Source organism: Canis lupus, chromosome 27, assembly GCF_011100685.1.
Source record: "Canis lupus familiaris isolate Mischka breed German Shepherd chromosome 27, alternate assembly UU_Cfam_GSD_1.0, whole genome shotgun sequence".
In the NCBI taxonomy this organism is placed as follows: domain Eukaryota; kingdom Metazoa; phylum Chordata; class Mammalia; order Carnivora; family Canidae; genus Canis; species Canis lupus.
The window spans coordinates 12,708,279-12,779,320 of NC_049248.1; the positions used below are offsets into that span (position 1 = coordinate 12,708,279).

Sequence of the window (71,042 nt, forward strand, 5' to 3'; positions counted from 1 at the left end):
CATATTTCTTTACAATGGGAAAATAAACTTTCCCTCGGCCTCACCTCAGAAGTTCTTTCTCAGAGGATCCAGTCTTGCTTTGGGGAAACTGAGAAGGCTTACCCAGAAATAGCTAGAGCCTTCATCTTGAGCCAGATGAAAGTGGCTAAATCTTTTCCCGCTTTCCCTTAAAATCATCTTCTTTTCTCAATACTCGCCATTGTCAGGTGCCTGTTTACACTGTTCCTTCCCAAGGTCACACCCATCAGTTTCTTGAAAAGGTGTTTCAAGCAGTTGTGGTTTGGGGTAGTACAAGAGAAATAAGGAAATGGCTGGCAGGCAAGCGGCAAGCCCAATGGTACCCTTGTTCTGGCTCTCCACCTGCCACAGCCGAGGTGGTTTGGGAGCTGCTGTGGCAGTCTGTCCCTGCTGGTGGGCCCCAGGGTGTTCCCTGAGTGCTACCCCATAATCTTTCTACAAGAGTCTCGCTTTGGTTTGGGTCTGTGTTGTCCTTGGAATTAGTCGGTTAAGTAGTCTTCTGTGTCCACTGGAACCATTGGCCCATCTCTGGGATAAGACCAGAATCAGATCAAGATGGTCTGGGGTTGGAAAGCAGCCTGGGGATGCCTCTCATGCCACCCCCAGGAGACACTAGCCCTTTTGGCCATGTTCCTTGGCCCCCCCCCCCCCCCTCCGCCAAACAACTATTGAATGAACTTAGCAAAGAAAGAATAAGCAACACAAAGTAACGATCTTCCAACCCAAGAGGAGATACTAAGGACATTTTTTTTTTTAATTTTTTTTTTTTTATTTACTTATGATAGTCAGAGAGAGAGAGAGAGGCAGAGACACAGGCAGAGGGAGAAGCAGGCTCCATGCACCGGGAGCCCGACGTGGGATTCGATCCCGGGTCTTCAGGATCACGCCCTGGGCCAAAGGCAGGCGCCAAACCGCTGCGCCACCCAGGGATCCCGATACTAAGGACATTTTGATGCAAAGGTGGTTTACTGATTTGGAGAAAGCCCTTTTGATTCAGTTTCAGTTCAGTTGATTGATTGATTCATTGATTCAGTTTCATCTGAAACACTATACACACCTGACACAGAATAGGTGTCTTGTACAAGTTTATTGAGAGAATGCATGGATGGTTTTCCTTAGTGCTTTTGTGCTAAAAAGGGAGCTGATGCAAAGTAGGTCTTCCATCAGTATGTGGTTCTTACCTGTTTCTTCCCTCAGGTGTTTCATTCTTACTTCCGATTCTCAGGAAATCATGATTGGGGCTGTATTAAGGAATATATATATATATATTTCAAAACCTCAGACCAGTCTGTATTGGAAAGCCAAATAGTTCCCCTAAATTCAGAGGAGAATGGACTTTATTTACTGACCTTCTTATTTTGGTAGGGATATTTTTCTCGGTTCCATTGTCTCGTCAAATAAATTTCGAGCAAGTCCTTTTTCTTCTGTGGGTCTTAGCCAAGCCTACCAGATGAGGGACCTGGGGAGAAAGTTTGGTAGAAAACAGTTTTAGAAATAAAAGTCTTCTGTGTCTTCCGAAGTTGAAACTCTGGAGTACTCCAACCCAGGTGAGTAGAAATGTTTTCTTCCCTTTCATCTTATTTGCCAGGAGATTAATGTTGTGGATTGAAGGCAGAGGAAAGAATTTCTGGTTTTATGCTGGGACTCTAAATGAATCATTGCTGGCAAGCCCTTGTGAAGAAAATCCTATGACTTTAAACTCATGGAAGATGGCACCCGGGAATAAAAGCAATATAGAAAAAGTTACCATTCTTCCAGCGTAGCCATGGTGGCTAACGCTACCGCTAACTCATGGTAGCTACTGCCTCTAGAGCTTGTGGACAAATGTATAGGATCAAGAATTCACATTGTGTTGAAGAGTGATAAGGAAATTGTTGGCACACTTTTGCGATTTGATGACTTTGTCAACATGGTACTGGAGAATGTCACTGAGTTTGAAATCACACCAGAAGGAAGAAGGATCACTAAATTAGATCAAATTTTGCTAAATGGAAATAATATAACAATGCTGGTTCTTGGAGGAGAAGATCCTGAAGTATGAATGGATTAACTTACTCTCTTTTGTCCTATAATGACAACAAAAGTGATTTTTGTTACCCTTTTTATGTTTGGATTCTGTAAAGCTAAGTTTCCCATTAAAGGCAAATGTTTTGAAGATGCATTGTAAATGCCCAGTTTTGTAAGTTAATCATTATTATTTTGGAAAAAGAAGAACAGTTTGTCCTCTGAAGACTAAAATAAAAATGCTTTCGGTTAAAAAAAAAAAGTGATCATTTATGCTCCTGTCATATTTCCCCCCTTTGGCTAAATGATGACTGACTTATTCTAATCTATTCCAAGACTGACAAATTTCATGTGAGTTTCTAAATCTTAATATCTGATTGTGTCACCAAACTCCTTCACTGAGAAGGTATTCCAATTCACCCAGCATGATGGTGCAAGTGGGTTGACCAAGAAATAATCTATGATTTCATGATTCTTTTGAGAATCCATGAAAAAATTAGTTCTATAATTCTGCTGGGAAAAGTTGGTGGTTATAACATTTTATGGGATCCTCCCAGTTTCAAATGTTCATCCCACAACTAGCCCCATAGCCTTTATTTATTTTTTTAATAAATTAATTTTTTTATTGGTGTTCAATTTACCAACATACAGAATAACACCCAGTGCTCATCCCGTCAAGTGCCCCCCTCAGTGCCCGTCACCCATTCACCCCCACCCCCTGCCCACCTCCCAATTCCACCACCCCTAGTTCGTTTCCCAGAGTTAGGAGTGTTTATGTTCTGTCTCCCTTTTTTTTTTTTTTTTAATTTATTTTTTATTGGTGTTCAATTTACTAACATACAGAATAACACCCAGTGCCCGTCACCCATTCACTCCCACCCCCCGCCCTCCTCCCCTTCTACCACCCCTAGTTCGTTTCCCAGAGTTAGCAGTCTTTACGTTCTGTCTCCCTTTCTGATATTTCCCACACATTTCTTCTCCCTTGCCTTATATTCCCTTTCACTATTATTTATATTCCCCAAATGAATGAGAACATAAAATGTCTCAGAAGTTTCAATATTTGGGGATCCCTGGGTGGCAAGTGGTTTCGCGCCTGCCTTCAGCCCAGGGCATGGTCCTGGAGTCCTGAGATCAAATCTCACATCGGGCTCCCTGCATGGAGCCTGCTTTTCTCTCTCAGTCTCTCTCTCTCTCTCTCTCTCTCTCTCTGTCTCATGAATAAATAAACAAAATCTTTAAAAAAAATTAAGAAATTTCAACATTTAAATCTTTATATTTTTGAAACTGCCCCTTGTGCTTGTGTGTGGCACAAAGCTGTTTGGTAGTTCACATTGTTTCATTTTTTATTTTGAAAATACAGTCATTTAGTTTAGAGAATAAGGTAGTAATAAGGGCCCTTGTTGTTTCTTAATAACACAGATAACAAAAGGATTATCTTCTCAATTGAGGTTGACCCATGTACGACACTGGTTTAACTGTGCAATTCCACTTACACATGCAGCTTTTTCAATAACTCCAGTTCAGTACTGCAAATGGATTTTCTCTTCTTTTTGATGGTCTCAATAACACTTTTTTTCTCTAGTTTTATTATAATAATACAGTACATGATACACATAACGCACAAAATATGTGTTAATCAACTACTTATGTTATTAGTAAGGCTTCTGGTCAACAGGAGGCTATTAGCAGTTAAGTTTTGGAGGAGCCAAAAGTTATACTTGGGTTTTCGACTGTGCAGGGAGTAGGCGCCCCAACCCCTGCGTTGTTCAAGGGTCAACTGTATATCCAAAGCCTCAAACCTTAGAAACCTCCTTGACTTGTTTATTCCTTTTCTAGCCCACATTCAATTCATTAAGGCCTGTTGGCTTTATCATCAGAATGTATTAGAATCTGGTCACTTTTTACTGTCCCCACTGTTCCAGCTGTTCCAAGTGGACTTCTTCTCTAGCAATAGGCTCCTACTGGCATCCTGCTGCCAGGCTTCACCAGCCCTGTCCCTAGCACCCCCTACCGCCCCCCCACCCATGTGCACTCTCAACACAGGGAATGTGACCCTTGTAAATGTCACCCCTCGCCGCCAGGCTTCCTGTCTCAGTGAAAGCCAAAGAAGCCTTGAGGATTTACAAGGGCCTAGGTGATCTGCACCTTCTTCCCTCCCCTCCTCCTTTCTGACTTAAGTTCCTTCTCTCTGCTTTGCACCTTCCTCCCCGGTTCCTGGGGCTTCCTTGCTGTTCTGTGAAGGCACCCAGCTGAGGGTGTGCACTGCTCTTCCCTCTGCCAGGAATGCTTTCCGTAGATATCCACCAGGCACCTCCTCTTTCTGTGTTCATGTCTTTGCCCAAAGGCAGCCTCTCCTCCAGGGCTTCCCTGGACCCTAGAAAATGTAGCATCTGTTCCTCCAATCCTTCCTCCCCGCTCTGCTGAACATAATCTATTTATCTTGTTATTGTTTTCTTCCCTCCACAAAAAAGGAAGCTTCCATGAGGACAGATTTTGTCTGGTTCTCACCGTGGAATCCCTCCCTTCTGGAAGAGTGCTGGGAATGTAGAGATATTCAGTACATATTTCTTGCATGATGAAATATCCTCAGCTCAAATCCTTAAATCAGGGAGTGCGGAACAAATAGGTGGGAGTGTGGGTCACCACAGAGCCCTAAATGTTTAGGGGTCTGAGGCACACTTCCAAAATAGTTTCTTATGTCTGGAAAGATTTTTTGCCAGGCCAGGATGTTCTCCTGAAATGTCCTCTGTGGCCTGGCTCTGTTTAACTCAGTTTCCCTAGAATTCTACTCTCAGTGATGAATTTTTTAGTGTTAAGCATCACCCTATTTAATAGGCCTTTTTTTTTTTTAATTTTCTCCTTATTCGCATGGATGGAGCATTTACATAAAATCAAATGCAACCATTTTTAAGGGCTCAGTTTTTTTTTGTTTCGATAAATGCATACAGCTCTGTAACCACTACCCCAATGAAGAAAATAGAACACATCCATTACCCCAAAAACATTCCCTTGTGTCCCTTGGCAGGAAATCCTCAGCCCCCACCTTCAATCCTGAACAAGCACCTATCTGTTTTCTGACATCATAGATAAATTCTGCTTGTTGTAGAATTTTATAGAACTGGAAGTGTACAGTAGGCACTCTTCATTCTCTTGCTCAATATAATGTTTTTGAGATTCATCCATGGTGGTGTGTGTATCAGTGGTTCATTCCTTTTTACTGCTGAGTGAAATCAGTAGGCCATTCTATTAAATAGAAAATACTCCGAAGATGGGCAATTGGCAATCTTGGCAGTTCTTTAACACTTAAGTCTAAATGAAATTTTTTTTGGTTGAGCAACATATGGAAAGTATAAGAACATTTGGGTAACTGGAAATGAGGGGGAGGCCTGACAAAGACAATGCTGAAAGGCGATTTTGCCAGCATCACCATTTTGCTTGTCTTTCACATACAGACTCAAGAAGTTGCCTCACTGCCTTCAGTGCCCGAAATCCAAGAGTGAGTAAATGAGTATTACTGAATACCTGCTAGGTGCTGGATGTAGTTCTATTTGATGTGCATGGCAATCCTGTGAATTAAATGTTACGGGCTCCCTTCTTTCAGATGAGGAAACAGACCAGGAGCTGTTAGTGGGATTCAGGCCAGGTCTTCCTAACAACAAAGTTCAATCATTCAAGTTCATTTTAAGTTCTTGGGCTGAGCACAGCCTGAGAGAGAGGGGAGAGGAGGAGAGAGAAGAGAGGGAGAGATAGGGAAGGAGGGAGGGAGAGAAAGAGAGAGAGAAAGAAAGAGAGAGAGAGGGAGAATGGAATGGGAGAGGAGAGAGAGAGGTCAGAACAGATCCACGGGGCGAGATCTCATGGGAGGAGGAGACTCCCTGAAGCTGCATTGGGTTTCTCAGAACTGAACCAGTCTGGGCACTTCATGGGATGAGATTCTCTAAGGTAGCCTTGGGGTTACTGGCAGTGCCTCTCTGGTTTCAGCATGGCAGCTTCAGCTCATAGCTCTCCTCGTGAATTAAGACCCCGGGGTATGAGCCCAGTCTTAAAAGTCAATTCCAGAAACAGTGGGGGAAGCCTTGGTTGTAACCAGGGCCTTGTCCACTGTCTGATAACTAGAGCCTAGAGCCGTGAGACAGGCAGAGCTGGTGCTTGGCCAGCAGACTGACCTTAAGCCCTGCTTCCCCGCAGACTGCATTCCAGGGCTTCAAGTATCATCTCTCCCAAGCCACATGTGTTTACCCTTTGCACACTCCACTCCTCTCCCTTCCACCTGGCGGAGGTGGGAAGGCGAAACCAAGGCCACTTCAACATTCGGCCCTTGAGACTCCCGGGCTGGGCCGGGCTGTGCTGGGTAGGCTCATAATTTTAGCAGGTCACACAACCAGCCAGCAGATACAAAAGTGCTCACATTTCTGCAGTGTATTAGTTTCCTAGGGCTGCTGTCACAACGTATCACCGACCGGGTGCCTTAAAACAACAGAAGTTTATTCTTTCATGTTCTGGAGGCTCAAAGTCTGCAATCCAGGGGTTGGTAGGGGTGGTTCCTTCCGGAGGTCCAGGGGAGAAACCCTCCCAGCTCTCTCCCCCGGCTGCTGCTGGCACCTGTCAATCCTGGCGTTCCTTGGCTTGTGGCAGTGTAACTCCTCCACTCTGCCTGGAAAGTTCTCCCCATTCCTCACCCCTCTTCCCTCCCCATGTGAAAAGCATCCACTCACCATTGAAGCCTCTCCCCTGGGTGAGGGCTAACCCGAATGCAGTGGGGAGTGTTCACACCTGGTGCCCAGCGGTGGTCCCTGTGTGTTTCTCCCAAGCAACACCTACCGCAATGTGTTGCTTTTGCTTCATTACTGCCCACCCGGCCACCAAACCAAACCAAACCAAGTGTCGTAAAGGCAGTTATCTTTGGAGTCCCCCACAGTGATGCAGAAGATCATCCACAGCTGTTAAATGGCTGAACAAGCATAGAAGTTGCCTTCAGGGGATAGAGACCGTATTTGTATTATATGCCTTACAATGCTTGGTGCGTAGTTGGCTCTCAAATGCTTCCTGTGTGGTTTAGCGAATGAATGAAAAAGCCTCTATTTGCGAGCACGCAGGGGTAGTGGGAGCTGTGAGTCATGGACACTTGCATTTCCATTAATGTAATGCCCTGAGGAAATAAAATTCTCTCATCCTTTTCTTCTACTGACTCAGGTGCTTCTGAAATGAAATTTAATTGAGGTCAGGGAAGGGGACAGGTGCCACCTTCCATCTCACTAATGAAGAAGTGAAAGGAAAGAAAGGGGAAGTCCTGGGCCTGAGGTTCCTGAATTCTGAGGTAGTGTTGGTTAAGTGGCCAGGACCAGGACTTCTGTTCCTGGTTTATTCCTACAATCAGGAGTGGGGATCATGGGGTACCAGGGTGGTTCAGTCCGTTAACCGTCCAGCTCCTGATGTCAGCTCAGGTCTTGACCTCAGGGTCATGACTTCAAGCCTTCCGCTGGGTTCCACACTGGGCACGGACTCTACCTAAAAAAAGGGGAAAAAGAGTAGGGATCCTGGCAGTGTTGGGCCGTGGCATGGGTAAGGGAGGTGTCAGCTAGGATGGGGTTCTGGGACTCCCACACTGAAGCTGCTCCAGGCCCATCCTCATGGAAAATGATCCCTCGGGCAGCCCGGGTGACTCAGTGGTTTAATGCTGCCTTTGGCTCAGGGTGTGATCCTGGAGACCTGGGATGGAGTCCCACGTCAGGCTATCTGTGTGGAGCCTGCTTCTCCCTCTGCCTGTGTCTCTGCCTCTCTATCTCTCCGTTTCTCATGAATAAATAAATAAAATCTTAAAAAAAAAAAAGACCCCTTGCTGGCCTTGCAGCTGAATGAAGGTCCTCTCCAGTATCAGACCAACCTCTCTTTTGTGGGGAACAAGGCACCCTTATTGTAAGGCTCTCTCTTCTCATCTCATTTCCAGTCATGTGAGCTTCCCTTCTGTGTCCCTTAACAGTGCTACCTGTCACTTGAAGCCAGGTAACACTCAAAGCCAGATTTGGAGTCATACCTGTGTCTCCAGACACCCTTTATACCATTTCTTCCATTGATTCTGTGGGCCTTCAACCTTGTTCTCCAGACCATTTTAGTCTAGGACAAGAGACCTAGCAAATGAATGATTTTACCTCCTGACCACCGCCCCCTGTCTCCATGAGGGGCATCTCAAAATTATTCAGCTATCCATCTCATCCTCCCAGTTTCCACTCCTGTTCCCTCTTGGCTCCCCCACAACCAGATCCCACAGGGCATTCTGGGGCAGGGCTGAGACTAGGAGAGGCAAACAAGGTGCCCAGGACTCACAATTTAAGGAGATACTAATTCTCAGGGTTGTGTAGGTATCTCCTTAAATTTTGTATTTGGGGACCCCTGGCTTGGTGCTGGGCTAGTGTATTAATAAAGGGAATGGAGGAGGAAAAGAAGTTAAAAGGAGGGTAGAAGAGTGCTGAGAGAACAAGGCAGGAAATCTGAAGTCAGTGGCAAAGTGGAGAATAATGGGTGTATCCTTTGGGTAAATACCGAGTAGTGCAATTGCTGGATCATAGGGTAGTTCTATTTTTAACTTTTTGAGGAACCTCCATACTGTGGAATTTAATAAACAAAACAAATGATCATGGGGGGGGGGGGAAGAAGAGAGAAGAAAGCCAAGAAACAGACTCTTAACTATAGAGAACAGACTGGTGGTCCCACGCAGGGTCGGTAGGTGGGGGGATGGGTTGAATGGGTGATGGGGATGAGGGAGGGCACTTGTCTGATGTTGTTGTTTGTAGTTGTTGAATCACTAAATGGTACACTTGAAACTAGTATTGTACTGTATGCTAACAAACTGGAAATTTTTTTTTTAGATTTCTTTCAAAGTTTATTTAAGCAATCTCTACACCCAACATGGGCCTCGAACTCACTCCCAACTAACTGGAATTTAAATAAAAACAAAAAAAAAGAGAAAGAAAGAAAGAAAGAAAGAAAGAAAGAAAGAAAGAAAGAAAGAAAGAAAGAAAGAAGAGAGAGAGAGAGAAAGAAAGAAAGAAAGAAAGAAAGAAAGAAAGAAAAGAAAGAATCATGGGTTCATGTAGTCACTGGTAGCTTTCCCTGCAGAAATCTCACACACACAGCCTCAGACCTGCTCCATGTCACCCAGAGAATAAGAAACAAGAGGAAAACCAAAACACAGGTCACCCCTTTCTCAGGAGGTTTTCCTGAGTTTCTTGTCCCAGGGAAGACAAGAAAAGGGAAGAAATCCCTAAAGTTGTGTCCTCTCTGCTTTCACTCCCTCCTCAGACTCTATTTTCTTTTGGATATCTAGAACCTCGCCAGAGGCATGGTGATTAAGTCTTAAGATGCCTGAGGAGGAGCCCTTAGAGGCTGCAAGTCCTGGGAGCACTAGCCACGCAGGGCTTTTGAGCACTTGCAGTGTGACTACTCCAGACCCATGAGTGCTGAGTATAAAATACACAGTTTTTGAAGACTGAGTTTGAAACAAAAGAATGTAAAATAGCTCACTAATATTATTTAAGAGCTTGATTATACTGAAATGATAATGTTTGGGACCTACTGGGTTAAATAAACTACATTAAAATTAATCCACCCCTTTTACTTATTTTAACGTGGGTGCTAGAAAAAAAATTGTAAATGTTTAATTTTTTAAAATAGATTTTTAATTAATGATTTTTTTTTTTTCAAACTCTTGGTGGAGGGCTGACTTTCAGTAGATCAAGGGGAGGGAGCCACTCTGCTACCTAGGAAACCCACCCAGAAGCAGGCCCTCTAGGAATGGTTTAGCATCCAGGCCCCCACCGAAGGGCTTCTGGCCATGTCCTGTTTCCCTGGAAGAGGGGCTCTCTGCTCAGTGGCTGCTAGAAAATGTAACATCACAAATGTTGCTCGCATTTGTGGCTGGAATTTGTGGCTGGAACAGTAGATCTATTGGACAAGGGTGGTCTCATCCCACTTCCTCCTTGAATACAAGAAAACTGAGGGCCAGAGAGAAGAACTCGCTTAGCAGATGGCACACGCTAAAAAGCACTGCTATTTCCAGCAACGTCTCAGTTGCTGGTACAGACACACACACACACACACACACACACACACCCCTAGGAGCCTGGGGAGAGGAGTGGACAGACTACAGAACCCTGGGCTGCAGGCCTCGAGCGAAATATTCCAAGACTCACAACACTGGCTGTGGTTTCTTGGAAGTGAAATGAAAACCGAATAAAATCACATTTTAAAAGCCCATTAGTCTCTGGAAACTTGGGGTGTGGGGACAAAGCTGGGGAGGCTGAGGCCTTCCCCTGTTCATTCACATGCATAACACCGGTTCGTTTGCCGGGTAGGCCAGTTGGCACCCTAAAAGCACAGAACCCCTCCTCTCCCAGGCAGCTGGGGTGGAGCCTCACCCTGAGCCTGACACCGAGGGGCAGCCACTCCAGGATTGTCTGACAAGTAAACAAAGACGAGTTTCAGGAGGACTGGCTTGATAAAGGGGAGAGGAGTGGGCAGCGCGGGAGGGGGAGCCAGACACCACAGGCAAATGCCCTTATTTCATAATTTTTATCTGGCGCCCCGATCTCATCACCCTGCATCGTCAAGGCTTTCGGAGAGGCAGTTTGGGGACGCGGAGAGACCACGAGGCCTCCGCCCGGGGCAGCTCTGCGGGCGCTCGTCCGGGGGGGGGGGGGGGGTGGACAGTCCCGACGAGACGAGGGGGGTGCGGAGCCCCCTGCACCCGAGGAATCTTCTTTGGTTCCCGCCTGGCTTCGGCGCCTCCTCGCCCGCACCTGGCGTCGCCTCGTGCCCCGGCGGGTGGGAGTGACGGCGAGGCCAAGGCCAGGGGCCAGGGGCCAGGGGCCAGCGTCGGGGTCCCCCGCAGCGGGGGCGCCTGGGGCTCAGCTCTGCTTCCCGCGCGCACGCACGCTCGGGCGCACGGGTCGCGGGGGGAAACCGAGGCGCGGCCGAGGGGCGGGCCCGGGGGGAAGGGGGGCGCGGGTGTGGCCGCGGGTGTGGCCCGGGGCGGGCGGGGCCCCTGGAGCGCGTCTCCCGGGGCCTCGGGACGGTGCGCGCGCCCCGTGCGGTCGGACGTTCCAGATGGGCCGGGGAGGTGCCCCGCGTCTGCCCCCGGTGGAGGGGTGACTGTGCCGCTGACGTCAGGAGGCTTTGGTTCATTCCCTGGCACCGGGACCTTCTCTTCCTGAGAGCGCTCGGCGCGCGGGCCTGGAATCGGCGCGTCCCGCTCCCGCCGCGCGCCCCCCCCCCGCCCCCGGCTCCCCGCGCCCGGCCCCGCCCCGCGACAGCTGAGGGTGTAGCCGCTGGGCGCCCCCGGGCTTCCCGGCACCCGAGACCCCGGGCCGCCCCCGACGTGCGCGGACGGAGCCCCAGGGTGAGTGCGGCGCAGCCCGGGGCCAACCCGCCTCCGGATTCAAATCCTGCGGGGAGGGCGGCGCTGGGTGGGGTGGGAGGCGGGAGGAGAGGACTCCTCGGCGGGGGACTGGCTGGCTAGGAGCGGGGTTCTCCGGCTTAACGCAGGTTCCTCCCCACGCCCCCCCCCCCAGCTTCCCCCGCTAAGATAAGAGGCAGGCAGACGGCTCAAAGGCCAGAGCAGTCGTCTGTGCTCGGACACGTCGTACCGACGCTTAGCAGGTGGAACCCTGGCTGGCAGGTGAGCAGTTTGGGGATCACCCTAGGGGAAGGGAAAAGACGGAGGAAGATTTTCGAGGAAGGGCTTGGGGGTGGAGAGGTTTGGGAATCGGTGTGTGTGGGGGGGAGGTAGGAGGAGGGAGATGGTGCTAATTGCTACTTCACCCAGGTGCAGAGAAGTTTTGATCTATTTTGTCCTTCCACAACAAGCACAGGCTTCTGCCTTTCGGAAAGTCGATTGTAGAAGCCACCCCTCTCTCTCCATGGGAGGGTCAGGCTGTCGGCTCCACAGCATTCCCTCCCTGGCTGTCCGTGGAGTTGCTCAGGAACCTTGGCGGGGGGGATGGAAGTTGAATATCCAAGAACAGCCCACCTTCTGGGCAGCAACTAGATGGGACCCAGGTGTGGCCTCAAGGCTGTTGGAGAAGCTCCTTCAACATCCACTGGGAAGGAAGGGTTAGTGATAGGGGAAGCCTGCTGGGGATCAGGGAATTTTGAAGGACTTTCTGTTCCTGACCTCTTTCTAGGTTGATTTTCTGTTCTTTTCTTTTCTTTTTTAGATTTTATTTATTTATTCATTCATGGGAGTCAGAGAGAGAGAGAGAGAGAGAGAGGGAGAGGCAGAGGGAGAAGCAGGCTCCCAGCAGGGACCCGGATGCAGGACTCAGTCCCAGGACCCTGGGATCACCACCTGAGCCAAAGGCAGATTTTCAACCCCTGAGCCACCCAGGTGCCCCTCCAGGCAGGTTTTCTCCTCAGAGGCCACATCTGTTTGAAGGGTTCAGTTGAATCAGCCACCACTTTGGGCTTGTTTCTTTCCTTTTTTAATTTAAATTTTATTTAAAATTCAATTTGCCAACATAAAGTATAACCCCCAGTGCTCATCTCATGAGTTTGGGCTCATTCCTGAAAGAGAATACTTGAACCACTTCAGATACCATGGGCTGGGATCCATGGGAGGGGTGAGAATGGGGGTCTGAATTCCACCCTCCAGGTCTGTGTGCTGGCTATTTCTAGGAGAGGGAAGGAATGAAAGGAAAGGAATGAGAGGAAGCCTCAGCAGAGGCGTTTACTTGGGAAGAAACAGAAAGGCTCCTCTGAGGGTATGGTGAGAGGTGTGTTCAGAGGGCAGATCGAAAGCAGCAGAACATTACTGGGAAGTGCTCTCAGTTTTGAGTCAGAAGACTGACTCCTCATCCAGGCTCTGCCAGACCTGACCTGTAGCTCTGAGGCAGCCAGGGTTTGGGCCTTGAGTTTCTCCTGAGGGGTCTTTTTTTTCCTTTTAAAGATTCTATTTATTTATTCATGAGAGACACACACACACAGAGGCAGAGACACAGGCAGAGGGAGAAGCAGGCTCCATGCAGGGAGCCCTACGTGGGACTCGATCCTGGGTCTCCAGGATCACACCCTGAGCTGAAGGCAGACACTCAGCTGCTGAGCTGCCCAGGTGTCCCCCTTCAGCAAGCTATTTAATTTTGTACTTGATACATAATACCTGCTAAGTAAACACTATCTGTGATTACTTATTTTTGCATTTATTTAAATTTTTTCATTTGCTTTCAACGTTTTGTTTTTATTTTTAGAGAGTGGGGAGAGGAAGAGAGAATCTTTTTTTTTTTTTTTTTTAAGATTTTATGTATTGATTCATGAGAGACCCACACACAGAGGCAGAGACACAGGAAGAGGGAGAAGCAGGCTCCCCATGAAGAGCCTGATGCTGGACTCAATCCCAGGACCCTGGGATCATGATCTGAGCCAGAAGCTCAACCACCAAGCCACCCAGGCATCCCTAGAGAGAGAGAGAATCTTAAGCAGACTCCACACCCTTGGCAGAGCCTGACAGGGGGCTGATCTCACAACTCTGAGATCTTGACCTGAACCAAAATCAAGAGTCAGAGGCTTAAGAGACGGAGCCACCCAGGCACCCCAACTTTCAATGTTTCTGTATCTTGTTCTTATAGGTATATAGAGTTTAATCTTTTTTAAAAATGAAAAATTTACCATTTATATTTATTGTAATAACTGTTGCCTGCTATTGCCAAATAGATTTTAGCCACATGATCTGCCCTCTCCATCTTTTCCCACATTAGTAGTCTATATTTTATCTTTAGATATGCTAGGGTGCTAAGTGGTTGGTTGTGCTATTCTCAGGGCTTAGAAACACAAGCTTATGAAGAAAGATGATAAATTTAGCTTCGGACGTGTTGGACTGAGCATGAATATGTTCCCTTTATATATTAAAATATTAAAAAAATAAAATATTTAAAAGAAGGTTCTTTTGAGAGTTGGGAGCTGGTATACCAGTAAAGGACTTTATCCACCTATTTTCTGGACATTTTCTTTCTTAAAACCCTAGGCCTAAAAGATTTGGAAGTTTCACTCAAAATCTTATTTTCTTTTGTTTTTTATAAAAGATTTCCAGTATTTTATTTTATATTCCAGCAATCTATTTTACAATAATCTGAAGTTCATATGCTTTGTTTAGAATGGAGGAAGATGGTTTGTAATGCCCCCAGGGGTACCTGAAAGTGAAAAATCAGGGATAAATTCTATAGTTATATTTGTTTAGATCTCCCTAAAGCGGTTCAATGATTCATTTTCTCTCAGTTGCTACAAAGAAACTCAATTCAGTGATGTTATTCATAAGCTGTTGCCATAATCACTTTTATGTCATCAGAATTAGGATGACTCCTCAGAACAGGGGATCCTGGAGATTTCCCTATAGACACTTTCCATTTGTAACTAATCCTTCATCAAGGCCAGAGAAATTCCTGTGGGACTCCACCCTTGTCTTAGAATTCAGCCTAGATAAAAAAAAAAAAAAATGAGGATAAGCATTAGTGCATATTCATCTTCAAAAATTCTTCCTCCCCATTACTCACACTTACTAATAAATAACTTGCTTTGAGTGAATATTCAGTGGTCACCCTGAGTCCAAAACATTTACTTGGCAACCACTGTGCGGAACACCTAGTGAGGAGGATACCAACAAATAGAAAATTTGCTGTTTCTTTAAGGAGCTTCTTATCTTTTTCTTTTTAAAAAGATTTTATTTATTTGTTCATGAGAGACACAGAGAGAGAGAGGCAGAGACATAAGCAGAGGGAGAAGCAGGCTCCATGCAGGGAGCCTGATGTGGAACTTGATCCTGAGACTCCAGGATCATACCCTGAGCTGAAGGGAGGCGTTCAACCACTGAGCGACTCAGGAGTCCTAGAAGCTTGTTATCTGATGGTTGAGTCAGCATTGATATTAATGTATAATATAAAACCTATAGATGGAAAAACTTGAGTGCTAAGAAATAATGAAGAGACCCACAAATTTAGAATGAGACAGGACTAATGATTTTTCAAAACCTTAAGATACAGGTAAGTTTTGGGCTCAGTTTCGAAGTGATGAGGTAAATGGATTGTGTCTAGGAGGGGAAGGGTCTTTCTGGCTGGAAGGACAGTAAACTTGCTAAGGCAGAGAGCATGACTATCACAAAGCCTTAGATGAATCCCAATTCCCTCCTGGATAGAAATACTCTTGGGAGATTGGCTTGCCTTGCATGGAGTGAGAAAGAGTGAGGAAGAAAGAGAGGAGTGAGGAAGGCAGGAGGGGATGGGTGGGAGGACCAGTTGGAGAAAAGCCATGAAGCTCAAATGGGGACTGAATCTGTTATAACAAATAAAAAGGAGCTAACATGTTAATCCAAAGATCTCTTCCCTTCCTTGTTTCCCTTCTTCATACCATTTGACTCTATTGACTGCTTCTTCTTCTTCTTCTTCTTTTTTTTTTTTTTTTTTTGAAATTGCTCCTTGGTTTCTGGGAAACCACTTGGACTTATTATTACTATTACTATTATTCATTCATTCCCAACCCCTGATCATTTTTCTTTATTTTTTATTTTTAAAGATTGTATGTATTTACCCACGAGAGACGCAGAGAGAGAGGCAGAGACGTAGGCAGAGGGAGAAGCAGGCTCCCCGTAGGGAGCCTGATGCGACCGGATCCCAGGACCCCGGGATCACTCCGTGAGCCAAAGGCAGATGCTCAACCACTGAGCCACTGGGGTATCCCTGGAGCCTGGGTTCTAAGCACCATGAGATCTTGGGCAAGTTATTTAGTTTCTCTGTGCTTCAACTGCAAGAAAAGGGGCATAATAATTGGGGTTGTTGTGGGAATTAAGTGAAACAGCGTGTAGCCCAGAGTAAACTCTCTGGAGGACCTCATGCTTGTCCTTTCTGGATGCTGCCAGTTGCAGGTCCCATATTCATCTCAGATTCAGCACGGCTACGTTTGGCATCGGTCCTCGCCAGCCTGTTTTTCTAAGTTCCATTCTGTTGCCTAAGCCAGAAATCTGAGAATTTACCTGGACCCCTTTTTTCCCCAAGCCCTGTCTCTTCTGCCTTCCTAAAAATCTCTCCGTGTTCATTGCACATCTTTCATGCTTCACCTCCTTGGTCTTTATAGCATTTTTTTTTTTTTTAAAGACCCATTAGGTAGAATGACTCGCTGTTTCCCATGTGCCCTTGGCAATCCCTGCAGACCCCATAACCCCTTATTTGTATGTCAGTGTGACCCTATTGGTCCTGGCAGGGACAGAAGCCATACTTTGGATCTATGTGACTCATACACTTAACACAGTACCTGACACAAAGTAGGTACTTAAATGTTTGTTGATTGAGTGTAGGATCACTCACTAGAGAACTTCTCAGAGTTGGTTTAAGTAGAGAGAGGCTGGAATCAGGGAGAAAAGCTTCAGAGTTCATAAATGAGCAGACTCAGAGCTTGATGTGGGGCTAGGGCTCCATCCCACCACCCTGAGATCATAACTGGAACTAAAACCAAGAGTCCCACGCTTAACCCATTGGGCTGCTCAGGCACCACTGGACATGTAACTGCTAAGAGTCAGTCTTCTCACCTGTAAAATGGGTTGTAGGAATAGTAAATGAGATGGATAACAGATGTAAAAATGTGTAAATGAGAGAAAAGCTATAAACACGTGAACACTCAGCATTGTGCCTGGCTCCAGGGAACTCAGGATGTGGCACTAGTCCTCACTATTTTTCTTCATAATTTATATTGTGACTATTATAATATATTGAAGGGGGCAGTTTAAGAGGAGAGAGAAGACTAAAATGTTAGAAAATCACACATTTGCCCAGCTGGGGTACGTGAAGACTCAGCGTCAACAGTCACAAGTTATTCGGTATTATCCCTCAGGCAGTGCTAACAGGTAAGTATTGTCCTCTTCATTTTCAGATGACAGAATGAGATATGTCTCATAGGAGGAAGATAAGATTGGCTTTGGCAAGGCTCCAGGCCCCAGGTTATTCGTGCTCAGATACTCTTGGGCAGGGCAGGGCAGGGTGGAATGGGGCAGGAAGGCGGCACAGCACGTCCAGTGGAGCTTGGGCAACTTTCCAGGTCTGGGCTTCAGCCTCCCCACCACTCCCAACCCCTCCACCCCCAGGGAAAAGAGAGGAGTCTCGGGGATGCTGGAGGACTCATCAGTTTTGGCATTTGTGCTTGTATTGGTCAGTGTCCCAGGTCGTCAAGAGCAAGTCTAGGTCTAGAGTCAGTGTTACTCCACTACCTGGTGGCCTGGTCTCGCAGGTGTGTGTTTGCTTGCTGGCCCTCTCCTTGGCCTGCACTCAGACCCTTAGTCACCTCCAGCCCTGTTTTGGGGTTTGGTTGGGAGTTGGCAGGACATGTTCTTTTAATGATGGGAGGTGGGGCAGGAAGAAGAATGAAGGGGGGGAGAGAGAAAGATTTGGCAACTGCCTTTAAAAAAAAAAAAAAAAGATTTTATTTATCTGAGAGAGAGCGCGGGCACACAAGCCAGGGGAGCGGCAGAGGGCGAGGGAGAAGTAGGCTCCCCGCAGAGCAGGGAGCCCATGGAAGCTCGATCCCAGGACCCCAGGATCATGACCTGAGCCCAAGGCAGATGCTTAACTGACTGAGCCCCAGGCGCCCCGGGCAGTTGTCTAATGGGAGCTTCCCAGAGGGATGAAAGTGGGCTCCCACCATCTAGTTTAGCACCCCACCCTCATCTTACAGAGGAGAGGAGGGAGGTTCCAGGAGAGTGTCCACACCTGACGCAGCGGAAACCGCTTCTTTCCGAAGGGGTGGGGTAAAGACAAGGCTTGGACTTGAGCCCAGACAGCGACTCCTGCCTCCCCCCCCTTCCTCTCCCTACCTTTCCTCTTCCCTGTCACCTCCTCCTCTTGTTCTCTTACCTTTCTGCCTTTCACTTCGCCGTTTTCTTTTTCTTTTTCAAAATTTTATTTAAATTCAATTTACCAACAATGCGTCCTTTTCCTTTGTAACTTTTCTTTTTCATGCCTTGACTCATTTCAGAAGGGTTTAGGACGGTGCCAGGTGACTTCAAGGTCTTGGTTGTCGCTGTTGTTGGGTGCCTGGACAGTGGGGTGGTTAGCAGTTGTGGTAAGTGAAGGAGGGGGGTGTCTCACCCTTATGACTAATGAAAAGTTCTGTCCTTATATCTCAGGTCAGAGGCTACACATGCGAAAACTGTACCGTGTTCCTCCAAAGTGCAGGGTTTAGTCATCAAGGAATTGGCTAGCAACAGAGGACAGATTCTAGTAAATCTCTCTGCTTCCTGGGAAATCTCAGGATTCATGCTCTCCTGGGAGACCCCTGGAGTCATTTAGTTAGGACCATGGTTCCAGACATGGCCCAAACCCCCTAGCATTGGCCCTAAAGTATGTTTTAGTCAGCCCACAGGAGGTGGAGGATGGGGAGAAAGGGAGGTTATTATTATTATCACTTTTTAAGATTTTATTTATTTATTCATGAGAGACACACACACAAGGAGAGGCAGAGACACAGGCAGAGGGAGATGCAGGCTCCCTGCAGGGAGCCTGATGTGGAACTTGATCCCAGGACCCGGAGATCAAGCCCTGAGCCGAAGGCAGATGCTCAACCACTGAACTACCCAGGTGCCCCAGAAAGGGAAGTTAGAACTCAGGACAGCAAACAGGAAGCTAGTGAGGAAGCCAGGGACACCCCACTCCACCCCCCCCCCCCCCAACTCATGAGTGGCCCCTCCTCTCCCACCAGATTCTGCTTCTATCCCTGTGCACACTCAACCATCCTGGTTAGGCTTTTACCACGTGTCAGGTGCTAGTGTAGAGAGCGGCGAGAAACATTCAGCGACTCAGTCCCTGCCTTCAGACCCAGAGGAAGACACAGACTCACCAGTAGGCACTGCAGGGCTGTGTGAAGAGTGCTGGGTGGGAAGCGCCAGAGGAGGGCAGGGGCCGGGCATGGAGAGCCTTACACCTTTGGGCAGGATTACGGCTCTTCCCCGATCGTAAATGGAGGGTCTCAGGGAGGACAAGCCTGGAGAGCGAGGAGGGTCATCTGAAGTGGTCTGAGTGGGGTGGCTGGCCTTAGGGCTGGGAGAAGTAGAATGTTCGAGACCCTGAAGAGATGGAATCCCCAGGACGTGAACTTTGGGGCCAGAAATGTGGGGTAGGGATTTCTCAGACCATTTCCCAACTCAGAGGTTGATCTGAAGTTGGCTTTTTGAGCCTCTGCCTCAGGCTCACAAGTGGGGAGACCCCTGTGATGCCCCCTGCCCCGTTCTCATCTGCTTTCAAGACCTCCTTTCCTGGCCTGCCTCCTGCAGTGGAGGGCTTCTTCCAGCAGCCAGGCTGGGGGGCAGTCCTTTTGTTCCCGGGGAGGAATCTGAGGCTACACACAGTTCCAACAGCTGGAGCAACTCACAAGGGCAGGCTTTGTGCCTCAGTGAATTTTGTTCATGCTCAGAGCCTGAGTGCTGATGCAGTCACGTCCCCACCCCTCTGGCTCCGTGATGGCAGGTCCCTCCTGGCTTATTTATTTATTTAAAGATTTTACTTATTTATTCATGAGAGACACACAGAGAAGGGGCAGAGACATAGGCAGAGGGAGAAGCAGGCTCCCCATGGGGAACCCGATGCAGGACTCGATCCCAGCACCCCGGGATTACACCCTGAGCCATAGGCAGATGCTCAACCACTGAACCACCAGGTGCTCCACTCCCAGCTTTAAAGTTTTTTACCAGACAGAGGGCTCCGCAGTGTAACTTTGGAGTTGGAATTCTGATTTGGATCCTGGCCCTGTCATCTCCTAGTGGTGGGACTTTGGTGAGGGGGCTGACTTGTGCCTCCATCGCTGCAGTTGGAGGCAAGATAGTGATGATAGGAGCTATAGTATAAGGAGGTGGTGAGGGTTCAGAGGGCAGAGCCCATTAAAGCACACCTGGTGCATGTTGAGGATGAGTTAGTGGGGAGACTCTCGCCATCAGAGCAGTCCAACAGTAAATTGCTTCTTTCAGCTCCCACTTGGTCTTTGAGGAAGCTAGTCCTCTCTTGGCAGGACCCTAAATCTCTGTGTCCTTGACTTTGGTTACAAATGATGGCCAAATAATCCCTGGTCGCATTCAATTTTTTCTTTCTAGCTCCAGCCCTTACATTCTTCTCCAAAGGCTGTTTCTGTAACTCCTGGCAGTTTATATTAGCCCTTTTTTGCTTCCCAGAACCCTGCCTTTTTCCCGAGCCAGTTTCCCTCTCTTTTCCTCATCTGGGTGACACAGGGCCTTCTCTGTACAGAGCTGCTTGTTAATGAGTCCGATGAGTCTTATTTTCCTCTGACCAAATTCAAAGTAGTTAGAGGACATTTGGACCTGTTACACAATGGGTGTCATGCTGGGGGAAGAGGTTGGAGGAAGGCTAGCAGAGATGAAGTAAGGAGGATTCCAGAAAAATTAGTCACTTAGATAAAAGTGTATTTACTAAGAAACATGTTAAAAAAGACATTTGTGAGAGAATTGGGAAATATGAACCCCAGGTGGGTATTTGATATGACAGGGTTATTCTTAACTTTTGAAATGTAGTTAGGTTAAAAGGGAGTTTTATCTTTTCGAGATACACACTGAAGTATTTGTGCATAAAATGATAGGATGCCTGGTGTTTGTTTAAAAACAGTCTAGTGAGTGGGGTGGGGATGGAGAGGAAGCAAAATTGGCCATAGATTGGTAAATTCCGAACCAAATGATGAGCCCTTGGGCTTTGTATGCTTGAAAATGTCAACATTTCTTTAAAAACAGTGTTGTTGTTGTTGTTGTTTTAAGATTTTTTAATTTATTTATTAGAGAGAGAGAGAGACAGAGATTGAGAGAGAGAGACAGGCAGAGGGAGAAGCAGGCCCCCGGTCTCCAGGATCAGGCCCCCGGCTGAAGGTGGCGCTAAACCGCTAAGCCACCGGGGCTGCCCTAAAAACAGTGTTTTTTAAAAAATGTATTTTATGTATTAATTTGAGAGAGAGAGAGAGAGCAAGCAAGCAGGAGCAGAGGGAGAGGGGCAGAGGAAGAAGCAGGCTGCTCGCTGAGCAGGGAACCCCACTTGGAGCTTGATATCAGGACCCTGAGATCAGCTGAAGGCAGATGTCCAACTGACTGAACCACCCAGGCCCCCCCAAAATAATGTTTTAAAGGGACTTCAGAGTCTGCTTCTCCATCTCCTGTGCGTGATTGGGGTGGGAGGTGGAATTGAAATGGAGGGAAATTGGTTTCCCCCACCTCTGTACACCTGTGGCCTGGTTTGCAGATGCCAGGAGGTCTCGAGACACACCCGCCTCCTGCACACCTGCCACCAGAACAGATGGGCCTGGAGGTCCAGGTTGGGGGATGGGAGGTTTCTGCCTCACTCTTCCTCTGACCAGCACCCCGACTCTCCTATAGGCAAACACCTCATCAGTCTCCGTCAAGATAGAGTCATCAGGCCCAAAGTTCATATAATTCCCCGTGATGCTCATGACCAGTTGGCAAGGGACAGCACTACCTAGAGGGTGGGGAAGGAGCGGCAGGCGGGCGGCCGGGAGGGAGAAATACCTTTCCAGCTAGACACCGCCCTTATGACTGATGGGAGGGGGTGAGGGGGAGAGGCGAAGGTGAGCAGGGAGATGTGCCCAGCCTGGGTCCCTCCCTTCCCACTGTGCTTGCATTCAAGGGAGGGGGCCCTTCTTCCTCTCCCAACCTCCCAGCACCCGCACTGACAAGGTCTGCACCTCCCTTCCCCTCACCACCGCAGAGCGGGCGTTCAGAGGCGAGGCAAACCAGACTTTGGGCACGTGTGTTGTCTCAGGCCTTGCCCGCCCTCTTCCTCCCATATTTCACTCTTTGCTGCCCTGAAGAGGTATTTCCATCTTTGCTCTGTGAATGTGGTAGGGGTGACTGTGGTGTGATTTCCATGCAGTAGAGACCCCCGTGACAGACCCCTGCTGACGAAAGGACTTGGGAAGGCCGTGGAAGTAGTGGCAGATTATGTCTGTCTGTCTGTCCCGTCTATGCTAGGGCATTTGCCGGTTTTCCCCTTTACCACTGGCTATTTAGTGATGGGCACATAGTGGTGCTCGGGAAATATTGGTTGAATGAATGACTATACAATAAAAAGTTAAGCTTGGGGAGCCAAATTTCATTAAAAAATTAGGAAGAGGGGCACTTGGTGGCTCAGTGCTTGAGAATCTGCCTTTGGCTCAGGTCACAATCCCGGGATCCTGGGATCGAGCCCTGCATTGGGTTCCCTGCAGGGAGCCTGCTTCTCCCTCTGCCTGTGTCTCTGCCTCTCTCTGTGTGTCTCTCATGAATGAATAAATAAAATCTTAAAAAAACAAAGTTAGGAAGATAGATTGAAGCTATCAATTATTTGTTATTTATATTACTTAAGTTATTGTATTCTAACATACCTATAATATTCCAACATATACATAATATTCATTTATGTAATTATGTGTTTTATATTGCATATATATACACATATATATAATTTTTCCCCTACTTACCATGAAAATTAAACAATGCTAGGGCGATAACTACCTCATTTAACTGAAATGGAGATTCTGTATCTTTTTTTTTTAAAGGTTTGTTTATTTATTTATTTATTTATTTATTTATTTATTTATTTATTTATTTATTTGAGAGGGAGGTGGGATGAGGGGCAGAGGGAGAGAATCTTTCAAGCTGAGTCTTGGCTGAGCATGGAGCCCAGTGGGTCTGGGCTGGATCCCACAACCCTGAGATTGTGACCTGAGCCGAAATCAAGAATCAGATGCTTAACTGACTGTGCCACCCAGGTGCCCTCAGATTTTGTATCTTTAAGGGAAGCAGATGTTTGAATTCTGTGTGCATTGAGGAAGGTGCTCCTTTGCCCTGGACAGTTAGTGAGCAATGGCTGGTTCCATATCCCATTGTGTTGTTCTCTGACTTGTAGTTGGATCTTGAAGATATCAAATGGAAAAAAGAGAAAAAGGTGTTCTTTTTCCCTAGGGTTGATCACAGCATCTCATAGAGCTGTGAAGGGCCAGAGAAATCTTGTCTATGAGCATTTATGGGCATGTGGTGAAGACATTCTGAGCTGTTTTCTCTGCTAATAAAGAAAGAGGCAGGATGCAATGAATATTTTGTATCTTTTCCTGCTTCCCAGTCCTAGCGACTCTACTTCTTTCCAGTTCCTTTCTGCAGGATCTCTCCCTACTTGGCCTTGGGGGTGCCGAGCTCTTTCACTGGTGATTTTCTGTGGAAGGGTACTCAGTGAGCCTTTCCTTCCTCCAACACTGTCCTCTATTCCTTGTCCTGACAGCATTTCTCTTCTAGTCAGTTCAGAACTTTTCACTGTTGAGTGAGCAATCCTATCAGGAAAAGAAAATCTAAAGTCTAAAGCACTGTGCCCCCCAAACCCATTCATGCACAAATAGCATTTAACAAAACCAAAATAATGGTGTCATAGAAACTGATAAACCAGATAAACTGATAAACTGGCCAGGTAATCCAGGAAAAAATTATAGTTTGTTGACAAACTGTTAAAACCTTAGCACTTTTGAATTTCAATGTCTTACCTGACGTTGACTTTGGACTTTGAGACCCACATATTTTAAGATGTATAAACTCCTTCTCTCTTCCAATTTCCCAATTTATCTTCCCACCATGCCCTGAATTCTTAGGAATTAGATTTCATGAGGTTTGAACATCAGCTAGGTTTAAAATTGACATGAAGTTAGTGGGAGTGGAGAAGGAAGCAGATCTGGGAAATCAATGAGAGATATATAGGGGGTATAGACAGTCAATTCTTTTTTAAAAAATATTTTATTTACTTAATTATTTGAGAGAGAGAGAAGGTGCGTGTACACCTGCCAGCTGCAACGGTGGGGGTGGGGGTGGGGGAGTGCAGAGCAGGAGGGAGAAGAACAAGCAGATTCCCAGTTGAGGGTGAAGCCCAACATGGGGCTGTATCTCACGACCCCCGAGATCACCAGCTGAGCAGAAATCAAGAGTCACACTTATTCAACTGAGCCACCCAGGCTGCTCCCAGCCAGTTAATCCTTTATTTTTATATTCTTATATATTTTTAAGATTTTGTTTATTTATGAGAGACACAGAGAGAGAGAGGCAGAGATAGGCAGAAGGAGAAGCAGGCTCCCTGATGCGGGTCTCAATCCCAGGACCCTGGTATCATGACCTGAGCCAAAGGCAGACATTCAGCCACTGAGCCACCCAGGTGTCCCCAGCCAGTCAAGTCTGATTGTCCTTGAGTGGGTGAACAGATTACCTGCTTTGTGGATCATCTGTCACCTGGGAGCTCCCAGCCTGTGTGGGCCTGAACTAAGTGGAATCAAGACCATAAACAGAGCTGGTTAATGAGGCATCTAATGAGGTAGAAAAGGGAAGGACATAAGAGAGAGAGAGAGAATGAGAACACCTCAGATTGCATTTAAGGCCAACTAGAACTTACTCTAGAGGTGGTACCTGTAGTATGAGAGAACATGGATCCTAGAGCCAGATGACTTATGTTCAAATTCTGCTTCTGCCATTTCCTCAATGTATGGTGTTGGGCAAGTAACTTAACTTGTCTCTGCCTCAGTTTTCTCATTTGTAATACAGGGCTAATATTTTTTACCTCCTGGAGTTGCTATAAAATTAAACTAATATATATATTATATATATATATATTATTCATATATATATGAAAGGTGATTGGAAGAGTTTCTGATCCATAGTAAAAATGAGCATTAGCTATTGGTAATATATTTCATTAGATTATTCACTATTTTTTGGTGCATTCTCTAGGACTTTTCTCCTAACAGATAATTAATAAAGAACTTGTTATGACAGAGAAGACTCCATCACTTTTTGGAATAAGAGTAGAGCCAGCCTTACAAACTTTAAGGAGGGAAAAAAATCCTTCTAACATGTGACAACAGAGCTAAGAAGAGGATCCGGGGGTGGCAAAGTGGATGTGTGGCCTTCCATAGAGAAATCTATAGTTTAAATAGATAACTCCTCTTACGCATGAAAGAATGAGGTGCTTACAGGGGTGCCTGGGTGGCTCAGTCCATTAAGTGTCTGCTTTTGGCTGGCCATGATCCCAGGACCCTGGGGTCAAGCCCTGCGTTGGGTTCCATACTCAGTGGGGAATCTGCTTCTCCCTCTCCCTCTGCACCCCCCCACTTTTGCACATGTGCTCTCTCTCTCAAATAAATAAATAGAACCTTAAAAAAAAATGGGATACTTACAAATGTCTGAAACAGGCAAAGGTGGAAAAAACCTTCAGACTGATAAATTATGATTAAAATTTAAACTTAGAGATTTCCATGCTCATGAATTCTGACAAAATACTAGGCAAAAATATCCGGAACCCTGGCAAATTGTTTTTTATTTTTTTTTATTTATTTTTTATTTTTTTTATTTTTTAATTTATTTATTTATGATAGTCACACAGAGAGAGAGGGCGGGGGCAGAGACACAGGCAGAGGGAGAAGCAGGTTCCATGTGCCGGGAGCCTGACGTGGGATTCGATCCCGGGTCTCCAGGATCGCGCCCTGGGCCAAAGGCAGGCGCTAAACCGCTGCGCCAGCCAGGGATCCCTTTTTTTTTTTTTTTTAATTTATTTATTTATAAATTGTTTTTTTTTTAAATATTTTTTTTCAATTTTTATTTATTTATGATAGTCACAGAGAGAGAGAGAGAGATTGAGGCAGAGACACAGGCAGAGGGAGAAGCAGGCTCCATGCACCGGGAGCCCGACGTGGGATTCGATCCCGGGTCTCCAGGATTGCGCCCTGGGCCAAAGGCAGGTGCCAAACCGCTGCGCCACCCAGGGATCCCTATAAATTGTTTTTTAAAATGAAACCTGGAACCCTTCAACAGAGCACTGAGTCCTCTGGCATCAGGGTACATATTTATAACTTAATTGTGGGAAGATTTGTTTTTTTCCTTTAGAATTTGCCACAAAAGGTGGAGAAAAGTTAGTAGCTTTATCTAAGTAGCAAGTTTAGGGGCAACATCCTGGCCAAACATACAAAGATTTTTTTCTAATCTTTTTGGGTGTCCTGTGGCTGAATTTGTTAGGAGATTCACCTCTTCCTCCCCACAACTTGCTTTTATGCAGGACCAGAATGGCCACAACATCCCCTAGTGGTTGCCGCTCAAACCTGGATGCCAGGTACCACAGACTTTGTGATACCACTAAAATTTGGGGCATCGTCCTAGAAGCAGTGGCTGCAGTTGGGGCTGTGACCTCGATGGCCTTCATGTTTGCTCTTCTGATCCTCATCTGCAAGGTGCAAGACTCCAACAGGCGAAAAGTGCTCCCGACCCAGTTTCTCTTCCTCCTGGGTGTTCTGGGGATCTTTGGCCTTACATTCGCTTTCATCATCCAACTTGATGGCAGCACAGGGCCCACCCGCTTCTTCCTCTTTGGTGTCCTCTTCTCCCTCTGCTTCTCCTGCCTCCTGGCTCATGCTTTCAATCTAACAAAGCTGGTGCATGGAAGGAAGCCCCTATCCTTGATGGTGATGCTGAGCCTGGCCGTGGGCCTCAGCTTGGTGCAGGACATCATTGCTGCAGAGTACATCATCCTCACCATGAATAGGACCAATGTTGCCATCTTTTCCGAGCTTTCTGCCCCTCGGCGGAATGAAGATTTTGTCATGTTGCTCATCTATGTCCTCTCCTTGATGGCACTGACCTTCCTCATGTCCTGCTTCATCTTCTGTGGATCTTTCATTGGCTGGAAGAGACATGGCACCCACATCTTCCTCACCATGCTCCTCTCCATTGGCATCTGGGTGACATGGATCACCTTGCTCCTGATTTCTACCTTTGGCCCTGAGTGGGATGATACTGTCCTCAGCTCAGCCTTGGTTGCCAATGGCTGGGTTTTCCTGTTGGCCTATGCTGCACCTGAGTTTCAGCTGCTCACAAAGCAACGGAACCCCATGGATTACCCTGTGGAGGACACATTTTGTAAACCTCAACTCATGAGGCAGAGCTATGGTGTAGAGAACAGAGCCTACTCTCAAGAGGAAATCACTCAAGGTACAGAGGATGGCTGGGTGGGAATCCCTAGTAGAAAGATGGGGGAGAATCATAGGATATTATAACTCTGAGGAGCACTCAAGATGATCCAAGTCATACCTCTGATAGAATAGATAAGGTCCCGCAGGCTCAGATGTTGCTTAAAATCATCCAGCTAACTAGAGTTCTAGTAGAAGTAGAAACCAGCCTCTGGAGTCTTAATCTAGTACTTTCTACACAATACCTTATGGGTTTCTCAAGCCAAAATAAGATAGGGCAAAGGAATGGCAAAGGAATGACTAAAAAAAAAAATCTCTAGAGACAAGTAGGTGAGATTATGTTCTTTATAACAGATAACTAAGTGTTCCTTCCAGAAATGTGGAGCCCTTTGTAGATTTGAATATAGAAAGCAAGCCATGATTTCTTGCAGTGGTCACAGAGAAGGGAGAAAGCCCTTTCATCATAAATCAGCAGGTATTTCCATAAAGTTACTGAGGATTCTGATTTATCCCGAAGAGCCACATCTTACTGCATGTCTCTGGTCCCATGAGAGGGAAGAGATGGTACCTGACATAAAAGAATCAAATGATTTTGCTCTTGCCTAAAGTTGTGAATAACCAGGTATTATGTTGTTCTCATAACCAAAAAGAGGCTAAACTGATAGCTAGAGACTTCTTGCCAAAAGGAATCTATTCATTGGTCTCTGGGGCTAATCAAGGGAGAGGACAGGTCTGGGACAGGAGGGAGGGACCTCCAAGGTGAGGTTCTTAGCTTTAGTTAACAATTTTCTCTGCCCTTGAAATCCGAGGTGCAAAGCCTCCTGGTGCTTTTCACAGTGGCTGTGGTCCCTCTTCTGGACACTTGGAAGCCTGAAGGGAAGCAGGGACGGCTGGAGGGGATACTTTAGCACCTGTCCACTCCCATCCACTCTCAGGGCTTCAGCCTGTCCCCATACTCTTGGACTCTGTTAGGACTCATTCCCTAACTACTATTCTTCCCTTTCTTCTTTCTTTGCATTCATTTTATGGACCACTGTCACCTTCCTCTCCCTAAAAATACCTCTTCGACTACCACATTTTCCTGTTCACATACCTTGCTGGCTCCCCAGTACCCACCGTATTTACATAGGGAGGCTTTTCATGGCCAGGACCCAACAACCGTGGATGGAAACTGTGCTCTCAGTCCAAAGTAACCAGCCACTACCTTTCCCCGCCTGTGTGTCCAGGCTCCAGACATGTCCTTCTGCCTGCCTTTGCCCTCTTCTAGAGTCATGCAATCCCTAGTCTCTCATGCACTTTGCCTGCAAGCTGTAAAACTTTGAAACGCTCTTATCAGAGGGTGTCTCATTCCATTGCTATTTGTATAGCTGTCATATATCCCTCGTTCCCCAGTGTCAGCCTCAGGCCAGGAATCATTCTGGTTAATCCTCAGCTTCTCCACAGCACCTTACATAGAGAAAGTACCTGAGGTGTGTGTGGAATAAACTGAACAGGTACATTTGGTGGGAAATCGATGGATTGCTTTGTATGGTATCCATGATGATTGTATGGATTTGCTTTTCTGTTCCAGAGTTTAAATCCCTCGAATTTCCCTCAAATACACAGAAAACTGTTGCTCATAAGTTTTGCCCCCTCCCAAAGAAAGTAAAAAGAAAAAAAAAATTTTTTTTTTCTTTCCTGGTGGGCAGTTAAGGAAGTAGGTAAATCCTCAGTGAGATTCGCTCTAGGCGACACCTTCTGGCCGGATCCATATCTGAAAAAACTGGTTTCTTTTTTTTTTTTTTTTTTTATTTTTTTTATTTTTTTTTTATTGGTGTTCAATTTACTAACATACAGAATAATACCCAGTGCCCGTCACCCATTCACTCCCACCCCCCGCCCTCCTCCCCTTCTACCACCCCTAGTTCGAAAAAACTGGTTTCAAATGTGCTTTAGAAGTGGTTCTGGGATGAGTTGTGCCACCAGTGAAGTTTTCTGGAAGGTGCTTCCCTAGTGATCCTATGTTGGTAGTTATTCATTTATTCATCCAATACCGTGCTTACTTTGTGCCTGGCCCTGGGCTTGGGACGGTCTCTCCCTACAGGAAACTTCTGGTCTACCGAAGAGACAGACAGATAGATGTCACACTTTGATAATTGACTGAATTGGGGTGAGAACAGGCAGGAGCACGAAGTGGGGTGGAGCCCTAATGCTGGAACCTCTCCTCTCCCTCTCTTTCAGGTCTTGAAGAGCTAAGTGGTACACTCTATGCTCCTTATTCCACCCATTTTCAGCTGCAGGTAAATGTTTTTTTTTTTTTTTCTCCTTTTTCATCAGCAGTGTTAGCTCTGCTAGCAAGGAATGCTTGTCCTTGGGGAACAGGATGTAGCCATTCTGAAGGCCCCTAGACGGCCACCTTGAAAGGACGCCATATCTCCTTTCCTGTGATCTGCCTCCTGGGTCAGCACAGGAGACTGGAGTGCAGGGCAAAGGGAGGAGCGCTTCACGGGGAGAGGTGGGAGAGGAAAGAGAGTTGATTCCTGCTCCAGATTGGAGCTCTGTTGAAATACCTGGGAATTGGAAATTGGAATGGGTTTAACAATATGGTGGCTTCCTTTTCAGAATCGAACCGCCCAAAGGGATTTCTCCATTCCACGGGCCCAGACTCGGACTAGCCCTTACAATGACTATGAAGGAAGGAAAGACGGCAGTTAGCTGTTCTGAAGAGCAGGACGAGCACAGCAAGTCAGCCCACCAGCGGGGAGTTCAAAGGGATCTGGGCTGAATCCCAAGTTGCCCAAGGAAACTGTACAGAACCTTTTGGAAAGAACTTGCCTTCCCTTCTGGAGTTGTTGGGGGCTAACAAGACTCCAGGTCCTAGCACTCTAGTGTTTTTCCTTTGTCCCGTACTTAGGATACTTCTTTTAAATGGGAGGGAGTCTCAGGCAACTCAGGGTGTGCCCATTACTATGCCCAGTCATTCCACAAGTGACTAAAGCTCTGGTCATCAGACCCCTTACTGGCTCAGTTCATTTCAGGAGCTAGCTCTTCTGACTCAAGGCTGGTTTTGTGAGGATCGCTTGGCCCAGAGCAGATCTGCAGATCTGAGCAAAAACAGCAAAGGCCTGTCCTTGCCAATATCTACACTGGAAGCCAACTTACTGGCACCCACACATCTTGTCTGGGTAGGAGAGGCCAAAGGTCACCCACATGTGGTGCTAGCACAGAGCCCTTGAGGGTCCCCAGCACCAATTCACAGGTCACCATTCCCAAACTTGCTGTCCATCTCCAGAAATACGCAACCCCCCCCCCCCATATGCATTACCAGAAATTCCTCTTCTATATCTCCCTAGCAGGGACAAGCCTGATTTCCCTCTGCCAGGAGACATTTGTGCACTGTTCTTGCCCTAAATTCCTGGCACTGATTCTTCTGTCATCCCCTTGCTCCTCAGCTCCCGTAAATAGCTTCACACCATGTTCACCACCAGCATTCTGTAAGTGGGCATTGTCTACAAATGGGGAGTGTTCCTTCTGTAATAAGTTATTCACCACACCTCACCTGGAGACACAATAAAGATGTGCTGGCAAGCTTTCTCTGTGGCAGAGGCAGGACGAGGGGAGGGCACTGAGCCCGAAGGAGAGATGGCGGGCTCTTGTCTTCACATGGAGCTGAAGACAATGTTCAGTTCCACTGGGGGTGCACTTCCATGAGTTTCTCCTTCTCTTCCTTTTGTCTAAAACACGTGTGTTTTCTCCAGTTGCTGAGATGAGTGGCAAGGGGGCCGGGGGGAGCCAAGAAGGGCCACAGACTGATGTTTTGCTACAGGACGGCAGAGTTGAGTGGCAATTTTGGAATGGAGTGTGGCAGGCCAAGTAGGCCGGGGAGGAGACCTCAAAGCCGGCTTCACAATTCTCAGGAGGTTTAATTGTAGGAGGGAATACATTCAGATCCCTATTTGACAGAATTGGTTCATAATATCCCTTGGGAAAGACCTAGTACCTAACAATTATTATTTACTTAATTCCAGAAACAGCTCGCGGGGCAGGGCAATAGGAAACACTCTTTGGTGAAGGGGGGTAGAATCCCCAGGTACAGAAACCAAATGGCATTGAAAAATTTGTTGCTGAGTTAGGGAGTTACCTCCTAAGACACTCTACTTTTCAACAAAAGGAAAACCTGGTGTGGGAAGAAGATTGAGGTGAGGCCAGAGGTGAACTGAATGAGACTCTGAATTTCCGTTCCACAAAGATTTGGTTGTTTTTCACATGGCTTTGCACTAACATTGGTCTAGTTTTGTATTGCAAACAGAAATTACAAATCATGATTTGGATCCTTTTAGACCATTCTAGTCTTTCTTAAGAGGCCAGTGAGGTTGTTGTGAGGGGAACACAATATAATTTCGTGCATATCATCTGTCACAGTGTAGGTAACTCAAGAAATAAATATTCCCTTCCCTCTTTTCTTTCCTCCTCTGGTCTTTAGCCCACCGATCAAGCAAAGGGGGCTGAGTGAAAGGTAAAGCCACAGAATACCCTGGATCTTCTTTCTTGTTAGGGAAGAGGATCTGCCAGGCCTTTGTATTCCCATGACTGCAGTCTTCCTGTTAACCTCTTTGAAAACAGAAGAAAACATGGAAGTGGCACCCATTGCTGGCTTCTCTTCTAAGAAGTATAGGGTTTGGACAAGGAGATCATCCCCTCACTGAACTCTTTATCTTGCCAGGAGGTAGATAAATGCTTCTTCCCATTCGAACAGCCTTGTCACCCCCACAGCTGCCACCCTGTCTTCAGGTCTTATGTGTTCAGGACATAATCAAACTCTTCTGTTAGAATAGGGACATTGCAGGGACTGGAAGTTTTGGCACCTGATGAGCTCTGATATTGGAGAAGAGGGTTTTGGAGATTTCCCATAGATCTCCATTTTCACTGGGCTGAAATAGAATGTGCAAATTTAGCCCAGCCTGGTCCTTGAGTGATGCCAGTTGATTGATGGCTGGGAACCAAAATGGCATCTCCTTTGAACTAAATGGGTGATAATGAAATGAAGCTCAACAACCTTCCCCTCATCTTTCATTGTCTGGTGGGAAATAGGCTGTGTCTCCTTCCTCTCTGCCTGCCACTTCAGGCTGGGGCTGTTTGGCAGATGCCATACTCCATGCTTCCACTTGATGGCAGTAAAACCTCAGCGATCACCCCCGGGGAGCCCTGCCTTTGCAAAGCAAACCTCTTAAAGCTGCTTTTTGGTAAAGGGCACCGGGTCAGACCTGCAGGCGTTCCATGGGTTCAAGGCAAAAGTGTCGCATTTAAAAAAGCCTGCATGCTAGAGCTGTTCGTGTGCTCCCTCCCACCATCATCAGAAGCCCCATCTCCTCTGCCAGACTTTCATTGCCTGGTGTCTTGTTTTTCGTGAAAGTCTCCCAGGTATTTGCAGCCTATTTGCAGGCAATCTGGCATCTTTACAGACAACGGTCTCCAATGCTGTTGTTATTAATGTCGACGGGTATTTATGTGGTGAGAACATTTGCTTTCTGGCAGGAAAAGTGTGCCAAAACAAAGAGTACAGCCTGGCCCTGGAAATGCAGCAGTAAAATACACCCCCAGCCGCTCCCCCCTGCCCATGCATTCTGGGTTTCCTTCCTTCATTTCTAGACTTGTCATTATTGCTGAGAACTGAACTGTGCCCAGCTGATCTTTTCCTTCCTGGTCTGCTTCCTTCTGTTGCTATCAGGGTTTGCAGATTTGCCACCATTCCAGCCCCCATCTGAAACATGGAATTATTTCAGAAGTGGAGGTGGAGGCGTTAGAAACATCTTTCTCCAGTGCCAACTTTCTCCAGATCCAAGATCTGGGCAGTCAGCTTCTAGGTTGTACACTGTGGGCCTTTGCACGTTCTGTGGTCCAACCTGTGGTCATATTGTAGAATCCCTTCCATCTGGGCAGATGATGTTTTATAGTCCCCCTTGGTTTCAGGATGTACCAAGTATGCAGATGGGTCTGTGTGGCAGGGTATCAAAGTGCCCTACCCTCAGTTCTGCAACTCCCAGATTGCTAGAACTTTCTTGATCCTTCAGAATGGAACAATCCAGTGCCCAAAATGTTGGCATTTGAGACGGTCACAGAGCTTCTTTGGTTGGTGCCTCATGGCCTTTGTTTTGCAGAGGAAAGAACTCAGGCTTAATGGAGTTAATACAACTGGGGTCAAATTTCTGGTTCTGTCTACTGCCAATACCTATGTGGTCAGTTTTAAATGTTTTTTCCCCAAAGTGGGTGTTGGAGTCAAGAATCAAATAAAATGACCATGGTCACTCTATACTTTAAGCTCTCCTTTCATTTTCCTTTTCCCTCTCCCAATTGCCTTTTCTTCCCCTGATTTCCTCTCTAGTCGTTTTCTCTCCCTCCTGCATGTAATCTGTGGAGAGAAGGATGGGGTGGAGATGGGCATATTCTGGTTAACCCCAGGTCACATTCCCATGAGCCCCAAGCTGAATGAACATTTTCCTCTTGGGAAAGTAGACTGTCAAAGGAGGAATTGTAAGACTAGGCAGAATTCTAAAAAAAAAAAAAAAAAAAAAAAAAAACCCCACAAAGTTAAAAAGGGGGCACCTGGTGGCTCAGTGAGTGAAGCATTGGACTCTTGATTTGGGCTCGGGTCATGATCGAGGGGTTGTGGGATCAAGCCCTGTGACATCTCCACATTGGGCATGGGAGCCTGCTTGGGATTCTCTTTCTCCCTCTCCCTCTGCCCTTTCCCTGCTCACCTGTTCTCTCTCTCAAAAAAAGGGTGTGTGTGTATGTGTGGGGGGGAGTTCTTCATTTTCCCTGCCAGCGTGATAATCCTTTAACTTCCCCGAGTCCCACATCAAGTCCAAACCCATACCCAGCACCTCCCATTCTCCTTTGTTGGATGGAGTCATTGTTCCCCTCAGGGGGCTTTGCCACAGCCCTCAGCATCTCTCCCTCCCTGTGTAGTTCCTGAGGGCAGATTTCAGGGAGCAATCCTTGAAAAATCTTTGCGAGTAACCCTTCTATTGTCACCGCCTGAGCCTTGGGGCTCAAGCACCAGATCCAAACATGATCTTCAACAGAAAAGAAGGTGAAACTTTAATGGAATTTGGTTACCACCTGTGCAACACCAAAATGTCTGGCCCCAGCCACTTCTAGTTCAGGCTCCCTTCCATATTATTTTTTTTTAAGATTTATTTATTTATTCATGATAGAGAGAGAGAGGCAGAGACACAGGCAAAGGGAGAAGCAAGCTCCATGCCGGGAGCCCAACGCAGGACTCGATCCCGGGACTCCAGGATCGCGCCCTGGGCCAAAGGCAGGCGCCAAACCACTGAGCCACCCAGGGATCCCTCCCTTCCATATTATGATCTACTAATCCTGCTGGATTTTTATTGCCCCAATTAAAAAAACTTTGACAAGTCCAGTAGCTATGCCCTGAGCTCTGGGGCTTGGTGGTAGCGGCTAGCACCGTGCCCTGTGATTATGTACAACTACTACCTCTCTCTAAGAAGGAATAATTCTAGATCAACTGTTTTTTACCTACAAGAAATTGAAATAGAGAAAGTATATATTGATTTTGGCATGATATCTTTATGAACAAGATGGAGAAAGGGTAATGGTAATAAAGTTAGGTGGAGTCCCAAGTCAAACATTCCAAAAGATCTGATCATTTAGAGATGGAGGTCCTTAGCGGTTTTCCACAGGGCTCTGTCTTTGGCTATGTTTGGGTAACACTTTAATCAACCGCTTGTATAAAAAGAAAGCATATTTGTCAAGTTTTGCACATGACATACTAGGAAGGACTGAATAATAAAGCGAGAATGCAGATATATTGCAAAGGACTGGAATCAAGATCCCACACCAAGAGTTTACTTGAATAGACATAAGATGTATTCATAACCCCCCAAATAAATTACACAAATATTGTTGGGAGAGGTTCAGTTTGACAGTAGTTTTCATGAAAACAAGCTGGTAGTTTATGAGACTGACACCCACCCATGATGTAGTTCAGTAGGCAAAGAGCCAGTGCAAACGGAGGCCACACTGGTAAAGTTGTGAAGCTTGGGTCAGGGCAGTGCCATTCCCACCGAATCAGGGGTGCATTACACCACATTGGAATATTAAATCCACTTCCATGCCTCTCACTGTGAGGAAGGAGCTTCTAACAGGGGAGCTATTTCTAGAATTATATGATCTACAGCAGGGGTGATGAAATGGAGCTGTTTCATCTGGAGAGGGCAAGACTTTGCAGGGCACAGTATCATCATCAAGAATATTTGTATGCTTACTCTGTGCCAGCTTCTGTTTGAAGGGCTCTATTTGTGTATTATCATTTGATACTTATAAAAACCTTAGGAGTTATTATGACCATACTCTCCCTTTTGCCTAATACCTACAGAAACGGAAGCCCTAAGATGACATAGCTACCAAGTGATAGGGCTGGAGGGTCAAAGCCACTGGGGGCTGCCTCAGGATTGCCTACGTGTAACCCCATGCTGTCTCTCAGTTGTCTTTAATGATAACAGCATAAAAGAGGTTGCTCAGTGGTTAGAAACTTCAGCAGGGGCAGATCCCAGAAGACCTTCCCACAAAGTGGTGGGTTATCTCCTGTGAGTGGTGTACAAGCTGAGTGATGCTCTGCTGAGGGCGATGTGGGGAACCCTGTGTAGGAGCAGGCCGGGATGGATAAGCTCCAAGGAGTCTTGGAAATTATGAGGTTCTGGACTTTTACTTGCTGTGGTGTCGTTCCCGGGATTGGATTCTAAGAACCATGGAGGGGTTATCAGGTTTACTATACAGTTTTCATCTCCCACATATGCAACCCCAACACTCCCTTAGCCCTCAGGTGAAAATGAAAATGCTTTTCATTATTTGGACACACCCTTACCTATTTGTGTGTTATTTTGGGTTATCATAGTCCGTCCCCTGGCTGGCAGTTTTATTTTACAAAACAATTCCTCATAGCCTTGCTTGGGGCTGGAAGACGCCATGTGAAAACCTTGTATGCTATAGTTAATAACACTTTATTGTGCTGTGATGATCACTGTAGAATCCTTTGCAAAGATACTTGAACTTAATGGAAGACAGTGTGCCCCCTCATGCCTGAGATACATGTGGTCAATGCCTCATACATTGCCCGATTGAGTTCTTTGCACAAAAGCTACCATTTTTTGGGATCCCTGGGTGGCACAGCGGTTTGGCGCCTGCCTTTGGCCCAGGGCGCGATCCTGGAGACCCGGGATCGAATCCCACGTCGGGCTCCCGATGCATGGAGCCTGCTTCTCCCTCTGCCTGTGTCTCTGCCTCTCTCTCTCTCTCTCTCTCTCTCTGTGACTATCATAAATAAATTAAAAAAAAAAAAAGCTACCATTTTTTAAGTACAAAAAAACCCACCACCAACAACAAAACAGGTCCATGTTGCTCTTTGAGGGTGATTCATTGCATAAGAAAGAAACTCATGGTTTGTGTTGCTGAGCAAAATCAAAAAGGTTTTAAAAAAAATCAAAAAGGTTTGTGGGTGATGCTTGCGTAGCGTGTGGTTAGTTATCTGAGTCATAAGCCCATGAACTCTGTGAACACTTGGGAACCGGGGAGCAGGTTACAGGGAGCATCTGACTGTATTTATGTAGCAGAGAGAGAGGGAGGAACACAAGGCTGAGCTGGAAAGAAAGCATAGGGATCGGTTAGGGGGGAGGGGAAGAAAGCTGATAGGTAGGAGGGAGGGTTAGAAAATCAGGCACCTGGCCAAATAACGAAGAAACAAGTATCGCAGGTGAAATGAAAGTTAAGGCCTTAAGAATCAGAAATTCAGGAAAACATGAAGTTACACTTCCCAGAGTGTCACGAGCTATCTGTGCAATTGGGCAACCTCATCCCAGAACCTCTTAGTAAGAGAGGCTATTTTTGCCTCTAAGTTCCAGAAGGCTCCGGATGATGAAAGAGGGGGATAATGTGAGGCGAAGCAGCGTCCAAAAGGGACAGACCCTGGTGTGTGCAGGTGGTTCTTTTGATGACATGGACCAAAACTCTTCCCACCACCCCCTTCAAAGGCATTGGCTGGGTCCTCTGTCCCCTCCTTTTCCTGACACATCTGGAGGCTGTGAACCTGAATACTTTGCCCAGGTGGCTGGTGTGTGTGTGTGTGTTGCATTTTATTTTAACAGGAAATGAGAATAGGAAGAAAAATAGTTCTTTATCAATTTTGCATAAAGGATAAGTGGAGAAGTTTTTAGGCTCTCCAAACATCTTTCCCTACGACGTGTGTGCAGTGTCCCTACTGAGATCCCTACTACGTGTGTGCAGTGTCCACTGGCATACGCACTTGTGCATTCACCTGTACACACAGCACATCTACACATGTATACGCAGCTTAGATGTAACTGTCAGATACAGAGTCCTTTCCGCAGTGAGATGAAACCTTTATCCTTAATCCTATTCATTCTATGTATGCATACATATTATTGTGCCAATAAAAAACATTTTCCAATTAAATCAGTTAAAACAGAAGGTTGTAGATGGTGAAGCAAGAAGGGATGCATGCTACCAGCTGTCCCTTACCTGGGGCCCTTGCTTTCTATGACCTTTCTCATGTACTCTTAGGGTTGTGTCACAATCAAACAGCACTATCTCACTTTTTGGGGCTTCCCAGACCCTTGCTCTTCTCAACCTGTCTCTTCTGCTAGAAATGCATTCCAGTCTGAAAGGCCTTCCTATACATAGTGAAGAAATTTGAAGAGATAACATATTTACCCGGTTGAGGTTAATCCCAGGTAGCTTCCCACGAGCCTGTTTGGTTGGGCCTAAACCCTAAAGCAGGGCCTCTTATTTTCACTTACTGGGGCACTTAGAAGAACATGAATATTTTAAGGTGCACTAGGGTAGATGGATGCTGCTCCTCACTGACAGATGTGGCCAGTCTGGAGCTCTGGTCACCTCAAACCATGCCTGGCTGCCCCCGGGTCTAGGGAATCAACAATTCTCCATCTTGTAATAGACTCACTGCCTCTCTCCCATCCAAGTACTAACCAGGCCCGACCCTGCTTAGCTTCCAAGATTAGATGAGATTGAGCATATTCAGGGTGCCTCTCTCCTGTCTGGTTTGCCAGTCCTTCTTGGGTCTGATCCTGCAAGTTAGATTTCTTGATAGTTTCAATCATCCCCTTCAGAGACAAGTTTTTCCATAAGGCCTCTCCTTGAGGGGCCAACCCCTACATGCCTCCCACTTGGGTCTTGCCCCAGCTCCTCCCAAACCTCTCCAAGCTCTTCTTCATGGCTTTTACACCTCAGTCCAATATGGCTGCCTTTGCGAGGCCTCCACCAGTCAAGGTAATGCTGGTCTCTCACAGTAGCTGGTCTTCAGAGGACCAACCTGTTGTCTTCAGAGTGCTTATAATTTTAAAATTGTATTTATTTGTCTTACTTGTTTCTTCTCTTTTTTCTTCTGTAGGTCTCAGGAAGGCAGGAACTTGCTTTGTATTCCCAGGGCCCAGCATAGTGTCTGCGCATGTAGGAGCATTTGTTGCATGAATGAATATAATTCTGGGGAGAGAGGGATTTTTTTTTGTATGTTTGTCACAGGCTAATTGGGATTATGGTACCTCATTCAGAGAACACCACTCTCAGATTCCCTTTTGTCTGTTCTGGGGTCTCCAATGCCATTTCTCCTGAAATAATTTTGATGAATTTCAGCTGATCAACCATGAGAGTTTTCTTTTCTTTTTTCTTTTTCATATACAAACACTTAAATTCAATGTGATAAAAGCTACTTACAAGCCTGAGGCTTGTAGGAAAGAAAGAAACTTCTTTTGTTGTTGGGTTAAGCACATTTCATCACATCCAAGTTTTATTTCCCTGAGGCTTTTCTTTGTCAAGCTTGGGAAAGTGCTGTTTCCTAGGAGAACCACACAAGAACAAACTTCAAATATAAAAGAGAAAAGCATCCCTCAAAGCAAAAATCAGAGAAGCATTTTAGATTGATCCCCCCTCCCCCAAGATCAATTGCAATCTTTTTTTTTTTTTTCTTTCAAGTGCATTACTTTTCTGAACTGACTCGAACCAAATGGAACAAGAACCTTTTAGTCTGTATAAACCTAACTGGAAATAGATGAGCATGCCAGCAAATAGGCTCGGGAGGGATTTATCTTCCTAAATTTCAAGGTGGTAAGCTGCTTTTGGCAATGTTTTCTCTCAGGAGAACTGAGTGTGTCCTGCGCTGAATATTACGCTGGACAAGGGGAAGAAAGAAGATGTAAATTGGAAACCAAATGTTTCCAGTGACGGAATTGACTCATAAAATTTTTCCATTGATTATGTCACATAAAGCCAATCACTTTCTGCCTTCCTGGGCCAAGCTAGAAAAGCCTGGACAGTCTTTGCTACAAACCAGAGCAAAGAGGGAGACTTTTCTTGTCAACTGAGCAGTGCTTCCCAAACTCACACTATCTTTAGAGTCACATGGGAACTTGTTAAAATGCGGAGTCTTGGGGGCTTCTCCTGGAGGTTCTGATTTAGTAGCTCTGGGTCTGAGAATGAAAGTTTATATTTGGAACAAGTGTTCTAGCTGTTTCTTCTGATTCAGCAGGCTTGAGGAAAGGCATTGGATAGTTAGCCATGTGTTTTCTTTGGTGGATCCACCAATTTTTCCAGGCAAGCTCTAATCACTGCCTCCTGAATCTTTGAATTCTTTCTTTTTTTTTTTTTTTAATTTATTTGTTTGTGAGAGACACACAGAGAGAGAGAGGCAGAGACACAGGCAGAGGGAGAAGCAGGCTCCATGCAGGGAGCCCAAGGTGGGACTCCATCCTGGGTCTCCAGGATCACGCCCTGGGCTGAAGGCGGCGCTGAACTGCTGAGCCACCTGGGCTGCCCTGAATCTTTGAATTCTGAGCCAGAGAAAGACTCTTAGTATGTTCCCTCAGTGCTATGGTTGTGGTTCTGCGAACAGTACTCAGGTCCTCTCTCTGGCGGGATCTTGGTGGATATGCCACTAGGTAAAGGTGGAACTGAATGTCAGGAGAGAGCCCTTTAGGGATGGAATGGCCTTTTCCAGCACTAGATCTCCACCTGGGGCGCCCTCCTTATGTTCCCGGTACAATCACATCCCTCCCCCCCCAACTTCCACCTTAGCCTCTAAGCTCCTTCCTGGGTTTCTGTCTCTACTGGAAGTCCACAGCCTAATGCTCATCGGTGCATTTCCACTTCAAACTCAGCTGGTGCAAGACTAGAGTCATTTGCTTTCCTCTCCACCCCCAGATCTGTTCTTCTCCGGAACCCTTCTTCTTCTGAGTTACCTCTTCTACCAAATAGAATCATCATCTACCCAGTTACCCAGGCCAGGATCCTGACTTCTCCCTCTTCCTGATTCCTTACATCTAATCCCACATATCTGTTTAAGGCAGTGGTTTGCAACCCTGGCTGCAAAACAGAATCATGTGGGAAGATTTTAAAACATACCCATGCCTGGGCTCCACTCCCAGAAGTTCTGGTATAATTGGTCTGTGGTGAGGTCAAGCCATGGAAAGCTTTTAAAATTTCCCAGGTGATTCTAATGTGCAGCCAGGGTTCCCTCTCTGTTCCTGGTCACACCCTTCCACACGAGGCAAATCTGATCAGCAGGGCTGGGGCTAGGGGAAAGAGAATAGCATTTACCTTGGGCACAAAATTCAAGGGAGAATCAAGCCCCCAGTAATCAAGATTGAATAATATGTTGAAAAAATCAAAATTAATGCCCAAAAGTCTATGATAAACAACACATCAACATTTTATAAAAACAGGCTGTTGTGGTTTGTTTGTTTTCCAACCCGCATTATTTCACAACAGGAGCAATTGTTTCAGGCTGCGGTTCCCAGGCCTGTGTGGCTGTCATGTCCCTCCCGAGGGTTTATGAGGATCAACAAAGGCTTGTAAACAGATTGGGCAATGGGTTTAGATTTTTTTCAATGGAGAGTTTCCATTTGGTTCAAAATGTGGGAGATATTTGGATAAGTGCAAACAAGGAGCACTCATTTTGCCTTTTGCCTGAGATCCCAGCACGACTCAACACAGCATGGGCTTCTCACACCCAGGGCTTGATTCCTGCCTTTGGGATATAAGCTCCGTGTGAGCTCACCAAGCCCAGCTCTGCAGCCTCATCTCCTATTGCTGCACCCTGTTGTGCATTTGTGCTCTAGCCATAATAGATGCCTTGTGATTCTCTGGACATATCTTGATTTTGCTTGCAGATAAGCTTTTCCATAGGCACTTTTTCTGCCCCATGGATATGGGTCATTGCAGTCAGCTGAGCAGTTTTTTGTTTCTGTTGTTTTTGTTTTTTGTACTGCGCAGAAACACTTGGCTGAGATGGTGAGTAGAGTTGGAATCTAGCCTTGCTCCACTTACCAAGTCCTGTGTCCTGGCATGAGGCTGCATCCCTGGGCTTGGGGGAAGGTGGGGGCACATTTTCTAATTCATCCACCCACAGGAGGCACATTTTTCTAGTTTGCCCAAAGACTCCCTGCTGGTGGCTGCTCTGAGTATCATTCCCTATATCATCTGTCCCAGGAATTCCTGCCTACCAATTTAAGACTGAGCCCAAGCTTTTGTACTCCACTGTGAAGTCTTCCTTGCCCTCGGTCACTCAGCCAGAGTGGCTCTGTGTTCTAAGTTTCCACCTCACACTCTGTATTCTTTTATGATGACAGCTATCTCAGTGATTGTAATTATGTGAACAAGCATGGAGCCCCATGGCTGGCAGATCAGTTGGGCATATATAACAGTCAAGAACAGGATGGTTCTTCTTTAATCTAAGGATGTCTTTGAAGAGCACTAGAAATATCAGTGGTAAAGGAAAATATTCAGACAACTACCTTCTCCTCCTCCTCCTCCTCCTCCTCCTCCTCCTCCTCCTCCTCCTTCTTCTTCTTCTTCTCCTTCAGGACACCAACAACTGGTTCCTGGCTAATCCAATCAGAATGGGCTGAGGTAACAATTCTGACTGTAGCTTATTTAATAACAGAGTTTTATTTCTTGCTTATACTACATCTTCATCATGGAATCCAGATGGATGGAGCAGCCACTGTTTGAGATACTGCATGCCACCATCATAGAAAGAAATCAAATTCCTGAGGGTCTTGGACTGACAATTTATTGCTTCTGCCTGGCATTGACCTTGGAAGTGACATTGTTTCTGGTCCAATGTATCAGCCAGATTTAGTGTCATGGTTCCGCCCAGCCTCAAAAGTGCAATCCTGCCATGTGCCTGGAGATGGGAGGGTTTGAAAACATTTGGCAAAGAGCACTTATGGCCATCAGAGTTAACATTGTTTTGGTGTTTAGAAAGGAAAGTTATCAATAGCAGGACATGGCGTGATAACAACTGAAGCTAAAAACCAAAAGCGTAGTCTTTTTTGGAAATCTTTCAGTGACATCTCTGCCCATAAATAAAGATTCTTGTGGGGTATGTGTCTATTTCATTTTACAGATGTAGTTCAGATTTTACTGTTAAAAAACAGCAGAGTGGCCATGGCCCAAATGCAGTTTTAGATGACACTCTTAGTATCTTAGAAAGATATATATATATACACATATACATACATATATCTTTATATATGATATAAAATACTGAATAAATATATAAAAATTAAATACATAACTATTGCATGAGTATATATAAACACTAAATACATATAAGCATATAAATATATATGTGCATTTGTGCTCTATACATACACAATTGAATTGTGTGTATATATACACACACAATTGAAATAAATTACCTAATTCATCCAAAAAATCAATGATAGTGGATGTGAAAACCATTTGTAAATTGTAAAGTGCTAACATGTGAAGTGCTGTTTAAAATTAAATTACCATTAGTATAAAGGACTAGTCATCCCAAAGATCCATCTGTTCTAAGATCTTATCCTGCTATGAACATTTCTTTGTTTTTTTCCCCCGAATTTTTATTTGCTTTTAAAGCAAACCCCTCATAATAACAAAGATAGCAAACATTTTTTAAAATGTGAATCAGCTGTAAATTCAAATAAAAAATCAAAACCCTCAGTTTTTCCAGATAGAAATTGCCCTGGGAATAATGCCACTGAGATCGATATTAATGAATTCAAAAATGAATTGCAGATTACCTCTACACAAGGTTCTTCTACACACAAATGAAGTCATTCTTTGAGTGATGCATGACATCAATATTGGAAATTCATCATTCACCTCACCTCTCAGATCTGACAGTTCAAACATCACCATAATCCAATCCCACTGATTTCCTCGAGACTTTCCAGGTAAGGCATTCTAATATTGTCAGCAAAGGATGCATCCTTGTGCTTCCCGAGTCTTCCACTTTGAAGTCCTTTGAATAAATAAATTCTGATTCATGTTAAAATGTAAACTTAATTCTAACTCATCTATCTGTGGAGCAGCAAATATGATCTCTCACAGGAGACCAACAGCTTAGAACTGACCTGAGCTATGAAGACGTTTCCAAGTACTCCACGTAGAAGCCTTTACAGAGATGTCAACCATGTCTTCTCAGAAGTAAAGGTCTTTGTGATTGTTCCCATTGAATGTTAATTGAGAAGCACTTTCTTCAGTGAAAGTACAGAGGCTTTTAAAGTACCAAAGGAAGGAGAAATAGATTTTCTAGTTTATTGCTCATTAATTGTGGGCTTTTAAAATAGATGATTAGGCTTAATCTGAGGAAGAGACTATAGAAGTATCTTCTTTAACCAACTGAGCTTGAAAGAAAAAAAGAGAACCTCGTTCTGCTATAACTTAAGGGCTTGATGTGTGACCACCGTGGGTCCTTATGTCATTAGAGCTAAGTTTCTGGGAAAGGTAGATTTGGAACTGATTGTGGAATGAGGAAAAAAAAGGATAACAAGGCATGAATCTGGCCAATCTGAAGTAGATATAATCCTAGGAAAAGAGATCATTTGTTTAAAAGAAGAGATTCTCTCTTAATAATGGTAGAGTAAGAAAATTTTAGCCTGACCAGACTATAGCTTGAAATAAAACATGTTAACTGGAAGACCTTTTAAGCTTACGGGGAGAGCATGAAATTTAATGTGCAGGGAAACAAATCTTTGATGGTCTTTAGATCAGGAAAAAAATAAGATGAAGGATATATTAACTCTATAGGTATTGTATTAGCATCATGCACTAACTGAGCTAACCAGCCACGTAACACTGGGGAGATATTTTTATAATAAAGGTTTTTACTGATACCCTTCTTTTTGGATAAATAAATAAAGTCAGAAGAGGACTATCTAAAATACTTAAGAGAATAAGCACCTTTCCAATTATACAACCCAGGACATAAAAGTAAATGAGTTTGAATCTTCAAACTGTTGGGCCGACGGGACTGGGGAGCCTGAGGGAAACCTCTAAAATGGCTGATGGAAGGCCAACATTCAGTACATCTACCCACCCCCTTCTCCTTGCAAGTCAAGTAATAAACCGGACACTTAGCAGGCTTACAAAACCTGTGACTGTTGCCCTAGCCAACTGGAAAAAACAAGACCTGGAAGAAGACTGAAACCTGAAAACACCACCAAATAAGGAAACTTCACCCCATATCTCCTTACCAACTCTCCCGCCAAAAACTCCTTATAAACCCTCCTATAACATGTGACCACGTCTGTACCACATGACCAAGCCAGGTGAAGCTGAATGGACCAAGGGTGGGTACAGGACCCATGGGCAGTCAGTTTACAGGCTGATTGTAAATTAAGAGGGCCACTTCCAGAGACCTCCCAGTCAGGAGCAGTGATGATAAGCTGGACCATCTATGGTTTTAATTGGTTTATTAAAATGTGTCTGCCAACTCAACAGAAACCTTTCCTGTCTGCAACACAACATAACACAACAGGATTATGTTGAAGGTGTCCCTGTTGACACTTTTGGGATAAAAATTAGGAGGATCAGTGATGATGATTTTCTTTCTTTTTTTTGTTTTTAAACTTTTAAAAAAAGATTTTATTTATTTTTTTTATTCATGAGACACACACACACACACACACACACACACACAGAGAAGCATAAACACAGGCAGAGGGAGAAGCAGGCTTCATGCAGGGAGCCCGACGTGGGACTCGATCCTGGGTCTCCAGGATCACACCCTGGGCTGAAGGCGGCACTAAACCGCTGAGCCACCCAGGCTGCCCTGATGATGATTTTCTTCCAGATCATGGGTAAGATTCCATGGCTTGTTTTCCCTCTCAAGTTGGGTTCTTTATGTGGTTCACTAAATAGTATGCCCTCTAACGGGTCAGAGTCTTAATGTTAACATTTTCCCTCAATTTTGTATTACCAATAAGGGCAGAAGGTCAAACTCTTTGGTCACTTACCTGTATACTGGTTTTTTCTGAGAACACTGCTCAGGGCACAGATTTTAAAAAGGAGTAGCTACCTGAGTGTAGCAGGAAAATATATGAAATGTTGGAACATTGTGTAGGGAGTGAGCAAGCACTTGAACAGTAGTTGAGGATCCGGATTCTAGTCAATTCTGCCATCTAACAAATCATATTATTCTAGCCAAATCCCTTTCCTCATCTGTAAAAGGAGGCAACTGTGTCCCTGAAATCCTCTACATTGTGCTATCTTCCCCAGAGAAAACATAAGCTCCACCAAAGCAGCACTGTCTGCTTTATCTGCTTAGGGCCCAATCTAAGAACAGCTCCTGGTACCTTGCAGGTGCGAGGAAATACTTGGTGATATTGAACAATTCATGCTGTATGTTGCTCATTAAAAAGGTTTTTTTTTTCATATATGGAGTCTTAGCTATTTTTCAAATTGCTTTGGTCTGAACTATCACATTTGATTGTCAGGGGGTCCACATTGTACTTGTTAACACAGAAATATAGGCATGCCTTGTCGAATGGGAAGAGGAGTGGCTTGTGAGTTGGAAGACTTGGCCTACCACTAACTACTGTGTGTGACTTTGGGGAAGTCTTTCCATTTCTCTAGGTTCTGTTTTCTTATCTGTAAGGTGAGGGGGTTGAATTAGACCCTAAGAAGCCCTCTGGTGGCACACATCTAACTTTGGTCCTGTTATATACAATATATGGGTAATAAGAACAGATGGATCCATTGGGAAGGATGTGGGGCTGCAGGAAGATTGAAGGCAAAGTAATTAGTGCAGAGGCATCAGTTCATTGGAAACATCAAGACAGGCAGACTCAGCTGTTTATATGTAGCACCTAAAATCATTTATGAGCATCAAGTAGGGTGGCTCTTTCTTTGCTGTTACTGGTTTGTCAAAGCAGGTTATTGACCTCAGCCACATCTGCCGCCATACTCACTGTTGCTGGGTGCTAGAACCTTGGAAAAAAGCCTACCAGTTGCAAGCTATGAAATGTCTGTGTTATTTAAAATGCTTAGTCATGAGGATCCCAGGGCTATAACTTTTATCATAAATTCTGGGTCAATCATATTTAGGGGCCCTTTATAAAAAATGACTAGAGGAGTAATCCAGTAGTACATGGCTAGTGCTCTCTATATTTTGTCACATTAACATGACCCTAATTTTTTCAGACCAAGGTCTTTCAGCAACATTAGTAAGAGGTGCCAATTTGTTCTTACATTGCTAAGGAAAGGAGTCTTTCAGTTGCGTGAAGGAAAAAAGAGACACATAGTCAAGGTAGGGTGGCCAGCAAGATTGTAATTATGGTTGAGAGGGTAGTCTTCTGATGAAGGGCCCAGATGGATGGAAAGGGCTAGGAAGCAGGGGAGGAAGGATGAGCCCATACTTTGTTGGCAGCATGACTCTGAGCTCCCCAGTAGCCCATCAGGGCTACATTAGGATGGTCTTCTGGGTCTTCACTATGCATGTTTCCTGTGGACTTTCTTCTTCTGTGTCTTGCTGGGGGCTTGGTTTGGCCAATGGGATGAAACACTCTTGTGTGGGATCAACAGTCTGGAAAAGAAGATATGCCATTGTCAATTTGCTGAGCGAACACAATAACTCTCCACAGCTATGTTTAAAATATCACTTCAGCATCACTTAATCCTTTGTTAATAAAAGGAAAAAAATATTGAGGCTATGCATATCAGAATTTTTTTTATACCACCTTCCCTCTTAATCAGTAACAAGAATCTTTATGCAAGATTCATGACTAGCTGATCACTGGAAATTGAAGTAATCTAAGAAATTCTAGAAAAGATAATATTTTCTCATCATGTTAGTGCCCTCCAGAGGGTTAATTACAGCAAATGATGCATCTCTGTTTTGGTCTGTGTGCCATTCCAGGAAAAGGCTAAGTCTCAGGTAACAGACCAGAAGGATTAGCTAGAGTTGCCTCACATGGTTCATCGAACAAACAGCCTAAGCATGACTTTCACCCTCAGATTTTAGTTATGGAGATAAGGATATAAGAATTACGTCCCAGTTTGGTATTTCTGGCTGCCTGTATTTGTATGCCCTCAAGCTATCATGACACAAACACAAGTTACCTCCAATTCTACTTACTAGTGCTTCTGCTTTTGCCTGAAAGGATTAAAATTGGTTATACCCATCTGGTGATGAGGGTGACAGACCTAGCCCAGTTCTTGGGGCAGCTTGGGCTGCAGGAGCTAGACAGTGACTCAGAGAGGCAGCTGGTGGGGCTCAGGGGATTCATTTAGACAACTGATAAATACTAAAAACAGATCTGACCTCATACATATTTACAATTCCCTGTTGTCCCGAGGGCAAAAAGCAGTAAGCTTGTTCCTCTTCACGCTCTCACAAACCTTTCGAGCTGCCTTTTTCTTTCCAGCGACATTCACTTGTATCAGAGTACATTGTTGATGGTGTGGGAGGGCCTTGGGCAGGGGCAAAGGCATGACTTGCCTTTATTGCACTCCTCCAATATGGATTATATCTGGATGGCTTAAGTTCCACATGCTTGTGGAGATGAGCCTGCCCTACCTCTCCTTTCTCAGGTCAGTAAAGACACCAGAAATGAAGCCTGACAGCTTTCTTAAGGAAGGAGTATTTGCTATGCCCCTCTTTGGTGATGGTAGATGAGCACATTTACCTGCAGCTGAATGGGGGTACCATATGAAGTTAATGCTACATCCTCCTCAGCTCCATCACTGTCTCGGGCTGAAAGCCAAAGGAGGGAAGGGCTTGGGTTAGTGTTAGAGATTCACCTGGAAACAGCACATGAGGACCATGAGAAGACCCAAGGGCTTGCAAAGAGGCTCTTGACCCTTTAAAAAGGAATTCTCACTTGAGGCTGTTTTTTTTTTTTTTTAAATCTATGATTTTAAGAAAGAGTGTTTTTAAAGCTTATGAGGAAGGTTGGCTTTGGATGGCATCTGTGTGTTCAGGAGAGCCACATCTGTGGTTAGTGATTGAAGAGGCTGAACACTGGTCATCACCTTCTAGAGGAAGGGCGCTGCTCACAGTGGGTCAAGGTCTTTGGCCCTGCAGTGTTACCTGTGTGACCTTGCATACCTCACTGTCCTCAACACTAAAATAAAAGGCCTTACCTAGATCAAAGCTCCTTCAGGCTTGATACTCCATAAACTTTGGTTCGGCTTTAAAAAAGCAGACCTAATAAAAAAGATCCCTAGAGACAATTTTATCCCATCACTGAATAATAATCATAATAATAATCACATGCACAGTTATTGGTTTAAGGTCAGGCTTCTCGACAAGACTGTAGGCTCTATGAAGACAGGAGCCATGTCTGCTTTAAGGCCAGGCCCTCGCCTGCATATACATATTTGTTGTTTGATGGTCACAGATGTAGCCATGTCCTAAGTGTTTATGCATAGTGGTTCTCTCACTTACTAGCCGTGTGACCTAGGGCCACATTGTTTAACCTTTGGTTGCCCTTCTTTCTTGATGGGAATAAAAGAGGGATAACAGTGATCATGATAGTAAATCTACTTCATAGGGTTATCTTGAAGATTGAGCCAATCAATATGTATAAGGCTCTTGGAACAGGGCATGATATGTAGAAAACACTATAATGCTGTACTTTGTGTATTTTTATCCATGGTGGTGCTGGTGGTGTGGTCATAACTGATGCTCTGACATCCTCTCCAAATGGTATTTTTTAGAGGGTTGAATCTTAAGAAATATGAAATGCTCTTCTTTCCCTGGAAGCAGAGTGAACTGAATTCTTGGTTTAACTTTGTGCCTTGAGGCAATATGAGACTCCTTCACACTTAGCATTTTGTTGACCAACATTCATCTAACATGCTCATCAGACCAATCATAAATGAGAGAAGCCTCATTCTCCAGCAATCTCCAGCATTCTCCAGCATTAGTTGTTGTTCATGGATTTACCAAAGGGCTGCGTGTTTCTCTCTATTAATCCTGCAACCCCCTCATGGTGTGAAATCTGAGTTGAATGAGGAAGACCTTACATTTATATGGGGAGGGGGCGGGGATGTTATAACCATCATTTAAAGACAAGGAGCCTGACCTTCTAGAGGTTAAGGAGCTTGGTTTGGTCTCAAAGTTGGAAGGAAGCAGAGGTGAGTCTCAAAGGCAGAACATCCAGATCCTGCCTTCTTTCTGCTACCCTCATGCTGCCCAATTATTTCATGCTCCCTGGATCTTTAGGAATGTCAAATCCTTGCCTTCTCTGCCCTCAGACCAAACAAATCCTGCCCAGACTCATTGTCTTCTTCCCTACTCCATGCGACTTCTCTCTCTGTAACCTGTTGCTCTTGAGGGTGATAAAACAGCAGTTTTGCAATTTGTTCCTGCAAAAGAACAAATAGAAATTACACTGCTTGGGACTATTGAAATTGGTTTCTTCTAGGAAGGGGGGAAATGCCTTGAAGAAAAAAAATGCTGAGAATTGTCAAAAAGGACTGTCCAGCAAAAGCTGGTACTTGCTATAGGGAAAACAATCCAAAGGGACTTCAGTTTGCAGGTACATTCTCTTGGTTCATGTCATTTTATAGTTATTGACTTCTTTTTACACTGCACAGACTCATTATTTTTATCTTAATATCTTCAAAAAGACTCAGACTGGCTTTGTCTGTACACCTTCAGACAACGGACAGAAATAAATGCCCACAGCAGTGTGATACTTTAAAATATACATGGGTCTTGATTTTAGCAAACTTGATATAACAATACACTAAGTAAAACAGATAAAGTAAGCAATAATCCAAACAGAAGCTTTCCCTTGATTTAAAAAAAAAAAAGATTCATAGCTGATACTTTATATTTTGGATCTCCATGAATTAGATCACATTTAAAATTCTCAGTTACAAGGGCAACTGAGTTTTTAAAAGTGCAATCAATATACAGCTCTCTAGGAACACATTTATAATACAGGGCCAAGTATATTTACTCCTATTTGTTTGGTGTCCTGTAGTAACATGCTTGAATGCATTTTCATTCTCCACCCGGATGTTTTTATATCTTGGAATTAAGTCCATAAGCCACTTCAGGAAGATAAAGCCTAATCCTCTTTTGAAAGACTCGCAGGGAAGTAGAGTCCTTAATCCCCTTTGCTGATCTATTTCTGTGTTTACCGACTCTTATTTTCACATTTAATCTAAATCCTTCATGCTTTGGGTTGAGTTCATTTCTACATGTTGTCTGTATTTGGAGATATAAAGCAACAGGGCCACAGCCTCTTGGAGAGAGGTTTCCATACTGGTGAAATTCCCTGCTGATCTTTTCTTGTTTTATTCTTCTTTCAGATGGATAATACTGGCCCCACAACCTTGTGGTAAATTAAATAATTATGTGACTGGAGTCACAGCTACAAGCAGTAGTAATCAGAACAGTAGTAATCAGAATGCGACTTCTCTCTCTGTAACCTGTTGCTCTTGAGGGTGATAAAACAGCAGTTTTACTACTAGAATTAGTAGTAATCAGAACAGTCACATGACAAATGGATGTCTCATGGACTCAAAATGTCACATTTTGGTATAGAGTTTAGAGAAAGAACTTGAACAGTCTACGAGGAAGGTATATTAAGAACTACCACTTGTCTCATTGTCTTAACGTTTCCATATTGGTCTGATGCTATAACCCTTAATTATCTTTGTGGTTCTCCCTTAGACTCCCCAAATTGCTCACACTTCTCATTGGTGGATCCCAGAACTGGAATGGGTATTCTCGTTGGAGACTGACCAATGCCAAGCACAAGAGCCTGATGGATCTTGCTGACCACATGTCTGCTTACATGGCACTAGGACTGTTTTCAGAGCCAATGAAAACAAAGACAGTGGTAAGCCGCTTTCCTCCCTCCAGTTTGTGACCTATGGTACACGGGGTTTTTCAGGTTCCTGTTATCACACTCTACTTGTCTGGCTCTTATCTATCTTGCATTGTATTTTTTTCCTGAGCTTGGTGTCATCCTGTATTTTGTACTGAGTTTTCATCGTTCTTCTTATTTTTGATATTTGTATCTTTCCCAGGTGACCTAAATTCTGATTCTGTTGGCCAAGTTTAAGTTTCTGGTTATTCTGCCCAATTTGAAGAGCAATCTGTATCTTTTTTACTACATTACTGATTTATTTTTTATTTTTTTTAAAAACACCAAACTACATCGACAATGACTGTCACTGGAAGGCTATTTCCTGCTCAGAAATGGATTTTCTAACCATACTCAAGTAACAAGGATAGGACCAGGAAATGTGCTTTTGCAAACCTTAACTCTTCCACCAAGACACTCTTGAAAACACTTGGAACACTTGTGTCTTCGGATATAGAATATCAATCATTACAAATCCCAGTATGTTTGAAGTATCATAAAACTCTAAAAATTCCTCTCTCTTTTTTCCTCTGACTTTTGTGTCCTGGAAACATACGACAACCATAACACGAACACAAGAAGTTTTACCCTAACTTCTGGTGAGAACCATGAAAAGTAGTTTCAGGGATTGACTCTGCAATTCTGCCACAAACCTTAGTGATCTGATGATGCACCAGCAACAGGAAAAGAGAAACTGTTCTAGGAAGGATGTATAGCCTCAATTTCCGACTCTGTCAACTGCACTGAAAAGAATTAATGGGTGCATCTATCTGAGCAGCATTTAATTTGAATGTGTAATTAGCCAGAGATTACAGCTCAAAAAAAGTGTATATGCTTAAAGGGAAGGCTTCTATTAATTTTTTTGAGCCTGGTGAACATTATGTGTGCTATACAATATATAAGATAACATAATTTTTACACATTATAAATAAATTGTGAGGAATCGGATGCCTATTAAGACACAAAAATTGATGTAAAATTTTGATATCGGGTTATGAACAATAGGCCAGATGTTTTAGAAAGGAATGAATGAGTTTTGACATATTTCTAGATAACCAGAATTAGTCACTATTTTTCACAGGTTGTTAGGGTCCAAGCATTTTTGTTGTCATGGTTAATATATTTTATTCATTAACAAAGTATAGTCAGATGGCTTGGTCTTACATCATGATAAAAATCTGACCAGAAATTTTTATGAAAATGTTACCTAAGCAAGTTGCTTTATTTCTATTAATGATTACACATCTGAGCCTTTATTAGAATTGTGATTCAGTGGCTCTTCACCTTTTGTAAACCTTGAAGGCTTTCAAGCAATAAATGGTTTGAAAAGTAGAAATCCAGAAGTTATGGGGCTTTGTGACGTTAATGAGGTGATGAGTCCTATGAATCAGTTTATTATGATGTTTGGGCAAATTAACTTCAAGACTTAAAATTTAAAAAAAATGTCAATTGCTGTTGCCAAGATTGACTTTTGCACTTGATAGCCCAAACATCTGGACTTAGCATCATATGTCATGCAATTGCGTGGTCCAAGCCTAATTTGGGGCTGGTTAACTCACTTTATAGTGAGTGCCTTTCTTTACCCAGCGTGAGCACTCAGAGCCACACCCTCTTTATTTAGGCCCTTTGATTCATTTCTGTCTTGGTCTCTTCCCCATAAATCTCTGTATTTTGGAAGAACTGATTTTTCATAAAAGTTTAACATTGATTCTGGCTGTCTTTATCTCCATCCTGGAACTCTTAAGTCACCCATCAAAATTGTGACCATTTCTTTATTGTTCCCTCTTGGTTCATCCTGTTTCTCGATTTCTCTCCTGTTTCTCCCATAGGAGAGCCTCCCTGCTCCCTAAATCCCCTGGGAAAGTACCTCGTGAGAGTTCTTGGTTCTCCACTCTGAAGCTGCATTGGTAGGCTGGGGCTGGGCAGGCATTGCCTGGTAAGGGGCAGTTTTGCCTGCTGGATCTGTAGAGAATGCAGAGCTCAGGTATGATGTACAGCAGCAGGAAGACCCATGCGTTGGTGACCAGGGCAATACAGATGACAGGGTCATCCCACTGGGGCTGCCGCTGGAGCTGTGGGTTGCCTCTCAGGAGCATGGAGATCCACACTACCCAGATGATGATGGAGATGAGCACAGTGACAAAGATGAGCCTTCCATGTTGTTTCCAGTTCTCACAAGGGCCACAGAAAGTGGCTTTGGAGATGAAGAATGTGAGGGCCATCAGGAAGAGGACATAGACCAGGAGTACAACAAAGTCCACATTGAGCTGACAGGGTGTCATATGCATAAACATCATACCTCTGGTCATCATGAGAGTCACGTACTCAATGGCAATGATTACCTGCAACAAGCTGACACCAATAGCAATGCACAGAATTGTCGTCCAAGAGAAGGAGACTCTACCCCGGACCAGCTTCACCAGGTTGGAGGCATGAGCCAAGAGGCATGAGAAACAGAGAGCAAAGAGAACCCCAAAGAGGAAGTAGCGTACGGGGGCAGTTTGCTGATTGAATTGAGCGATGAAGGCAAATGCAAGGCTAAAGAGTCCCAGCACACCCAAGAGGAAGAGGAACTGAGTGGGGAGGGTATTCCACAGGCTGCAGTCTTGAACTCTTCGCAGGAGGAAGAGATATGCCAAGAGTAGTATGATTGTAACCACTATGCCGATTATCGCCAGGGACTCGAGAACAATGCTCCATGCTCCCTCGTTGTCACAGACAAAATAATAGTCCTCAGTGGACTTGATGCAGTCCTCATACATGGTGACTTGTAGGTGGACCTCACGAGAATGGATTTCTGTTTCCCTGCAGGAGAAAGATGAGACAAACTCCTGACTATATCTACACACAAGAATGCCTGTTAGGTAGTCCTATTTGGCCACTATAATGTCTTTCACTCCCAACTATGAAATTGCCCCGAACTATCAAACCCTTAAAACTCTCTTAGCTGCATCTTGCTGGGAAAAGCAGAAAACTCTTCACTTGGAGCTTCCAGATACTTCATCCATCTTCATGTCACAGTTTGCATCAAGGCTTTTCGAAAACTAAGACAAAACCTTTTTCATAAAATGGGGTGTGTGACCACGTTTGCATGGTTGACAAGATTCCAGCTATATCAGGCTCCAGAACAAAGGTTGTCAACATTAATGGATCTTTGGATCATTGAAAACACTACTGCACTGCCTGAAGGAGATAGGCAGGTAATTTTTCCTCATAGTTCTTTTTTTTCTTTTTTTTTTTTTCTTTTTCTTTTTTTTTTTTTTTTTTTTTCTTTTTCTTTTTTTTTTTTTTTTTTTCCTCATAGTTCTAATGACTGTTCCTTCTTTTGATTTAAGTCAACCTAACACAACACGTTCTTGCTAAATATCTACTATTTGGTCATCAAAGAATTATACAAAATGGTCCCTGCCTTCAGATAACTTTTTCAACAGTCGAGCCCCAAAATCTATGTCTTTACTGAGGTTGCCTAGGAAAAAATCCCACATATTCATTAGGAATAAAGTACTTTGCAATTGAATACTCCTACCTGGATTCCTCTTCATTTATTCCCAGACCAGCTGGCTGGAGCAATTCGGGTTTACAGCTAAGGGCATGGGCCCTGAATTCCGACTTACCTTCTCTGTGTCCACACTGGAAGTTGAGGCTGTAGTGCCTGCGAGGTTGTAACTGCCAATGAGTAAGAAGGAGACAATCTCAGCTTCTTTAATCTCTCCCCAAATGGGCGGAAGGAGTGGAGGCCCTCACTCAGTTCCTGCAGTGCCTATAAAAAGAACCGGAAGGTCAGAAAGACACACCTATTCCAGTTTCACAGCAACTTTTCTACAGAGATTTCTTTGGTGAGAATAATTATTTTTTAGTCTAATGCTAACCAGAGGCACCTTGGCCTTGGGGGTTCCTGAAGGTGACTTTAGGAAAGACTGCTTCCTCTCCGTATGCTCCACTGTGTTTAGGAAGCCTCAAGAAGCCCTCACATTGGCTGTTATGTGAGGACACTTCATTCTTCTTCTGACCTACTCCCTAGAGAGCCATCTCTGGAGTCTTCCCCACAGCTTGATTTTGATTGTGAGAGCCAAAAGAGCATCTGTTCAACAAAGGAATGAGTTTTACTGGGCCATAAAGAAGGCTCCTGTGCATTTAAAGGACTGGTGGTTGGAAAAATTGTGTAAGAGGGGACATTTGTCTTCTCTACTACTCTCTCTTCCTCTCTATTAGAAGTCTTTCCTCGGGCTTTGGCTGTCCATCAGGTGTGGGCATCTACATGGACCAGCTTCTGGTTATGCCAAAGATTTTGGTGTAATTTCCCTTTATCCTTCCTCACTTCATCCCCATCAGAATGCACTTGCTCTGGGTTTTATTCCATTGGGGTCCCCATCCCAGGGGCCAAGATAGAACTCACAGTTGAATTTACCAGCTGATACCGCTGAGTGAAGTAAGTCAATCGGAGAAGTACAAACATTATATGTTCTCATTCATTTGGGGAATATAAATAATAGTGAAAGGGAATATAAGGGAAGGGAGAAGAAATGTGTGGGAAATATCAGAAAAGGAGACAGAACGTAAAGACTGCTAACTCTGGGAAATGAACTAGGGGTGGTAGAAGGGGAGGAGGGTGGGGGGTGGGAGTGAATGGGTGATGGGCACTGGGGGTTATTCTGTATGTTGGTAAATTGAACACCAATAAAAAATAAATTAAAAAAAAATTCCTTTCCTCCTGTGACAGCGTGTAATGAAGCTCAGAGTAGTGTTCAGCCTATACTGACTGCACCCCTACTTCCCCAATTTACTCCTTGGTTCTTTCCCTGGATATTTGCATTTTGACAGAGGACTTACAGAGACCCCAAATCAGTACCTGTTGTCGGGGTTCAAGTCACCTGTGTGATCTGACCCTATCTTTCTCATCCAATGTATTTCTTTCAGGCCTCCTGGCTCTATGGTTTATCCAGGTTGGCTTTCCCACTGCATCATAAAGAAACAGCTCCTGTCTGCTTGCCTTCTCTTAGATGTTGTCCATGGTCTGAATTGCCATTTGCTTATTCCCACTGATCCTGTTTTCTGACCTAATACTTTCCCTACCTCTAAGATTTAGCTCTTACCTACTCTGAGCTTTCCTGCCTTCCCTGATCTCTGGAGCCCTCACCGATTACTTCCTACCACCAACGCCACAGCATCTTGGGTCTGTGCTGTTCACAACTCTGGAAGCTATATTTTCTGCCCATTTTTTGCATCAATTTTTAGTAAAGAAAACAGTAAATGAATTAAAAATAGTAACAAGCAATAAATTTATTAATTTATTTTATTTGTATTAGCCTCACCTCCTTGATGAGATTTACAGCTGTTTGAGGGGGCAGGTTCCACATTTTATTCCCTCATAGCACCTGGCCCTGAGGGGACAACCTTCCAGGTGATGGGTGGGCTGCTCAGCTGAAGGAAGGAGTCTAATGATAGAATTCCAGGTCTTGTGAAGGTATGTTTTAGCAGTGTGGTTTTCCAACAGATGCTTTTTAATGGGAACCACCTGCAAATAAGTCAGGACCTTAACAAACCCCAGATGAATTCATTCTGAAGTGGTGTTCTATCTTTAGAGACTCCTCAACTTTAAAGAGCCATTTCTTTCCTCTTTGAGAGAAGAATATTTTAGGGAGGAGAGTCCTCTCCTTTACTTGCTTTAGGCATAATTGTGGTTTGTTGGAAACTGTAAAAGCTAATCTAAAGTTTACATTAAGGGTGAAGAGTTTTTCTAGGTGATGAAATGTGACATCCGTGAGAATTTGCTCAAAGAGCCTAATGAGTGGTTAAATTGCTGTCTGTAGAACAGTAGAGGATTTTCCATTTAATTCCTCCAGAGAACTGTTCTGGTGACCCCTTCCCCACCTCCTCCCTTCCAGTTAGTTACCACTCATGGCCACTCCTCACTGTGGTGATATTTCCATTTCTGGCATACTTGTCTTCTAAGGAGATTCTTTGTGACCTTGATGGCTTGAGGCAGATGAATTAATGGGTTAATGACCACAAAGCCCTTTGAGGACCTTAGATAAAAGAGCTTGTCTCAGGTACTAATTATTGCTATTCTAAAATCTAGGGTCATGGAATTAACCCATCTGCTGCTAGGCCTTAAGGAAATGAAGGCCTCCTTTGCCTACACACATCCACATTACTCATGTCTCCTTTCTTTTGGCTTTTATGTGGCAACAGCATCACACCAAACAGCCCAGATATGGCTTTGATGAATCCAAGTATATTGATTATAACAAGTCCAATAAAAATGAAGACAAAACAGTCAAAAGGCCAAACGCCTTTTGCCAAACACCAATTTGTGTTGTCCCCTTCTTCCAGAAACAGAACTGGAGGGAATGTTAGAGGTTACCTAGTCTAACCCTTCCATTAATAATTAATAATAAGAAGGCCGATATTATAACATGATGAATTTCATAATAAGGAGGCAGAGGCCCAGAGAGATGAAGAGATGTACCGAAGGTAGAGAATGTTAGACGGGACAGCCAGGGTTGTCTGGCTGTTGGAATATTCTTGGCACTATCCCAGGTTGCCTTCCTGACCCTTCCCATCTCAGGAGGACAAGCCTTGAAAGAGACAAGCACTGAGACATGACATGTGGGTCATGACCATAAAAGAAAGAAAAAGCATAGACTATGAGAGAGTGTCAGATATTCTGTGTCCTTCAAGAAACCCTGTAACTATCATGACTGGCTGTGTGAGGATTGGCTGTGTAAGAGGGGGGTTGCTAACCAGGAATGGGTTCTTTGCTCATTTTGCTCCCTAGCAACTACAGGGCTGGCTTCATGGATGTGTAACCAATGTAGTTGTTCAGAGACCTCCATTCAAAAGGATCCCATGCTGGAAATTTCATGCTCTGTGGTCTCTATCTTGAAATTCCTAATTTTATCTTCATGAAATTGTGTTTTGAACATGAAGTCAGATGGGACAAGAAGCATGCACTGGGGGTAGGGAGCCTGGGCTCAGGTATGATCCTGTCTCCCATTTCCTCACTGCTTCCCTAAGACAGGTTCTCTGTCACCTACTCTCTATCACTCGTTGGTGCTCTGGGTCATTTGGCTTCTCCATTTCTACTCCTGACCTGTGACTGTGGCCACACTCTACCCGGGGTCACTTGTCCCCATGGGTTGAGGTGGTAGGCTCTTGGAAAGGGGAATTGATTTACCTACATCCAGCCAGGCTGCTCTCTTGTGATGCTGGACAGTGACAGCCATAGCCCCTCATCAGCCATGCGATCATTAGGGTAAACAACCCATGCACTTAAAACCAGCCTGTACCCATACAACCATTCGGTTTTCATTTTCAGTATAGTATTCAATAAACCACCTGAGATATTCAACACCTTATTATAAAATAGGCTTTGTATTGGATGATTTTGCCCAACTTTATGCTAAAGTTCTAAGCACATTCAAGGTAGACTAGGCTTGGCAGCCCCGGTAGCTCAGCGGCTTAGGGCCACTTTCAGCCCAGGGCATGATCCTGGAGACCTGGAATCAAGTACCACATTAGGCTCCCTGCATGGAGCCTGCTTCTCCCTCTGCCTGTGTCTCTGCCTCTCTCATGAATAAATAAATAAAATCTTACAAAAAAAAAAAAAAAGGTAGACTAGGCTAAGCTATGAAGCTTGGTAGGTTAGGTTTTTTTTTTTTTTTTTTTAAGATTTTATTTATTTATTTGAGAGAAAGAAAGCATGATCATGGGAAAGGGGTAGAGGGAAAGGGACAAGTAAACTCCCCGCTGAGCAGGGAGTGTGACACGCTGGGCGATCTCAGGACCCTGGGATCATGAGCTGAGCCAAATGCAGACGCTTAACTGACTGAGCCACCCAGATGCTTCAGGTTAGGTGTATTAAATGCATTTTCAACTTACTATATGTTCAACTTGTGATGGGTTTATCTGGATATAACCCCATTATAAATCAAGGAAGTTCTGTATACCATAATGTCTCATCAAATCTGTATTATTGCAGAACATAATTATAGTCTCATATAAATTTTGTGATTCAACTTGATCAAAGCACTGATGTAAGTTGTCAACACTTTTAGTTAGATCAGGTATGAATGACAGGAAAATTTTTGTGGAGGATTTTTTGTGTTGTTTAATTTTACTTACAACTGGATTAAGTATAATCTTTGAGTTGGAAAAATATATTGATTCAATATCATTTAGACTGGAAAAATTGTAAAAGAATTATAGAGTTGGACAACAAATATGACTAGAAACTATGTCAGAGTTATTAAAAACTGATTAACAATCATGGTTTATTCATCACGAATCTTTGGCACCTAAAGAAATTTTTCTTGAGCCTCATGGATTTATTGAAATCAAATGAGATGCCAGTTAGCAAAACTTGTAGAAATATATTGTTCAGATATTGGTGCTGACCATATCTACTTACTATAGGTAGTACAATTCCTGGTTGCCATAAGATAAAATATTTAGCAAAGTATGATACATAAACTCAGAAATAAGATTTAGATTTCTTGAATTGGGAAAATACCTTATTTGCCAAATATTTTTGGACATGATACTGGATAGTAAAAGTGCATATTTGGCTGATTTGGGGCATTCTTAACTACTATTTTGGAAGAAAACCATATATATATATATTGGTTGGTTGGTTATATATATATATAATCTTTTAAAGATTTTATTTATTTATTCATGAGAGACATAGAGAGTGGGGCAGAGGCACAGCCAGGGGGAGAAGCAGGCTCCCTGTGGGGAGCCTGATATAGGGCTCGACCCCTGGATCCCAGGATCACGACCTGAACTGAAGGCAGAAGCTCAGCCACTGAGCCATCCAGGTGCCCTGGAAGAAAACTATATTTTAACATGTCAAACACATTCAAGGATTCCAAAAGGCATGGCAGTTTTAAAAGATGGTCGTTATGTATTCCTCCCATCAAGAAATGGGATTGAATTCCTTTCCACTTGAATCTCAGCTGATTTTCTTGTAACCAATAAAATATGGTGGGAGTGATGATGTATAAATTCTGCGGTGAGGTCAAAATGAGACTTGCAGCTTCTGCTTTGGTCCTTTGGAATACTTGGTCTCCAGATGATTTCTCCTGAGACACGGCTGTGAAGGTCTGAGAATCCCAAACCACCTAAGAGCCCACATGTAGGTTTGCTGGTCAACAGCACCAGCTGAGTCCAGTCTTCTGGCCATCCACGCCAAAGCACCGGACATGAGAATGGAAAAGCCATCTGGGAAATGGATCCTCTTGTTCAAGGTGTTCACTTGAAATTTCACTGAATGGAATTTATGTACATGTCTGTATGCAAGAATTATTTGCATTGCTATGAGTTTTCTACAAGTTAATGTTTATTTCTACAGAGTTCTAAACAGCCAAGTCAATACTGGGCGAAGGCAAAGGTGACATTGGCAATTACTACTGAGTGGATTTGCAGAATCAAGTATGCATTAACACATTTAGAGAGATCTACACTAGTAAAGTTGGGTTGATTTTTTTTTTTGACTGGTTTACCAATGTGTTATTCTCTTGTTTTTCATTTTTAGAGGTGAATACCTACCTCCTTACCCACTGAATGGTCAAATGACCAAAAATTAGCACCTGGAAGTGTGCATGGTATTTAACAAGATAGCAAATATTGGCTTAGCTAATACTAGAAATAATGGATATCTCCGGAAAATTTGTGGACAACATGAATGCCCGTAACTTTAAATGTAACTTTAATAAACTGTTGGCTTTTAATAGAAGGCTCTGTATGACCCAGTGATAAAATGTCCTGGTGACAGGTCAGCTTTTTTTCTGTAGTAGAAATACAGATAATACTTTTCAAGGTTGTTCTTGTCATATTCTCAAACACATGCCAATTTCCCATCTACCCTCTAAAATTGTTCCTATTCTTAAGATTTGAAGTGCACTGCAACTTCTTCATTCAGTGCTCCAAATAAAAACTGACATGTTTTACTTGGGTGGGTAGGTGGGGGAGGGGGAGCTATCAACCCAGAAAAGCCAAAGGCACATGTCCCTAGAGGATCAGAAGCACCAGCATTCCAATAAAAAGATGTTCATTCCAAAGTCTTTAAATTTCCTTATAAATGTAATAATTTTACTTTCTGGACATTCCCAACATCATTGCAACATATAGAAGGGAACATTACAAAATTAGTTTGAGTGAGATAAAATGAGAGATATTGTTATACTTCATTTCCCTCTCAAAGTCCTAATCATTCCTTTTTAGAGGAAATTCTGAAGCTTGAAAGAACATTTGAATAAATTATACATTTGCTTTTCACTGAATCTGAACCAATAACTCTGAATCAATAATTGAATTGCCTTGGTGAAGAGAAAAGAGAATAAATAATTGCATTTAATTCTGACACTGAAAAATGATTAAAAGACATTATGTTTATTATTTAGGTTGAGATTAAGAAAAATTTCTAGCGCTGATTAGAAAGTATTAACATATTACCAGTCACAACAACCCATTTGGGTGAATTTGTAGGGTTTTCAACTTTGGATTAAAAAGGCAAAGGACAAAGGTCAACAGTGTGTACTAGTTTCATCAAATGGGCTCTGGACTGGAATCTGGCTTGGGTTTGGGTATCAGTTATGAATTATCTCTTTGATCTGGGACAAATTTCTTGATATTTCTCAGCTTAAATAAATGTTTTCTCTTTCCTGTGAGTATATTTACCCAGAGAAAAAACATCAGTGATTTTTCTGATAATTTGATGTGGTCTGAGTTAAAAGTTTTGAAAGCAAATGGATGGTACAAAGCACACAGAAGTTTAAGACGGTTCAACCTAGTAATACTATTAATTTTTAAAGAACTTTCATACCTTAATTACCAACATGTGAACTATTATATTAAATTCAAATTTTAGGTTTTAGGATAAGGTACCTTATTTAGAATAAAGTAGTCCATTTATGTACTTCTAGGGCCTCTTTCTAGAAATGTATTACAGCATTAATTCATTCATTTGCTCATTAGTCCTTCTAATGACTTTTTTTTGAGCGTCTATTTCATGCCAGCCACTATATATGTGCCTGAGATGTCACAGCTAATGAGATCTAGGACCCATTGTCTGTATTCAGGTTGCTTACAGATGGGGTGGATGGAGAGTGAGCAGATAATGGAAATGTTAGGTATTCAGTAAGTAATCTGTAGGCACACAAAGGGGAGGATCAGAGAAGACCTTTCAGAGGAAGCGATGTCTAAGCCAATCTATGTGAAACAAAGGGTCAGAGTGCTCCAGTTGGAGGACACAGTCTGCGTGTGCAGTGGCCAAGGCCAGGAATGGCAAGTAAGTGAGTGGGGAGCAAGGCAAAAACTGGTGAGAGAGCAGGAGGGGCCCAGGGCTTTGTATTGTAAAGAGTATAGATGTTATTCTGAGGGTAATTTTATTTATTGCATTTAAGCTTTATATTGCATTACACTTAATATAATCCATTTATTCCCCTATCCAACACATTGTTATGGAGCATCTGTAAGTATTTCTTGTGTCAAATGCTGTGAAGAAGACAGATATGTTTCTTGCCTCGATGAGCTTACAGTTTGGTGGGAGAGCAGGAAGTAAAATAGTCAATAAAAATATATACATATTTACTGATTGTGGAAAGTACTATAAAAGATGTTGTAATAGGGAATAATGGAGTGGGGTGCCTCTGGTAGGGTGGGTTAGGAGGGCAGAGACCCAGGGGTTGGGAAAGAGCCAGCCACGACCATGCGGAGGGGGAGGAAGAGCAATCCAGGCAGGCAGGGGAAGATGCCAACAAGTGTGGAGTGTCTGAGGAATGGAAAGAAGGCCATCTGTATCTGCAGCAAAGGATGAGAGGGAAACAGGAACTGAGCATCAGATGGTGCAGGGTTGGCACCCAAGAGTTACAGGGCGGTTAGCAGGAGCACCCGGGTGGCTCAGTTGGTTAAGCATCTGCCTTTGGCTCTGTATAAAAGAGAGGAGCCCGTCACAGGAGTTTATGCAGAGGAGAGGCATAATCAAAGCCAACCTTTGAAAGAACCCCTCTGGCTGCTGAACTGATTCTGTTCTGTACGAGCCACAGGCCTGGAGTTAGGGGTGGGGACAAGACAGGAAGCGGATGGTCAGAGAGGTGTCCTCTCCCAGGTGACTTGGGCTGGCCTGTGACACTGAAGTAGTGAGAAATGATTGGAGTCTATATATAGTTTCAAGCTAGAACTAACAAGATTTCCCATTAAACTGCGTATGGCATGGGAAAGAAAAAGTCAAGATAATGGCAAGGTTTTTGGTTTGAGCAATTAGAAAAATGGATGTGGAAGAGGTGAAGCAGGAAGGGGTTCAGGGGTCCAGTTTTCCGTCATTCTCTGTCTCTCAAACACCAGCAAGACAGAGAGTCCACTCCCTGAGAGTCCCTTGAATCTCACAGGCTCTCCCCCACCGGCCCCCTTATATCCTGCAGTGGGCCCCTCTCTTTTATACAGAGGAAAAGCCAAAGCTTTCAAGTGGCCTCTGAGGCCTGAAATGACCCATCCTTTTCATTACTTCTCTGACCTCACCTTCTGTGCTCTCGCCTTTCTGCTCCAGCCCCTCTGACCTGTCAGTTCTTCCTCACTTAGGCTCCCCTTGTCTTAGGGCTTTGCGCTGGCTGGTTCCTCCGCCTAGAATGTACCCCCCCCCCCAGAGGAGCACGTGGCTAATGTGCTCTCTCGCTGCCCCATCCTTGTTCTCCATGGGGCCTTTCCACACTGGTAACAATCTCACACCATCCTCTAACGCTGCCTATTCTCCTAGCCTGCTCTACCTTCTAATTTGGCCATAGCATTTATTACTTTATAAAATATAAGGTAGTAAATGATTTATTATTTCTACTGTGTACTACCTATATTACCCAACTCTACAGGGACAAGGGTCTTTGTTCTGATCACTGATGAATCTAATTGCCTGTGACCGTGCTTGGCATATAGTGAGGGCTTGATAAGTATTTGTAAATGAATGAACGATGCAGAAGGAATCAGGAATGTGTGAAGCCAGAGAGTAGAGCCTAACGCAATAAACACAGGCTAAAGCATGGTTTATACAGGGAAGACTCAGAGGCAGGGGGTCAGCAAAATGTGTGGAGTGCCCCCAATTGTCACTCTTGGCCAGGCTTGACTTGAAGCTCTCTGGTTGTGCTCCAGGAGAGGTCTCCACTCTTTTCTTTTTAATTGTTGTTTAAGATTTTATTTATTTGAGAGAGAGAGAGAGAGAGAGAGAGAGCACGGGGAGAGGAGTAGAGGGAGGGGGAGAAGCAGACTTTCCCCTGAGCAGGGAGCCTGATGCAGGGCTGGGTCCCAGGACCCCAGGATCATGGCCTGAGCTGAAGGCAGATGCTTAACTGACTGAGCCACTCAGGCACCCTGAGGGTCTTCCCCACTCTTCCCCACCCATCCCTCTGTCAGAGGAGTGGGGAAACAACTGGCCAACTGATCAAGTTAAAATAGGGGCTTTCCAAGCAGGAGAATGGCCTTGTTGGCAAGAGGAATGCTCTGATCTCAGATGACAGCCTATGGGAGAGAAAGAAGCTGCTTGAGGACCCCCCAGCAACTAAAGAAGACTTATCTCTTCCCAGGATGGTTTCCAAGTCTTTGACTCGAGCAAGGAGGCAGATGGTGTGCTGTTTGGAGAGCCAAGGAGGACTGAGGGAGGGAAAGGTTGTGAGGACCAAGAGTTCAGTTTCGGACACATTGCGTCCAAGGTACCTGTGAATTGCGTGTGTGAATGTCAAGGAGTTTGTCTGATAAATGCGTTCTGGAGCTTGTAGATTTCTTTTTGCTTTTTTTGTACTTTTCTTTATGTGCCAGCTTCCTGTTGGCACCCAGCCGGATGGCAGACAGGGAGACAGGTGGCCAGGGTGCCCCTCCACCCTCATTTTCCAGCTGTCTCTCAGCAACTGCATGAATTAGGAAGTACATTCTTTCATTTCTTCATCCCATAATCAGGCTTGGAGCTTTTTCTAAGACCTGGTATTCTGCTGGGAGCTGAGAGTATAAGAACTAATAACATTAAATATCAGCACTCAAGAAATCACATCTCATTGGTGAGATATGCTGACAAATATTGAGATATGCTAAGGTGTTTGTCACTTGAAGAATAAATGAATACATCCACCTCCCTTCCTACCAGAAAAAGACCCCTAATGAGGGTGAGTCTTATCAATGACCTATTAACCCTTATGAGTTAGGGACCCATTTCTTTTTTTTTTTTTTTTTAAATCTGACAGTTTATTCTCTTATGTTTTTTTTATTTTTTAAAAAATTTTTAATTGGAGTTCAATTTGCCAACATATAGCATAACACCCAATGCTCATCCCGCCAAGTGCCCCCCTCAGTGCCCATCACCCAATCACCCCAACCCCCTGCCCACTTTCCCTTCTACTACCCCTTGTTCATTTCCCAGAGTTAGGTGTCTCGCATGTTTTGTCACCCTCACTGATATTTTCACTCATTTTCTCTCCTTTCCCTTTAGTGAAAGGGAATAAAGGGACCCATTTCTTATTTCCACATGTCTGCAGGCCACGTTTTGAAAAGACATGGGATGTATACAGAAGTTAAGTCAGAGAGGTGGGCTGGAATCAAATACTTGGGAGTCACCAGCACATGAATGGTCACAGAGCCCACAGGCATGATCTGTGACATCGTGGATGGGCTCACCTTGGGAAGATGTGCAGAATGACATGATATGTCAGGAAGAGGGTAGGGTGTGCCCCCGCCTGGAGAACACCAGAGACTTAAGGGCAGGGCGGGAAGAGAGAGAAGCCCACGAAGGCAGTAGAGAGTAATCTGAGGCAGGTGCATTTGAGACCGATAGACCACAGGGGCCAAAGGAGAAAAGCCAGGGAGAAGGGGGGATCTCTGTCAAATGATACAGAGGAGCTATCCACCCTGATATAGACCAAAATATGCCTGTTGGACTTTGTGAATGAAGATCAATTTCAGAGGAAGTTTTAACATCTATCAACAAAGTGAACAAGAGGAAAGGAAATGAACACTCTGTGTGTAAAGCAATTTGTAAAGCAATTTGTGGAGGAAATGAGAGAACTGAGATATACTGGAAAACAAGATAAGACCAAGGGAAGTGTCTCTGCTTCAACTGGAGGGTGTGAGATGATTCTACGTGGAAAGGAGAGAGTCGGGGGAGAGGGAAAGGTTGAAATCACAAGGATGGAGCAAGATGGGCCAGAATGCCCAGAGAGGTGATACCTGGCCCCAGTGCAGGTGACAGGATCAGCCTGGATGGACAGTGGGACACCTCATCCTCTGAGACAGGGGAGGAATCAAGGATGGTATTCTCCAATGACCACTGAGCCCTTGTCCTACAAGTTACATGAACTCCCGTAACTCCACTTCCTCCATGGGGCCTTTGCAGGTACAACCAAGTGCTAAAGGTTCTTCTTCGTTTCTGGAATGGTTGAGGCATGACTGGGCTCTGCCTCTACTGTAGGCTTCTCCATTCCTGATGCACTCTGCTCACCCAGCAAACACCCTGTGGGAATGCCCCCTTTGGGTGGCCCAGAAGAAAGGACTCTAAAATCAAGAGTGGAGAGAGCATGATTGAAGACACGTATTATATATTCGGAAGTATGTTATAGATATTATTTAAGGAGGGGCAATGGTTCTGTGTTTGCACTGGCGGCATAAGATCTTTTAGCTAAATTTTAATCTGTAGAGGGACTGAGAGAGAGACAAGACAGACAGGGCTGCTGGTTGGACAGGTGGCAGACAGGTTGCTGCTGCATATCTGTGTTGTCTCTGAAGTTCATGGGGTTTGTTCACCTAAATTTCAGGCAGTGGGACATACCCTAGGGATATGGGGTTCTATCATTGCCACTTTGGTTGAACCTCGGAATAAATTATACAAGGAGGAGGGCACATCCACCCAGACAACTCCCTCCCAGCCTCCTTTCCTTCTTGCCAGATGAGGAAACTAGACATCGAACTGAATGTTTGGGAGTATTTGGTCCTGGAGTCAAGCTTCCTGAGCTCGCATTCTGGCTCTGTCAGGTACCATCTCTGCAGCCTGGGGTATGTTAATAGGCCTTCCTGAGCTGCCCTAGTAAATGGGTAGAGGTGCAGAGCCTGTAACAACCTCACGGGCTTGTTGTGTAGGATAAATAAGGCAATTCATGCAATGAGTTTGCATAATGCCTGGGACTTGGCGAATGTTCCATAAATGTTAGTTATCAAAAGCTCTCTTTTAGAAATTCAGAATAATCTACATTAGTGAGACTGAGCATTCACCGTGCACATGTCCTTATGCTCTGGGCGGGGTGGGGGGGTGACATAGGGAAGAGGGGCATAACTGGAGGAATTAGGGAAGAATTCAAAGTCTCTTCAGCTGATATTTGAGGGACATGCAAAGGAGACGTGGGGAGGTTCTAGGTGTGCTAGCAGTGCGGGCAAAGGCACTGAGCAGGGGAAGTGAGGGGCACCTTAGGGGAACCAGCATTTATTCTCATGCTGCTGGAGGATGAGGAGCCCAGGAGAGAAGAGGCATGACATGAGAAGCTGGGTGTGAGCCAGCTCATCAGATGACCTTTTGATGAAGGTCTAATGAATTCATTGCCAACAAAAACTAAATTCAAGTTTTAGTTGGAGTTTGACTATGAGATCGCTCTATGCAGCCCATACCAATTCCTGCTGCACCTCCATCCAGTCCACTTTGGCATTTTCACCGTGGGCAGGTTGATTCTTGATTTTGCATTTGTGTCTATCACCCGAGTCTCTCCCCAGATGATGATGGCTATAGAGACAAAGTATTTCTAAATAAAAAACCGTAGAGCTAGTCAAGAATATAAATTCAAAGGCAGGATCTACAGTATTCAACCAAAGAAATACCCATCGATGTGGCATGCTATGAAGCTTTAATTACTGTGCTCAAGATCAAAGTAGTATTACTCAGGAGTGGAGAAGCCAAATGTAAGTGAAGGAAGTCTTCCTTAAACAAGTGATGACCGGGGCGCCTGGGTGGCGCAGTCAGTTGAGCTTCTGTCTTTGGCTCAGGTCATGATCCTGGGGTCCTGGGATCGGGCCCCATGTTGGGCTCCCAGCTCACTGGGGAGCCTGCTTCTCCCTCTCCCCCTTGTTTGTGCTGGTGTGCTCTCCTTGCTCTGTCTCTCTCAAATAAATAAATAAAATCTTTAAAACAAAACAAAACAAAACAAAACAAAACAAAAAACAACTGATGACCAATTCCCTGAGCTTAGCCAAATGTTCCACCGTATTTATACCCACAATGACCTTATGGAAAGAGGAGAGTGTGGTATTGTGCTGTGTTAGGTTCAGGACACAGTTTACTGGGTGGTGCTCACAAAGCACACAAGGATGTTAATGCCACAGGAAGATGGCTTCTGAATGAGGCAGAGCATCCTTCTATCTGCACTTCCAGGCTGTGTTCCTGAGCACTAAACCCTGAGCATTGCTTAGATATTTGTTAATATCTGTATTTTACTGTTTTCCAACTTCATTACACCATGATCTAAAATATTAGCCATATGCTCAACTCTAGACCCTAGGGAGAGGAGGAGTGAGACGGGGCCAGAGGATCTTTTCAAGTTCTATTTTGGGGAAGATACAGACAAGACATGGGAGTCAGGAAAAGAGATTGCTTTACTTGTCCATAGATTGGCAATTAGAAACCATGGTCTCCGTGGTTCTGTTTTTCATTTTAAATCCAGATCGAGAATAAACAATTTATTTCCTTTGCTCCTGGCTCTCTTTTCTCTGAATTCACTATATCACCATCATCCAATCACCCCATGTCCTCACTGAGGGGGAGGAGACCTAAAACCAATCTCTTCCTAATCTTAAGGGATGCTCCACTATTTGGGGGTTTCAAAGGGGGAGGAGACATGGCCAGGGGAGGTGGCAAAGTGCTCCTGTGCCATTTGCATCAGCTCATAAGTAAGAATGTAGAATTAAAACCTTAAGAGCCTTTGCAATCTGGCCTCAACCCGTCTCTCCAGCTGTCTCCCATTTCTCACTGTCCCAAATTATAGGCTCCTAGTATACACCCCTACTCATTGTCTCCTAGCAGAAGCCCCTGTAGGCTAGCTACTCCAAAGCCATTCTGAATATCATTCTTCTTTGCTGCTTCCCACTATAGAGCCTGGGAAGCCGAACGAACACTTTCCTCATCTCTTTTGCAGATGTAGGTGACTCTGTGTCAGCTCTGGCCCATTAGATATACATGGAAATCTGATGGGGGAGCTTCTGCTTTTGTTTCCTCATAAAATTAGACAGATACTATTGATACAGCCTTTGCTCCTCTCCCTTTTTTCCTGCTTTGAACATGGATGTGATCATGGATGCAGCACCAGCCATCTTGCAGCCATGAGGGAAACAGCAAGGAAAGTCAGAGATGTAAGCATGGAGCTGCTGAGCCTACTGCTAGGTTTCTTACTATGTGAGAACATAAAAGTGTTTTAGTTTAAGCTGCTGTTGGTTCAGTTGTCTGTTACTCACAGCTGAATTCATCCCTAAATGTGGCCCTGAACTAGGTGCTGGGGGCATAAGGGGGAACAAAGTAGGTTTGGGCCTCCTTCTTATTATCAAGAGAGAGAGAGAAAGAGTTAAGTCTCTAAACTGCAAATGATGGTTTGTCTTAAGAAGGAAAACATAAACACAACTCTATGATGGAGAACTGTGGGGGGCTCCTGGGTTAGACAGAGGGGCCACTGAGGACCTTTTTGAGGAGGAGTGGGTTAGGTTAGGACCTATAGGATGAGAAGGCCCGGCTGCTTGAAAAAGAGGTAAAAAGGGCTTCAGGCAGACTTAACAGCTAGTGCAAAGGCCCTGGGACAATAAAGAGCTTAGTATATTCAAGGAAGTAAAAGTTCACCAAGGCCAGAAGATTAGAGGAAGAGATTAGAGAAAGGAAGTGGAAGGAGTGGTCAGGGGCCAAATCACACACAGCCTGGCAGGGCATGAAATGGAGTATACATTTCAGTCTAAGGGCAAAGTGAGAGTTTTAAAGCCAAGTCCTCCTGGATGTTGCCTAGAAACAGATGGAAGGGAAGTGAGACTAATTAAGGTCACTGCAGGAGTCTAGGGAAGAGAGATGGTGACAAGCCCTAGGATGATCCAGTGGAGGCAGACTTGCCTCAGTGGCACTTACTGATATAGTAATGCAGGCTGGTCACCTCCTCCTCGTTGATTTTCTCATTTTCCTCCCATATGACTGGTCGTGTCTTTTTTTTGTGTTTTGTTTGTTTGTTTGTTTTTGTTTTTGTTTTTGTATTTTCTAATCAGGTAAACTTAAAAAAATTTTTTTTGTATTTTTTTTAATTGGCGTTCCATTTGCCAACATATAGTATAACACCCAGTGCTCATCCCGTTAAGTGCCCCCCTCAGTGCCCATCACCTAGTCACCCCATCCCTCCACCCACCTCTCCTTCCACAACCCCTTGTTCATTTCCCAGAATTAGGAGTCTCTCATGTTTTTTTCACCCTCTCTGGTTTTTCCCCCTCATTTTCTCTCCTTTCCCTTATAATCCCTTTCACTATTTTTTATATTCCTCGTATGAGTGAAACCATATAATGTTTGTCCTTCTCCGATTGACTTACTTCACTCAGCATAATACCCTCTAGTTCTATCCATGTTGGAGCAAATGGTGGGGATTTGTCGTTTCTAATGGCTGAGGAATATTCCATTGTATACATAGACCACAGCTTCTTTATCCATTCATCTGTCGATGGACACTGAGGATCCTTCCACAGTTTGGCTCTTGTGTGGAGTTTCCTCAAAGAGTTAAAAATAGAGCTACCCTATGACCCAGCAATTGCACTACTGGGGGTTTACCGCAAAGATACAAATGTAGTGAAAAACCAAGACACCTG

General features: G+C 44.5%; 2 protein-coding genes and 1 pseudogene across 3 annotated transcripts; 2 read left to right on the forward strand and 1 right to left on the reverse strand.

The window, feature by feature from the left end:
* The first annotated feature begins 1,783 nt into the window (after positions 1-1,783).
* Positions 1,784-2,181, forward strand: LOC119866322 (annotated as a pseudogene).
* A 9,126-nt stretch (positions 2,182-11,307) lies between these two features.
* Positions 11,308-33,307, forward strand: GPRC5A (G protein-coupled receptor class C group 5 member A). The gene is made up of 5 exons (XM_038576851.1): positions 11,308-11,416; positions 11,589-11,695; positions 26,112-27,040; positions 29,239-29,297; positions 29,620-33,307. Exons 3-5 carry the CDS (start codon positions 26,119-26,121, stop codon positions 29,710-29,712), a joined length of 1,074 nt encoding a protein of 357 aa, XP_038432779.1. The 5' UTR covers positions 11,308-11,416; positions 11,589-11,695; positions 26,112-26,118; the 3' UTR covers positions 29,713-33,307.
* A 13,332-nt stretch (positions 33,308-46,639) lies between these two features.
* Positions 46,640-55,003, reverse strand: GPRC5D (G protein-coupled receptor class C group 5 member D). 2 transcript variants are annotated; one of them, XM_038576138.1, is made up of 4 exons: positions 54,821-55,003; positions 53,074-54,011; positions 48,009-48,076; positions 46,640-46,906 (listed from the first exon to the last, which is right to left on the reverse strand). In XM_038576138.1, exons 2-4 carry the CDS (start codon positions 53,966-53,968, stop codon positions 46,784-46,786), a joined length of 1,086 nt encoding a protein of 361 aa, XP_038432066.1. In that variant the 5' UTR covers positions 53,969-54,011; positions 54,821-55,003; the 3' UTR covers positions 46,640-46,783. The 2 variants fall into 2 exon arrangements, with proteins under 2 accessions (XP_038432066.1, XP_038432067.1); XM_038576139.1 differs by lacking the exon at positions 48,009-48,076 and having other exon boundaries at positions 54,821-54,997.
* Positions 55,004-71,042: the final 16,039 nt, after the last annotated feature.

Bases quoted from the DNA above. Each gene is read 5' to 3' on its own strand.
- GPRC5A (XM_038576851.1), top strand. From the start codon at position 26,119: ATGGCCACAACATCCCCTAGTGGTTGCCGCTCAAACCTGGATGCCAGG. The intron at 27,041-29,238 runs GTACAGAGGATG...CCTCTCTTTCAG, and splicing joins TCAAGAGGAAATCACTCAAG to GTCTTGAAGAGCTAAGTGGT. The intron at 29,298-29,619 runs GTAAATGTTTTT...CTTCCTTTTCAG, and splicing joins CCACCCATTTTCAGCTGCAG to AATCGAACCGCCCAAAGGGA.
- GPRC5D (XM_038576138.1), bottom strand. From the start codon at position 53,968: ATGTATGAGGACTGCATCAAGTCCACTGAGGACTATTATTTTGTCTGT. The intron at 48,077-53,073 runs GTACTTTCCCAG...TTTGGCTTTCAG, and splicing joins GAACCAAGAACTCTCACGAG to CCCGAGACAGTGATGGAGCT. The intron at 46,907-48,008 runs GTAAATGTGCTC...CTTCTTTTCCAG, and splicing joins GTACCCCCATTCAGCTGCAG to ACTGTTGATCCCACACAAGA.